This window comes from Saimiri boliviensis, chromosome X (assembly GCF_048565385.1).
Source record: "Saimiri boliviensis isolate mSaiBol1 chromosome X, mSaiBol1.pri, whole genome shotgun sequence".
In the NCBI taxonomy this organism is placed as follows: domain Eukaryota; kingdom Metazoa; phylum Chordata; class Mammalia; order Primates; family Cebidae; genus Saimiri; species Saimiri boliviensis.
The window spans coordinates 121,335,556-121,407,644 of NC_133470.1; the positions used below are offsets into that span (position 1 = coordinate 121,335,556).

Below are 72,089 nucleotides of genomic sequence, written 5' to 3' on the forward strand. Positions count from 1 at the left end.
AGAGTGTGGTTTCCAGTCCAATGATGTTATTTCCCAGGGGAATTATGGCTGCCTCTGCTGAGTCATACAAGTCACTAGGGAAGTGGGGGAAAGCTGGCAGTCACCAGCCTCACCCCACTCTTACACAGCCGGCCATCCTAAAGGCCAATCTCATTCCCAACACACCCCTCCAAGAGAACCAAGTCTATTTCCAAGCAGTCAATGACCGGGTCTGAGAACTTGCCCCAGACTACAAGCCTCTATATTGAGAAAGCCAGCTGACTCACAGTTTTTTGGCATCTCAGGGAGTATGCAGTGGTGATCCAGTTCTTTCAAAGGCTCTGTAGATTCTCTCAGCTTTCCTGGTATGTTCCTGTGGTAATTCTTGAAGCAAAAGTTAATGATGTGAATCTCCACATGCTGCTTTGTCCATCAAAGTGGGAGCTGTAAGCTAGTCCTGCTTCGTATCTGCCATCTTCATCTCCTTCACAGATTTTTAAAAATGGAACAGAATATAAATTCGCCAAAATGACCAAATAATATGTATCTGTTTAGGTTACTATAAACATAGTATTTCTTAGTAGAAAAAAAAATAATTGTGTTTAAGCTGGGCAAGGTGCCTCACACATGTAATCCCAGCACTTTGGTAGGTCGAGGCAGGTGGATCACCTGAGGTCAGGAGTTTGAGGCCAGCCTGGCCAACATGGTGAAACCCCATCTCTACAAAAAGTACAAAAATTAGCTGGGTGAAATCCCATCTCTACAAAAAGTATAAAAATTAGCTATTCTGGGGAGGCTGAGGCATGAGAATCACTTGGACCCGGGAGGTGAAGGTTGCAGTGAGCCGAGATAGTGCCATTGCACTACAGGCTCCATCTTAAAATATATATATATTTGTGTGTGTGTGTGTGTGTGTGTGTGTGTGTGTGTGTTTGGAAAACTAACCAACCATTTGGGGAAATAAGAAAAAAAAATCAAATTTTGAACTCTGTCATATTGTAGCCATGTCATCACACAAAAATTTAAATGTGAAAATGAAAACTACTAAAATGCTAGAAGAAAACGTAGTTTATTATAAAACTTAGGTGTGGGAAATTTATTATTCTAGGTATAACTCTACAGAGGGCTTTGACAATATAAAAGTAACAAAATCTGTTAATACAAAAGACACAAATGTAAAATGGCAAATTGAAGCAAAAATATTGTAAATCAGTAAGAAACATAAACACTCTTTTATGGCATAAGTCCATTTTAGGAAAATTGCAGTCAAAAAAATAAAAATGTTCAATGAACGTGGAGGAAAATTATCAATCACACTTGACAATATAGAAATGGGAATTAGAACAATGATGTACCATTTTTCACCTATCCATTGTTGTTGATAGAGCAAGATAATGAGCAGGCTCATACTCTGTGGATAAGTGTTATCTCTTGGAATAACAATGTGTATTAATACCATTGGTATTAAGCATATTCTTAAAATATGAATATCTTTTTATTAAGCTGATATAATTTAGAATTACATTCTAAGAAAATGAAGTCATATGCCATGATTTATATATAAGAATATTATGTGATATTGTTTGTAATAATGAAAAATTATTTAAAAAATAGATGATAGATTATATAAATTGTACAATATCCATAGAACAAAACACTATACAGTCACTAAACCTTATATTGTGTAAATAAATCTAATGACACTGGACATAATCATTTTACATTACAGTAATTGAGAAAATGTTATAGAATAAAATTTATAATATTATCTCAATTATAATAGAATCCACATATATAGAGAAAATGCAGAAGAAGCATATTCTTCAAAATCTCAGCAGCAAACACTGGGATGTTTTAAATTTATCTGTTAGTATTTTTTGTTTTCTAAATTTCTTATGTGCTTTTGTTACTTTAGAAATCTAAAAAAATATTTAAAAATTGAGGAAAAATCAATTTCATAAAATGCTTGTCTGCTATTATCAACGTTCCAAGATTTAAGTTAGAGGCCTATATGAAAAATATTTTTAACTTGACAAAGACAGTTAATGAATTTCTAGACCTATTCAAGATTTTGTCAGCAAAGTACATCATAGACTCAATATCCTGATAAGGTAACCAAGTAATCACAAAGGGATGTCTTTCTGTTACATACAGTCTGACCTTTAGCTTCTCAATACAGATGGTTAATTTTATTCACTTGAAGCATACTGTGAAAAAAAATCCATTTTGCATTTTTTTAAAAATTAGCCAAAGTAATTTGAAGTGGTTTTACTGAATATAATTTTAAAAGAAAATGGTAGCAACTATTCATGTACTCTCCATAAAGAGTGTGTACCTTCAGCTTCACCCGACTATTTATATTTTTTTCCATTTTTCCTGGATAACTAAAACTTATGTAGCAGCAGTCACAGTGAACATTCACGCTATGCAAAGCAAACTACTCAGCATGAAGACTGGACTGTAACCTTAGCATTCTTAGCTGTGAAAGTCAGTCAAGCTGACAACTAATATGCACCACTATATTTAATTTCAACTAATACTATGGATGGATATTCTAAAGGTTGATGTCATTTGTACTTTTCCAAATCATTAAGCATTAAATGTTAGATTCTACTAATCAAGCTTGTAGGATAGTTATACATCTTTGGAGTAAAGTAGAGCTCATCAACTGTAGCTCTAAATAAACTGTAATCATATCTGCTGTGGTTTGTAAAACACAGATTGATAATTCTTTAAAAGACACTGCACGTTTTAAATTGATAGTGAATTATTTGTAACATTTCATAGGTATAAACCTCCTTGCAAAAATGAAAGCATATGTAATAAGAAATAGTAACAAGAAAATATTAAAACCAAAAATATCTAGTTACAGCTTTAAAAATGTAAGACTAGCAATCATGTAGAGGGCCAGAATTTTAAATTTTAAACAAACTTGAGCACAATAACATATTTCAAATTTTCTAAAATTTATCTCTTTCTGCTACCCAACTTTCCTCAAATGTATTTCCAGAATAAAATGCATGTATACTATAATACAGATATTTAACTTCAATTTTCATTTTTAAATAACTTTAGAAAGAATCATATATTAGTATCAATATATAGAAATCAGCTTCCTACTTGACTTGGTACATTCATTTTAAAAGAAGTACAAAAGGCACTGAATAGCCAAAGAAATTATAAGCAAAAAGAATAAAAGCTAGAGGCATCACACTACCTGATTTCGAAATATACTACAAAGCCATAGCAATCAAAATGGCATTGTACTAGTATAAAACAAACACATGGACCAATGCAAGAGAATAGAGAGCCTGTAAATAAATGCATTCATTTACCATTAATTGGTTTTTCACAGATGCCAAGAATACACAATTGGGAAAGCGCAGTCTCTTCAATAAATGGTGCTAGGAAAACTGAATATCCATATGCACAAGAGTGAAATAAGACCTTCATCTTATACCATATATGAAAATCAACCCAAAATAGATTAAAGACTTAAATGTAAGACCTGAAACTGTAAAACTATTAGAAGAAAACATAGGGAAATAGTTTCATGATATTGGTCAGGATAATTACTTTTTTGATAAGATCCCAAAAGCCCAGGCAACAAAAGCAAAATTAGACAAATGGGATTATATCAAACTCAACAGCTGCTGCACAGCCAAAGAAAGAATCAACAGAGTGAAAGATGACTTATGGAATGGGCAAAAATATTTGCAAACCATACATCTGATAAGGGATTCATGTCCAAAATATATAAGGAACACAAACAACTCAACAGAAGGAAAATAACATATCTGATTTTTAAAATGGGCAAAAAACCTGATAACATCTCTCAAAAGAAGACATATAAATGGATAACTTCTATATTAAAAAATTCTTGCTATTACTAATCACCACAGAAATGCAAATTAAAACCACAATAAAATATTACCTCACACCCTCACACCTGTTAGAATGGCTGTTACAAAAAAGATGAAAGATTACAAGTGTTGGTGAGGATATGGGAAAAGGGAACTATGATATACTGTTGGTGGCAATATGAATTGTACAGCCACTATGGAAACTGTATGAAAGTTTCTCAAAAAAGTAAAAACAGAACAATCATATAATTCAGCAATTTTTCTTCTGTGTATATATCCAGAAATAATGAAACGATAGCTGCATCCCCAAGTACTTTGAAGCATTGTTCACCATATCCAAGATATGGAATCAGTCTAAGTGTCCATCAATCGTTAAACGGATAAAGAAAATGTGGGAAATGTGGGATATATATACACACACACATATATATGTGCAATGGAGTACTATTCAGCCTCAAAAAAGAAATAACTCTTGGTTATGACAACATAGGTAAACTTAGAGGGCATTATGCTAAGTAAAACATGCCAGGCACAGAAAGACAAATATCACATTATCTCATTTACATTTGGAATCTGAAAAAGTTGAACTAATAGAAGCAGATATTAGAATTGTTGTTTGAAGGGGCCAAGCCTGGGGGAAATGGGGAGATATTGGTCAAAAATATAAAATTTTAGTTTTGCAGAATGAAGAATTTCTGGAGATCTAATGTACAGCAGGGTGGCCAATAGTTAACAGTAATATATTATATACTTGAAATTTGCTAAAAGAGTAGACCATAGATGTTATCACCATAAAAAGTGACTATATGAAATGACATATGTTAATTAGCTAGATAGTGGTAATTATATGTATACATATTTCATGACACATGTATATCAAAACATCAATTTTTACACCTTAAATATATACAAATTTTAATTGCTAATTATACTTCTATAAAGCTGAAAAACAGACACTAATATGACATATACATACATACTTATATATTTATGCTAATACACCTATTATATACACTTACACACTCTACCTATACCTATATGTTTCTAAATTATATATCCATATATGACATATAAATGCTTACACTTTTATAACTTATATGACAAAACATATATGAGGTACCTAGAGAAGTCACATTTATAAAGACAGAAACTAGAACAGCACTTACCAGGAGCTGTGGAAAGGAGAAAGGGGAATCATTGTTTAATTGCTGTATAATTTAAAATTTGCAAGATAAAAATCTCTGGAGCTCTGTTTCACAACCATGTGGAACACACTTTACATTGTGGATATACATAGCAATTCTATACACTGAAAAATGGTTAAAATTATTACATTTCTCTATATCATATGCCATCAGGGAAATATAAATTAAGCCAACAGTGAGATACCACTACACATCTATTAGATGGCCAGAATCCAAAACACTGACAACAATAAATGCTGATGAAGGTGTGGAGCAACAGAAACTCTCGTTCATTGTTGGTGGAAATGCAAAAAGGTACAGACACTTTGGAAGAGAGTTTGGCAGTTTCTTAACACAACAAAACATACTCTTACCATATGATCTAGCAGTTGGGCTCCTTGATATTTACTTGGAGGAGTTGAAAACTTGTGTCTATACTGTAGCTTTGTTCACAATTGCCAAAACGTGAAAGCAACCAAGATATCATAGGTGAATGGAGAAATCAGCGGTGATACTTCCAGAAAATGGATTATTATTCAGTACTCAAAAGAAATGAGCAATCAAGCTGTGAAAAATACATGAAAGAAATTTAAATGAATATTACTAAGTAAAAAATAGCAGTTGGGGCTGGGTGTGGTGGCTCACACCTGTAATCTCAGCACTTTGGGAGGCCAAGGCAGGTGAATCACAAGGTCAGGAGTTCGAAACCAGCCTGGCCAATATGGTGAAACCCCATCTCTACTAAAAATACAAAAATTAGCCGAGTGTGATGGTGGTTGCCTGTAGTTCCAGCTACTTGGGAGGCTAAGGCAGGAGAATCACCTAAACCTGGGAGGCAGAGACTGCAGTGAGTGGAGATTGCACCACTCCACTCCAACCTGGGCGTCAGAGTGAAACTCCATCTCAAAAAAAAAAAAAAAAAAAAAAAAAATAGCAGTCGGAAAAAGCTACATTCTCTATGCTGGCAACTACAGGCATATCTTGTTTTATTGTGTTTTGCTTTATTGAACTTCACAGATACTGTGTTTTTTTTTTTTTTTTTTTTTTTTTTACAAATCAAAGATTCCTGGTAACCTTACATTGAGCAAGTTATCAGCTCCATTTTTCCAACAGTATGTGCTCATTTCATGTCTGTGTGTGACATTTTGATAGTTTAGCAATGTATCAATTTTTTTCATTATTATTTTATCTGTTATGGTGACATGTGATCAGTGATCTTTGATGTTGCTATTGTAATTGTTTTGGGGTGCCACAAATTGCACTCAGTAAGTCAGCAAACTTAATCCATAGATGCCATGTGTGTTCTGACTACTCCAGTGACCCACCACTTCCCTGTTTCTCTCCCTCTCTCCTTGGGCCTTTCTGTTCTCACAACAATATTGAAATTAGGTCATTTAGCATCCCTACAATGAACTCTACATGTTCAAGTGAAAGGAAAAATTTTACATCTTTCATTATAAATCAGAAGCTAGAAATGATTAAGTTTAGTGAGAAAGGCATGTTGAGTGTCAAAATAGGCTGAAAGCTAGGCTTCTTGCACCAAGCAACCAAGTTATTAATGCAAAGGAAAAGCTATTGAAAGAAATTAAAAGTGCTACTCCAGTGAACACACTAGCAATAAGAAAGAGAAATAGTCTTATTGTTGATATGGAGAAAGTTTTAGTTGTGTGGATAAAAGATCACTAGCCATAATATTTCCTTAAGTGAAAACCTAATTCAGAGCAGGGCCCTAACTCTCTTCAATTCTATGAAGGCTGAGAGAGGTGAAGAAGCTGAGGAAGAAATGTTTGAAGCTGTTAGAAGTTGGTTCATGAGGTTTAAGGAAAGAAGCTGTCTCCGTAACATAAAAGTGCAAGACGAAGTAGCAAGTGATACCAAACAGCAGATTTTTAATGTAGACAAGCAGTCTCATATTGGAAGAAGTTCCAGAGCTAGAAAGGAGAAGTTAATGCCTCACTTCAAAGCTTCAAAGGGCAGGCTGACTCTTATTGGGCCTAAAGGTGGTGATTTTACAATAAAGCCAATGTTCATTACCATTCTGAAAATCCTAGGGCCTTTAAGAGTTATATTAAACCTACTCTGCCTGTGCTCTATAAATGGAGCAGCAAAGCCTGGATGACAGCACGTATGTTTACAACATGGTTTTCTGAATATGTTAAGTTCAGTGTTGAGACCCACTGCTTATTACTGTTCATTGATAATGTACCTAATACTCAGAACTCATGGGGATGTACAAGGAGACTAATGTTGTTTTCATGCTTGGCTATACAACTTTCATTCTGCATCCCATGAATCAATCTTGACTTTCACATCTTATTATTTAAAAAATACATTTTTACAAGGCTATAACTGCCATAAATAGTGATTCCTCTGACAGATCTGGGAAAAGTCCATTGAAAACCATCTGGAAAGGATTCACCATTCCTGATGGCATTAAGAACATTTGTCTAGCAGAGAGCCAAATCATGAATGAACTCCCATTCACAATTGCTACAAAGAGAGTAAAATACCTAGGGATACAGCTAACAAGGGAAGTAAAGGACCTCTTCAAGAAGGACTACAAACTACTGCTCAAGAAAATCAGAGAGGACACAAACAAACGGAAAAAGATTCCATGCTCACAGACAGGAAGAAACAATATTGTGAAAATGGCCATGCTGCCTAAAGTGATTTATAGATTCAATTCTATTACCATTACAGTTATTTTGAAGTAATTATACTTTATTAGTTCTAATATATTAAATAATACTTCCAGAAGGATGAAAAATAAGTAAGTTTGTAGGAGGATTTGCCTTATTCCTATTTCAATGTGATTAACGTTTTAACAGTATATATTATAGATGCTTTTAGTTATAAATACACGTAAAATAACCTGCTGAGGGACTGTCTTAGAGGGACTTTCTGGGGCACCTAGGGGCCTCTGTTTCTGCTTTCCCACCTCTGGCCAACCAGCAGCCTTTGTTTCCACTTTCCCATCTCTGGCAGGCTAGGTAGGGGCTTTGTCTTCAATTTTCCAGCCTCTGGCTCTTGGAGATGGGGGCTCTGTAACTCAGGGTTGCAGAATAGTAGCCAATCCAGTAAAGTGGTCAAAAATCAATTAATCCAAAGAAAGTTTAAAATAATCCCTCTCATTGAACAAGAACAGGAATGAGAAGGGATTAATAACTCAAGGATAAAAACTCTAGCCGCCCCAGTGTGGGGCGGCACCTCCTCTGGGTCCCCTTCCACAGCTTGGAAGCTGTCCTTTCACTCTACTGATAAACTGCACTACTGCATACTCTTTGGATCCATAAGTTCTATCTGAGCTATAACACTCACCGCAACACCAAGGCCCCCTTTCCCATTCTTCAGGGTTGGGAGGCAAAGAATCTGAAAATACCATTGCAGCACACCTGGTTACAATATTAAGAAAGATTTTCATTTTTAGGTTTCTAAAATGTTGTCCCTATCAGAAATAAGTGTTGTCTTATATCAACTGCCTTTTCTGTACTATATGGATCAGTGTACATCTGTCATTTGATCTATTTCTGTTATAATTTTTGTTAATAGAGTTCCTTACAAAGAATCATTGTTGAATTCCTGGAATAAACCACACTGGTTATGGTGCATTCATCTTTTATCATATAATGCTAGACTCTATTATCTAACATTTTATTTAGAATTTTTGCACCTATATTTATAATTCATATTGGTCAGTAATATTTTGTGATATTACTAACAATTTTTTATATTAGTAATGGGTGTTGAATTTTATAACTCTTTTTAGCATCCTCTGAAGATAGACCATAAGATACATCATTTAAAACATGATAAATTTGTAAAAAATTGTTTTTTAATTAGGGTTGTGAAAGGAAAATATCCTGGGTCCCTTCAAGCTGGGAACTGCTAAGTGCCAATCTGCCTCCCATTCTATTGAAAGTCATCTCTCTGCTCACAGAGATAGACGCATATTCTAATTGCTTTCTTTGGAAACACCTACAGAAACTCAAAAGAATTCAACCATTTGTCTCTCGGGTACTGGTGACCTGGAAGCCCCAGGGGCAGAGGGGAGAGGGTGGCCCTTCTTTGAGTTCTCCCTACCTTTCTAAAAGGAACTAATGTACTTCTTACATATATTGATTGATGTCTCATATCTCCCTAAAATGTATAAAACCACGCTGTGCCCTGATCACCGTGGGCACATGTCAGGACTTCCTGAGGCTGTGTCATGGGCACATTCTCAACCTTGGCAAAATAAACTTTATAAATTAACTGCGACCTGTCTCAGATTTTCTGGTTTCCCAGGTTATAGAGAACTATGAAGTTTTTTTGGATGTTTGTAGGATAGTTATATACCTTTGTCATTTAAAAAATCCCAGATGTGTTTATCTAGATAAGAATTTTTTTCATGTATTTTGCCAGGAAAATTGTGAGACCTTCAATCTGTAAACACAAGTTTTCTTTATTTCAGTTTTAAAAGATAATTGATTATTTCTTTTGACTCTATTCTTCCTATTTCTTCCTCAGAAACACCTATACTTTTTAGATTTCTTCTCTTTTCCCTTTCCTCTGTAATCTTACAGTATTTCTCTTTGCCATTTTTCTCCATTGACAGTTTTTTTACTCTTTTCCTTACAGGGCTGAAATAATTTTTGACAGTCTTAACCATTTCCTTTACTCAGTTCAAATGTGGATATTAATCCTATTATTATAGTATTAATTGACACAAAATTCTATTGACACAGTTTTTTTTACTCTTTTCACTTACAGGGCTGAAATCTGTCTGACAGTTTTTTTACTCTTTTCACTTACAGGGCTGAAATAATTTTTGGCAGGCTTAACTATTCCTTTACTCAGTTCAAATGTGGATATTAATTCTATTATTATAGTACAGTTTCCTTGCAATACTTCCTTATTTCAGCCATTTTTGTTTACATCTGAGCTTGTTTCATTTCATAATTGTCTGCTTCTTTTTTGAAAATACCATACTTCCTTGCAGTCTATTCAGGATACATGCAACATCTTTAGAAATTTCTGCAGAATTATTCAGGAGGTCATTTATTTTTCAAATATAGATGCTTCCTTTAAAAGTATGAGCTTATATTACTATTCTTTTTTTCTTGAACATTTCCCACAAACCCAAAGTGCTTTTGGTGATATTGGTATTAGCTGCAGCAGTGGTGGTGGTTTATAAAACATTGTGAGATTGTTCTGTTTTTTTCCTGAATGAAATAAGCTTTATTTGGACTTATTTGACAGCTGTTATATGTAAATTTTCAGTGCCACAAAAGAAGTAGCACTCAAATATAAATTTCCTCAGCAAGGCAATTTACTTCTGTAGAAGGGTGTGGCTCACAGATGGACCAAGGCAACTGCACACCTGGACAAAGGAGGGGAAGGGGTTCTTATTTCTGACAGAAGTAGTCCCTATTGTTGTGTCATTCCACTATTAGCTACGGTTAGACAGCACAGTTTGGGCTAATTCTGATTGGCTATGTTAAAGAGAGCAGGGGTATGAGCCGGAGTGGCAGGGTGGGTACTTCGGTGGGAAAGATAGTTAGGGGACAGATCAGAGCAGGTAACCAGGGGTCAAAGCAGGTAACAAGAGCAGGTGACCAGAACAGGTGACAGGGATGAGTCAGGACTGAACAGAGGACCAGGGGAACAGATGTGAACTACTGATTAGAACTGGTGGAAAAGGTTTTTTGCTGAAACTACAAGAAAGTTAAACTTTAAAATGAAGAATTAAAGAATCAGAGAGCTGAACATACTACATATTGATTGTTTGAAGAGAAACTTGGAGTTCACTATATCTAACACAGCCTATGAGCTGCCTTTTATTTACTTAAATTATAGATAAATTCACTTCTAAAATCAATATTTGGGAGCAGGTTGATGTGCTTACTTTTCATCCCAAGCCCACTTTTAGCAACTATCAGTACAACTTTGATGTTCTGAAGTGGGATAATTTTCTACCGCTTTGCCTAGTTTTCTGAAAAATTGAGTATACCGCTTCTAACACTTCTCTCTGTGTCTTTCTCATTCCTCCCTGACTTCCCCTCACAAAGAACTTTATCCCTAGGAACCATATCTCTTTTTTTCTTGTCCTGTTATATTTTGATTATAGCTGTTTCTGAATGTTTTTAATGAGAACAGAAGCTGTCCCCTGCCTTCTTGTTTCTTCTTGCTTTTTAAAGAAAAGCTGTTTCATGAAGTGAAATGTGGAGAGCTCAGCAAGATCTGAAGTCTTTTTCTTAATCCACTTTCATATTCTTATAGTTAACAGACATTTCTTCCACAATCTAGCATTAGGTCAGTGTTTCTTTTAGTGGTGGCATGAGATTTAACATTAATGTATGCCTTTATTTGGTATTTTAGCAGGAAGCTAGGAAAGTTTGAATTAGGAGCTGTTAATAAGGCATTATTTTAAACTAGAAATTCTTGTGGCCACTTATATTGATGTCTTATTTTATTGTGCCACAGTTCCTAACACAAATTAAGAAGTAAGACAGTCTTTTAAGGCTCAAGACATTCCATACATTTGCTTCCATTTTTATTTATCATTGTCCTCAGTATCTTCAGTTATTTTTCTCTCAAAGTTAGGCCAGTGTTTTTTATCAGATACTCAATTTTATAAATGATAGTCTCAAACCAGAGTCTAGTAAAATTATTCAAAAAAGCAAAGCACTCTTACTTTCTTATTACCTTAAGGAGAAGCAAATGTTACAAATGTTCCTTTGTTTAAGAATAATTTCTCATATCAGGTTTGTGTAAGAAAGCTTATTACATATTACTTAGAGTTTCCAAACTGAAACAATCTCAACTTTTCCCTAAGTATCTTGAAGTACCTAGAGGGAGGCACCAGTAACAACCTCAGGTTACATTTGGTTTTAGAAAAATGGAATAATAACACAATATTTTGTGCCTTATTATGAATGAAAAGTTCAAATATATATTCACCATAGAATTTATATTCAATAGAGCCAATGATTTCTGCTATTGCAGGACCTATATCGATTTTAAACAGTTTCAAACAAAACATGAAGATAATATGATACATGATGCATTAAGTAATGAATTGTAAATAGTCTTTATTTTATTGCTAAAATAAATTTAAAGAACTTTGTGTTTAGAATTTATTAAAATATGGGTAGCCATATTAAAGTATAAAATATTATTTTCTTTTAAAAATATAATTTGCACATAAATTAAAATCAGTTATTATGTAGACATGTAACAAAAGCATTATATTTTAAATGTCAATCCAAAAGTAATGCAAGGCACCATTTCCCAACACTTTGAAGATGAAAGAATTATTATTTTTTTTAAGATGAAGTCTTACACTGTTGCCCTGGTGCCCAGTGGTGCAATCTCCACTTACTGCAACATCCACCTCCTGAGTTCAAGTGATTATCCTGCCTCAGCCTCCCAAGTAGCTGGGATTACAGGCATCTGCCACCTTGCCCAGCTAATTTTTTGTATTTTTAGTAGAGATGGGGTTTCACTATGTTGGCCAGGCTGGTCTTGAACTCCTGACCTCGTGATCCACCCACCTCGGCCTCTGAAAGTGCTGGGATTCCAGGCATGAGCCACCACACCCAGCCCAGTGTGATGTTTTGATATGTGTATACATTATGAAATGATTGAATCAAGCTAATTAACATACCCATCACTTCATATGCTTATCACTTTTTGTGGTAAGAACATTTTAAAATCTACTTTCTTAGCACTTTTTAAATAGATGCCATTTTTAATGTAATACCAGAACTGTTACAAAAATACATAGGAAGGGCATGTCCTTTATAACAGACTGTTGTGTGCCAATTCAGTTTCTCCAGTATTAGATTTCACATATGTAAGTTCTTGCTTAAATTGGAACAGCTCCCAATCAGTGTTGCATCCTACTATCTCCTACTCTGCATTCCAAAAATGCTATCAAGGAGAATCTTCTCAGATACAGGTGCCTTTTTCTTTTTCTTTCTTTCTTTCTTTCTTTCTTTCTTTTTTTTTTTTGGTATTAGTAGGGTAGTTGTCTCAACCTGAGATTTCTACAAAATTGTAAAAGATTTAAGGGAGTCTCTCTTTGGGGGTCTGAGAGTGAAAGGAATTTTACACACAAAAAAAGTTATTAAAGTCCTTGTTGGTCTCCTGGTCTTGTCTGCATGACTAGTCAGCCCTCAAATCCATTCATTTAGGAAATACACTTTGACTTAACGGTGTTAGGAGAGATTACTTTCAACTGAGATAAACCAAATAATTTCCTGTTAAGTTGTTCTATTCAAGCAGTAATAATGTAGAGGAACCATAATTATTGTACTGAAGACTTACTAAGGAGACAATAAAATACAGTCAAATAGTGTTGGGTTTAGAAGCAGAGAGACCTGGAGAAAGGTTTTTGCACTGTCACTTACTAATCATTCGACATTGGGCAATTTTTATCTCCTCTCTGAGTCTTAGTTTCCTCATCTGTAAGATAAAGGTATCAGTACCTGCCTCGAGGGCCATGAGGCTCCAGTGAGATAGCACACCTAAAATGGCCTGGCACATAGTTGTTAGCATTTAATAAACACTAGTGTGTATATATATATATATATATATATATGTTTTTTCTTAAAGGCCACAACAACACTGTGAGGGGTGGGAGACAATCTCCTGGTAGCAGTGAGAAGCCTGGAACCTGGAATAAGATGGGTCAGAGTTAGTCCTCTTTTGTGCTTTGTTTGCCTTGTTCCATGTTCCTTCTCCTCATGCTTTCCTTCCATTCAGCCTCCTCTAAGATAACGAAAACACTTCCTTGATCATCATTTCTCCTCTAGCGATTTTTATGCCAGCCATAATGAACTCATTTTAGTTTTTCAATTATTTTATGCTCTTTGAGTCTCAGTCCTTGCTCTTTCCTCTTTTTGAAACACTCATTACCCAGTTATTTACTCATCTTTTATGTCTTTCTTTAGTAAGCCTTCCATTAGTCCATAAATTAGGGTTTGATGTCCCTTTTATGTGTTGTTATAGCACCTATTTCTTCTATTGTAACATTAATCTCTATTTTAATTGCTTATTTATTTGTCTATCTCTTCCCCTATAATGAAAATGCCATGAATGCCAAAGATCATCTCTATCTTATTCACTGTGGCTGACAGTGAATCTGTGAGTAGTGAGTGCTAGTTTCTCATTTAAGTCATTTATGAAAGAATCATAAAAGATACCATGTTCTCTGTCCAACTTTATCAAACTGAACTTGTTAAGTAGAAAGATGTTGCTACCCTGACGCCCTCACTATTTCATAAGCATTTCATATGGCCCATCCATTCCTTTCTTTCAGATACAAATCATACAAATCAGTAGCATGATTAATAATCACCATTTTTATTGAGTTGGGAGAAAATATTTTTGTTGAACTAAATGATCTGATTCAGAACAGACCACACAACACGATGGAAAAAACATTGGATTGGGAGCCAGGAATCCCAAGTGGTAGTTCTCCTTCTGCAACCTAGTAGTCACATAAAACTTAAGTTGTAGCTCTCTGATTTCTAGTTTTCCTCATTTGTAATTAACATCATTTCTAAATGCTTCATAGAATTGTTGAAAGGGTCAAGTGGCAAAAGAGAAGGGTAAGCAGGCAAGCACTTTCACAATATACGATTTTATCATGCAGAGAATCTGTGATGAAAGAACTCTTTGATGTAGAATTTAGAAACTTTGCAATATAGGAGAAGTAAACGTTATTGCCTTCAGAAGAAAATCCTCACTACACAAAACAACGTTGATACGGTTTGGCTGTGTCCCCACCCACATCTCATTTTAAATTCCCATGTGTTGTAGGAGGGACCTGGTGAGAGGTAATCGAATCATAGGAACAGGCCTTTTCTGTGTTGTTTTTATGATAATAAATAACTTTCATGAGATATGATTTTCTATGAAAGGGAGTTTCCCAGCTGGGTGTGGTGGTTCACGCCTGTAATTCCAGCACTTTCAGAGGCTGAAACAGACGAATCACCTGAGGCCGGGAGTTCGAGACCAGCCTGACCAACATGGAGCGACTCTGTCTCTACTAAAAATACAAAATTAGCAGGGCATCGTGGTGCATGCCTGTAATCCTGGCTATTCGGGAGGCTGAGGCAGGAGAATCACTTGAACCCAGGAGGTGGAGGTTGCAGTGAGCCGAGATTGTGCCATTGCAATCCAGCCTGGGAAACAAGAGTAAAACTCTGTCTCCAAAAAAAAAAAAAAAAAAAAAAAAAAAAAATTGACATTTGCTTTTTATTCAAAAAGTAGTAAACTCCCATGAGATCCTTTTCCGTTCCATAGATTTTCCCCCTTTTTAAAATAAGATTCCTTGAATCTGCCCTCAGCCCCTTAAATTATCAGTATATTATTGATGTGTAATATTGTAAAAATATTCTCTCTGGTGTCATTCATTTCCATGGGAAAATAGCCAGTTTTAATTCTTACCCAACATCGAACTACCTGATGTAGGAAAAATATTGGCATTTCTTAGAGCTGAGATTTTCTAAATTTAATTTCATGCATCCTTGACACCAGCTCAAATAGCATCCAGATTCTAAATGAGGTTTGAAATATGTAAAAAAAAAAAAAATTACATTTGCAGTTTCCTTCAAATGTACACTGTATCTCTAGCACCTGGATATTTTCAAAGAAGTCAAGCTCAAAAATATCCTCCAGGCTTTTTTGCCCTTAAGATATACAATGATATCCCTTATGGATAAAGAAATCCAGATGCCTTCAAAGAAAGTATTACTTAGTGAAAGGGTCTTCAAAAGCTCTTTTGTAAATCTGAAGTTTTCAATACAGCTGTCTATTTCATAAGCTCAAAAGAAAAACCATGAATAAAAGACTCCTGACTTCATGTCTCTACTAAATTAGACATTTCTTGAAATGTTCATATCACTTATTTCTTTGAAATAAGTAAGAAAATTGCATAGTCTTCTGGTCTTATAAAATTGGTCACCTTGCTATCTATAACCCAGTGATGGTGACCTTTTCTGTTTTACCTACTGTCTTTATGTGTGTCATTCTCATTGTTTAGAATTCTGTCTCCTACCTGATCTGGATAAATACTATAAATCTTTCAAGTTTCCTATTCCTCTATGATGATCCACAGACAAGGCAGAGAAAACTACCAGAAGGATAACTCAAAATATCATAGCATAGCATAGTTTAGAAGATATGATTTGCTGTAATACATGAACCTAACAAGTTGTGTCTCAGGAAGATGAAGAATTTTGCATGGCATTGAATAGAGTCACTTTCAGATTAGAAGTGATTCAACTTTGATGGGGCTACATATAAGTATATTGGATAGAATACAATGATACCGTGGCAGCAGAGCACTATGAAAGGAGTCATTTGAGAAAAAAAACAAAAAACAAAAAAAACACCTACCTTAAATTTAGAGGTCTGTCTTATGTCTTCTCCATGGATAAATCAGTGAAGTAAGGGTAGTCAAGGTGTTTATGATATGTAAGGGGAGCAGGGAAGAGCCAGGCACGGTGGCTCACACCTGTAATACCTGCACTTTGGGAGGTTGAGGCGGGCAGATCACAAGGTCAGGAGTTTGAGATCTGCCTGACCAACATGGTGAAACCCCATCTCTACTAAAAATAAAAATAAAAATAAAAATAAAAAATTAGCCAAGTGGGGCATGGTGGTGCAAACCTATGATCCCAGCTACTCAGGAGGCTGAAGCAGAAGAATCCCTTGAACCTGGGAGGCAGAGGTTGCAGTGAGCCAAGATTGCGCCCCTGCACTCCAGCCTGAGCAACAGAGGGAGACTCCATCTCAAAAAAAAAAAAAAAAAAAAAAAAAAAAAAAAAGGCAAAGTGGCACATAGCAAAGTTTTTAAAATATTAGTTTTATTTTAATCAATTTCATTGAAAATATCCGAATAGAAAGAGAAGTATGTGGCTTCTTCCTTCTCAACAATTCAGTAATTATCTCAGCAGGTTTAATCTCCACTGGTAATTGTACAATACATTAGTCAGGATTCTCCATAGAAATAGAACTAATAGGATATGCATAGGGAGAGAGGTTTCTTTTAAGGAATTGGCTCATGCGATTATGAGGCTGGCAAATCCAGAATCTGCAGGGTAGATTGGTAGGCTGGACACCCAGAGAAGAGTTGAAGTTCCAGTCTGAAGGCAGTCTTCTAGCAAAATTTCCTCTTCTTTGGGAGAGATCAGTCTTTTTCTGTAAAGGATTTCAAATGATTGGATGAGGCTTACTTACATTATAGAGGATAATCTGCTTTACTCAGAGTCTACTAATTTAATTTAAATATTAATCCTGTTTTTGAAATACCTTCCCAGAAACATCTAGATTAATGTGTGACTAAGTATTTGGGTACCATGGCCTAGCCAGGTTAACACATAAAATTAAACTTATGTGAAGAGAATGTATGCCATGTTCTCTAGGCTAAATCTATGGTGTTAATAGATGTTTTTACTTTTTAAAAATTTTATTTATTTATTTATTTATTGCATTAGGTTTTAGAGATATTCGCATTCTTTGGCCATATACAAAAGGTCTGAGGTTAGTTAAAAATTGAGGTAGTCAAGTACTGAAAAATACTGAAGAAGCTCCAGAGCCTAAAGTGGAGCTCAAGGCAGCTAAGAAACTGAGTTTGGCTCTTCTAAGGAACACATGTATTCCTCAAACAATTTTTAGAAAGATAGTATACTTTTAATTTTAAACAATTTTTACAAAAATATGTAAATGCCCAGTATACTAGCACAGCCAGGTTCCAGTCAAGAAATATGATGATTAACCAACTAGAATCAGTAATATAGAGAATTGGATATTAATTCAAAGAGAATATTAAAACTAATAATCAAATATGTGGCTATTAAAAACATAGTTTAGCATTCAGATTGTAATACAATAAAGACTGGACAAATTCCTACAGTAGACCTCAAGTTGTTGCCTCTATAACCAGTCTTGGCCCTCACCAGTTCAGATGTCAGATAAGGCATAGCATCAAGTCAAGAAAATTAACAAGGTCAGAAAAAGGGATGAAAGGAGAGTCAAGATACTCATTATGTGGAAATAGCCTGAAGGTAATCAGAGGTAATAAGGTGAAAGAGCCTTAGAAAAATAACATGGTAGTTCAAACTGGATTTAAAAATCATTTTTAAATTATTATCTGAATTTTTAGTAACATTGTGCACATTTGACCAAATGATCTTGTTATAACTAGGCTTTCATCTTTTACTAGAACAATCATCAGTCATAGAAAGATAATGTGCATCAGGTCAGATTATTCCAACTGAGCAAGATGTTAAATGTCATTTCGGATAATGAGATAAATGAAGGGAATTTGTAACGAGTGGAACAGTCTCCCGGGGACTTATTACACTCTGGAGAATTTTAATCTGCTTTCATGGTAAAAGTTAACAAACACTCAGAGAGCTCCTACTTGTACTTGTCACTTTAAAAGCATTTTTCCTGTAAAGAGTTCAAGGTGGTGGTATATTTGCTCCATTTCAAAGGGTATAGGGCATCCTTTGGGGGAATGATAATTTCATCAATATCATCAAGGGCAAGCATATATTGTATACTTTGTAGTTGTAGGGCAGTGGGTTAAGTGCTTGGAACACAGACAGACATAAGATATCTTTTTCTTACAAGAAGTCTCTTTACAAAATAGCTTAAAATATATTTTCCTCAGAATATAGGTTTGTAATATTAAGTTGGTGCAAAAAGTAATTGCAGTTTTTGTCATTACTTTTAATAAAATGTGGACTCTGTCTGTTTAAATTAGTACATAGTCTTTGGGGGAAAAATACATACTATTCAAAATAGCCCAGGTAATTTAAAATCTAGTTAAATTATTATTCCACTATATTTCATCAACTGCAATTCTAGATCTGTATCTGTCGACTTGATGGAAACAATGGGGATAATGATAAGGAAAACTAAGACTAAGATGAAAGCTTACTGAAAGAATGACCTTTAAAATACTATGTTTAATTAAATTCTCTATCTTTCAATGTTAATCAAAATCATAGGCAAATTTCTTAGAAACTTAGTGGGTCAAAACCTCATTTACTATTGATATAATTGTTCACTCTGTGTTAACTGACATTTGTTCAGGATCTCCAAATTATCATCTGTTATCCTGCTGCATAATTTATTATTAAAGTCTAGAATGTAAACATTATTAACATTTCTGTAAAAAAGAATGAGAAAAATCTCATAAAATTAAAAGAAATGCCCCATTTTGTTACAGTAATGATAACTGATGTATCATTCCTCTTTGAAAGGAAGCTAATATACCCAGTAGGTATGGATCTTCATTGAGAATAATTGATATCCCATTAGTAAGAAATAAAAGTCAAAGAAATCTCTAATCCTCTTCACAATTACACTATTACTTTTGAAGGGAGAAAGGAGTGCTACTTTTAATATCTTGCTCCAATATGGATCCCACTAGGTTAGTTTTATATACTACCTTATACTTAAGCCCTCATCCTCCTGTTATAAAACATCGTAAAAGGCATAGGTTTTTGAGTACCGGGAAAATATGCATCCTCACTTTTCCCTGCTCTTCCCCTCTAACTACACCTAAATACCTTGGAAATTATTTAACAGACAATTGTAAAAGGACCCTGAAAGATGGAGAAAAGAAGTCAAGCTGTCCAGAAACTTTAGGGCTTGAATAATGACACCATAGTGAGTTGCCCAGGTTTTTCCATATATTCCATACTGTGTTCTGGAGAGGCCTGTCATCAGGAACCTCCAATGAGTGTAGACAAAAAATAAAACAAAACAAAAACTTCTCATCTCTCTGGCCAAATGACCCCTCAAAAAAAAGCAACCCAACAGAGTCCTATAAGAAAGATCTGTCCTATGTAATACTAAGGGAAGCACATAGCCCAAACTATTGTAGCAGCAGCACCAACACCCAGGGCAGCATAGGCCAGACCCATAACAGCAACAACAGAAGCAGCAGGACTCAACATGGACACATTCATTACTTCACACACGGAACAGTGGCAATCTCAAATAACCACAGGAGCAGTTGTAGCAATCGAATCTACCCCACATTGAGGCCTGTTTCATCACAGTGACAGTTGCCAGAGGGTCCCTGCCCAAGCCTCGGATAGCAAGAGAATCAATAGGACCCAGTAAGGGATGCTTGTCACACAACACACAATCCACCACAGCAGCAGCAATAGCTGAGTCTCTGTCTGATACTCAGAGCAACAGCAGCTACAGTAGGAGTGTTAGTAGGGCCAGTCACGATCCAGTAACCACACTACACCAAGATCAGTGGCAGCCCAGTAGGGCATAGCAGCAATAGCACATCAGGGTTCCTGTGACATACCTGAGAGAACAATGAGACTGATCCTACCCAGCAACAGCAACCAAAGCCCAGAGTATCCTAACACCCACTCAGTGACACTGGGCAGTCTAAATAGCACATGCAAGGATGGAGTAGAAATCCAGTAGAGCCAGAAGTACAAAGCCAATCAGAATCGACTCTCAAGGCTCTAAAAATTAAATTGACATTGGAACTACAGCTCACAAAAGTAGGCAAAGACCCACATGTAAAATCTAAAGAGGGTGACTGGTTGATGAAATAAAAGATCTAAATGGAATCAAGTCTCCTAACACAATATATAACATGTCCAGAATATAATTGTAAATCACTAGTCATACAATATGATGAAAAATACTACTTTAATGAGAACATACAATTAATTGACACAAGTGCTGAGATAAAACAAATGCTGAGATTGTCTGACAAGGATTTAAAGCAGGTGTTATAAACAGGTTTTCACCAATAATTGTAAATTCTCTTTAAACAAGTAAAAAAAAAATAGAAAATTCAAAAAAGAAGACATAAAAAGTGAAAATATTGGAAATGAGAGAATATGAAAGTAAAATAGCTGAAATTAAAAAAAAAAACTTACTAACAACCTTAAAAACAACCAGAGAAAAATGATACATTACCTGTAGAAGAATACTGATTAAAATAACAGCAGATTTCACAGACAAAACCAAAATGGTCATGAGGAAGTAACGCAACACTTTCTGAAAGAAAAGAACTGTTAGTTGCAAATCTTGTATCTGATTTTATTCATAATATCCCCAAATTGGAAACTACTGAAATGTCTTTCAATAGGTAAAAGGATAAACAAACTGGTACATCAATACCATGAGAATGTCACTCAGCAATAAAAAAAGAACAAATTATTTATATAAACAACAACTTAGATGAATCTCAAGAGAATTATTCTGAATGAAAGAAAAGTGTCAGAACAATATAGAGTGTATGATTCTATTTTGTAGCTATTCTATTTTATATTCTCTTCTATTTTTTTGAAATAACATAATTATAGAGCTAGAGAACAGTTTAGTGGTTGCAAGGTGTTAAGGATGAGGGGGTAAATTATGAAAGGGTAGAATGAGGTGTTTTATGGTGCCACATAGTAGTTATGTGTCTTGATTTTGGTTCTAGTTACATGAAGCTACATATATAAAATTTCATGGAGCTAAACACACACATACACACACACATTACTGTATGCATAATTGATAAAATCTGAATAAACTTTGAGAATTATCCCAATGGCAATTTCTTAATGTTAACATTAGGAGTGTCTAGGAAAGGTAGAAGGGTCCACAGCAGTTTCCTGTGCATTTATTTGCAACTTCCTGTGAATCTATACTTTTAAGATAAAAAGGTAAAACAGGCATAGGTGGACAATGTATGTTTAGCTATATTAAAACAGGAAAACCCCAAATTGCTCTCAATATGTCTCTCTCTCAGAATATCAGATGCCTCTTGATGCCAATAAATCTAAGGAATTTTTATTCACATTTATAGCAAAATAAAATAATACTTTTCTCTAGGCTTCATGAGGAAAGAAGTAGCAAAAAGGATTGCTGTAATTGGAGAGGTTTAATAAAAAGCATTGTGTTCAACCCTCCTGTTGGAATTTCTGCTCTTCCACTCTCTGGAAGTCACCAATCTTTAAGAAGACTAAACTTTAAGACATTTTTTGTTAACTCATTAATAAGGGGAAATTTCCAAGCATTATATCCAGGGTGGAGCACACACTAATCAAACAGACTGGACTAGAAGCAAAGAGCAATGTTTACAACTGGTAAGAAGTCACAATGCTATAGTCTAAGAAGCCAACAACTGCCTGTGGGCACCTACCACGCAGAAAATTTTAAAACAACCCAAAGGGCTGATGAAATGAAGAGAGAAGGACTGGAACACAAATTTATCTTTTTAGCTATTTGGCTAAGTAGTCCTGATGCACTCCACCTACTTTCAGGTTTCAAGTCTCATTTACTTGCTTATCTACACAACACAGAGGTTACTCACATCTTTGAAGTGCAAGTATTCAACTAGAGAAGGCCAGCAGCAAGCAGTTTTCTTTAGAAAACACTCAATAGGTTCAGAAGAGTGCTAGCTGTTCTTTGGATACAGAGATGTACAAGACATAATCTTGGCCTTGAAGTTTACAGTGAAGTTGGGGATGTAAGAAAGGTATACTGGAAAAGGTATCTAATATTATATATATCTGAGATATATCTATATCTGCATCCATATCTGTATCTATGTGGCTAATGTTACTTATACAGGGCATTCTTGAATAGTTCAGAAATGTACTAAAGGCTAGGCTAACAATAGACATTTTGAAAAGAAAACAGGACTTCAGTAAACCTTTGGGATGTGGGCAGGAGGGATGGGCATAAGGCATCCTGGGCAAAAGGAAGGTTGGTTGAAGAAGTGTGGAGGCACCTTTGAGAAATATTAATTGGTGAAATTACTAAAAAGATAAATTTAAGTATTACAAATAACTTCTTAAACGAGGCTTTCCAAAAATAAAATACAGTACCTTGAGATGAGAACCTGGGCAATGTATGCATTTATTCTTATGTTAAATGTGTTAGCTATAGTGAACTCCAAGTGTCTCTTCAAAGAATCAGTATGTCAGTATGTTCAGTTCTTTGTCCTCCATTTTAAAGTTTAACTTCCTTGTAGTTTCAGTAAACAACCTTTTCCACCAGTTCTAATTAGTAGTTCATGTCTGTTCTTCCAGTCCCCTGCTCCATTCTGACTCATCCCAGTCAACTGCCCCACTTACCTGCTCTGTCACCTGCTTTGACCTAGGTCACCCCTGGCTACCTGCTCTGACTTGTCCCATAACCATCCTTCCTGCCACATTACCCACCCGCCACTTCAGATCGTACCCCTGCTCCCCTTAAAATAGCCAATTGGAATTAGACTAGACTGTATAGTCTAACCCTAGCAAATAGGGGAATGACACAGTAGTAGGGCTACCTCTCTCAGGAATAAGTACCCCTTCCACTCCCTTGTCCAGGTGTGTGCTCACCATTGTTCCATCTGTGAGCCATACCCTTCTATAAAACTAAATTGCCTTGCTGAAATTTATATTTGAGTGCTACTTCTTTTGCAGCCCTGAAAATTTACATATAACAATTGACCCCTTTGTGTGGACGTTCCAGAGTGTATTCTGGGTTCAGATGGTTATTTAAGTGTTTTTGTCCCTCCTAAAACCGAGCCTTTATGGTGATACTATCATTCTGGTTCCCAGATTCCCTATTACACTGTTTTTCTTGCTTGTTAAATTGGATCACGCTGATAGGACTACCTGTCTATACTGCCAACAATTGTGTATTTCAATATTCTCTAGATATTGTGCTCCACAGGCCTGTTTTGGAATTCCTACCACCTATAGGTATTAACCAACCTCAAAATCTATTGATCTGAAAATCACTGGTTTTCTATGTCTAAACATCCTCCTATAAGCTTGAACCAAAATTCTCATTCTAATCCTTGAATGCTTTTCAAATATATCAGAGTAAATTTTAGATCCACACCCCAAGGCTTCACTTCTTCAGGCTGAATTACCTTCATTAGTTCTAATATACCTTCAAAATCCTCCAGGGGCCCACTTTAATTCATTGTTTGTCATCTTAATATAGTATCCAGATTTACATATGTAGTCTAACTAGAGCAGAATAGAATAAAACTTCGTTAGCCATGTGGCTTAAGATTTCATTTTGGTTCCAGTTGAAGACGGTAAACTGTAATATAGGTAGCAGCTTTCCTCTAACATCCTAAATAATTTAAAATGCTAGAAATAGTCTAAAAATAAATACCTATGTTATTATTGGGTTGCAAACAAGAAGAGACTTCAGTGCATTATAAAACATGAAAATTCCTTAAAGACACAAAGTAAGTAAGATGAGATTGAACAGAATATTTAAATGCATCCACTTCATGGGATATCACATAGTCATTAATGGTAGTAAAGAACATCCATTTGAGCTAATATGAAAAAGTATACAAATATATTATTAAGTGAAAGAGAAAGATGCAGAATTATGTATAGTATGTTTGTGGAATTTAGAAAAATATGTTCTTAGATACATAGATATGCTGGAATATACTTCTTAAAAACAAATGCTTTATAGGATTAACTATTAGGGGAAAGATTAGTGGGTAGGAAGTGCAGGAATATAAAGCATTCATTTTTCATTTTATAATTTTTTGAATTTTAGAAGTTTAAACAAAATGTCTTTTATGTCAATGGGGACAGACATTTTATTGTCTTATTTGTGCTTTCTTGTTAAAAAATATAAACTTTTATTAATAAACAGAGTTTTATTGGAATTGCCTTTTTATCAATCATGACGCATAATTGAATCAGGTTGAGACAGAATGTTCAGATCTTTTCTGCCCAGTGTTTCATACGTATTTTCTGGCTGACAGTTAATTAATTGAACAAAGGAATGGGAGAGGCAATAGGCAAAGGCAACCACTATAGAAGATTTTCTTATGCATTTTTCTTCCCTTCAGAACCTATATGTTCATGTCCCTAAATAAACATTTCTAATCAAGCACCGGAGGCGAACCTCCTCAGTAGCTAGGACTACAGGCATGTGTCACCTCGCCCAGCTAATTTTTTTACTTTTAGTAGAGACGGAGTTTCACCATGTTGGCCAGGCTGGTATTGAACTCCTGACCTCAAGCATTCCGCCTGCCTCAGCCTCCTGAAGTGCTGGGATTACAGGCATGAACCACTGCACCGGTTTGTGGAACTAGTTTTAGAGATACTTTCATTTGGGCCTTTTGCAGTTATGTTCACAAGATTTGTTTGTACTTTTCTTGTACATTCCTTGACTCTTTTTTTGTCAAGGTTAGATTAGCCTTATGGATAGAGCTATTATTTTTATTCTGTGGTAATTTGTGTTAAGGTAAGCTATGCTAAAACTTAAAAATGTAGCTGGGCGCGGTGGCTTACACCTGTAATCCCATCACTTTACCAGGCTGAGGCAGGCAGACCATGAGGTCAGGAGATTGAGACCATCCTGGCTAACATGGTGAAACCCTTTCTCTACTAAAAAATACAAAAAATTAGCCAGGTGTCATGGTAGACACCTGTAGTCCCAGCTACTGGAAAAGCTGAGGCAGGAGAATCGCTTCAACCTGGGAGGTAGAGGTTGCAGTGGGTTGAGATTGTGTCACTGCACTCCTGCCTGGGCAACAGAGTGAGACTCTATCTCAAAAAAAAAAAAAAAAAAAAAAAAAAAAAAAAATGCCTTGGAAATGTAGTAAGACTGGTTCGTGCAAAAGTTTGGGCCTGCTACTTTGAAGGGCAAGTCTGGGGAAAATGATAATTTACTCACTAAATATCTGTGATGTTAGTTTATTAAGGTTTATTTTTTTTTTTCTGTTTGTTAATATCCACAATAAAAATTTTGTAAAATTTTGTCTATTTTTTAATTTTATGAAATGAATGTTTTGTTATGTGTAAAATCTCTACTATATCTTAAATTACAAAACCTTTCTTTATCCAAATATTTATTTTTGCCTTTTCTCTGGTTTCTTAATCATCCCTGATTGAGGTTTATCTATTTTATTAGGCCTGTTGAATAATTGAACATTTCAGTTTTATCTCTGTTTTCCACTTTTTACAATTCTGTTCTTATCTCTAGTATCTTATTAATTCTGTATTCTTTTTTTTTTTTTTTTTGAGACGGAGTTTCGCTCTCGTTACCCAGGCTGGAGTGCAATGGCGCGATCTCGGCTCACCGCAACCTCCGCCTCCTGGGCTCAGGCAATTCTCCTGCCTCAGCCTCCTAAGAAGCTGGGATTACAGGCACGCACCACCATGCCCAGCTAGTTTTTTGTATTTTTAGTAGAGATGGGGTTTCACTCTGTTGATCAGGATGGTCTTGATCTCTCGACCTCGTGATCCACCCGCCTCGGCCTCCCAAAGTGCTGGGATTAATTAATTCTGTATTCTTAAGGCTTACCCACTTATTTTTTCCCTAGCCTTCTTTTGAGCCTAACATTTAATTTATTCATGTTCAATCTCTCCTCACTTTTAATAAGATAATTTGTTGCTGTAATTTTATCTTAAATATGTATTTAGATGTATCACAAACAATTCAAAATTTAGTTCTGACAAGGGTTCTTGGTTAACACATTTTGTAACTTCCATTTTCATTTCTTTTTTTAAACAAATACATTATTTCAATAGTGCATTTCCAGTTTCACTGTCTCTCTCACACACTTTATTGTTCATGTTTAATAAAATTTTTGTGTTGAAAGGAAAGTTTGTGGATTTTTGTTGTTTAAAATTATTTTAAACAAAGTCAAATTTTAAATATTTACCATGTCCTTGAAAGTAACATGTTTACTTTACTTGGACATTTCTTTTTTTTTTTTTTTTTTCATAGCTCACAAGTAGGCATTTAATAAATATTTTTAATGATGATACATGTCTTTTTTTTATTTTGGTGTAATTTTATTCACAACTGGGATCATACATTTTATTGTTTTTTTTTTTTTTTGTTTGTTTTGTTTTTTTAAATTGCATTTTATGTTTTGGGGTACTTGTGAAGAACATGCAAGATTGTTACAAACGTATACACATGGCAGTGTGATTTGCTGCCTTACTCCCCTTAACCTATATCTGACGTTTCTCCCCATGCTATCTCTCCCCACCTCCCCACCCAACCCCATCAAACCTATCTTTTTAACTGTGTTATTCAAACCCTGAGAATTTTTCCTGTTTGACATTATAGTCTTTGAGTGCATTGCGTTGAATTGCTTACTGAGTTTTATAAATTGCTTTTCATAATGTCTCAATTTTTGCTTCATGTATGTAAAATCTATATTCTTCATATACTTTAATTTTTCTATGTTCTTAGTTGATTATTTATTTCATTGTATATTTCCCTTGATTATTACTGCTTTTCTGCCTCGTTTTATTTTATGTGAAATTAAAATGCTTTATCAGCTTTCTATTGCTAACATTTTAAATTTATCCATATCAACTTGTTTTAGGCATTTCTCTTTCTTTGCATATGTATTTATATCTACGTACATTCAATTTGAAATTCTGTCTTTTAGTAGGTGAGCTTAATCTATTTGTTTATACTATAATTACTGATATCTGTAATTGTTCTTATCTTTATTCTGTTCATTGTTTACTTGTTTTGTTTATCATGCTTATACTCTACCTTCTGTTGAATGGATAATTTTTTTGCATTTATTATATTTTCAGTTAAAATTTGAATGCTGTAATTATTTCAAATTTTAAGATAATTTTATTTAAAATTTTACCCTAAAATTTTAATGTGCATCCTTACTTTTAGAATTCTCTAAGAAAGAATTGATTTTGTATCTCTACTTTCCTCCCAAAAAAGGCAAAATTTTAGACAATCTTAATAACTCATTCTAAAACACTTCCTCCACACTCCCACACTCCCACCCTTATTTGATTTTATCATTTTCTAGTCCTTAGAATTTTCCTTTCATTATTAAGCAAGAGCATAAATATACTCACACACACGAAATCTAGTTATCTTTAAATGTCAATAATTAAACAAATATATTTTAAAATTAATTTTATTCTCATTGTTATTTCCCTAACTTTATGTTCAATGTATTTATTTAGTATTATTCACTATCTAGTATTTAAATTTTTGCTTTTATATGTCTTCCAGTAAGGGTCTGTTGCTAGTAAACTTAGTCCTGATTGGTGTGAAAATATATCTTAAGCCCCACACTTGAATTAATTTCAGGTGGAAGGTTATTTTCCATTAACATTTTGACAGTATTATGTCATCATCTATTATTACTTAGCCATTGTTCTAAATATAAAGTTGGTGGTGCGAGTGCTTGCTTTTCCTTCATGGATAACCTGCTTCTCTCTCTGGTACCATTTTTGCTTTTTTTTCCCCCTTCAATATATTTAAGTTTTTCCACATGGATTTATATTTAAAATGTGCTTGGAATTTAGGATTTATTTTTAATGATATACTTCTTCAACTGTCTAAATATCTTTTTCCTCAGGAACTCATAATAGAAAAAATTAGACCCACTTAATCAGCATTATTTTCATCTGATTTATTTATCCACTTTCATCTTTTAGATATTTGTACTGTAGTCCAGGTAATATAGCTATACTCTGTGTTGTATTCATCATTGTAAACTTTCAACTCATGAATTTATTTTTGTATTAATATACTCATTCTAGGGCTTACTTCATTTTTTGAGTTTCTTTATTATTATTATTATTATTATTATTATTATTATTATTATTTTGAGATGGAGTTTTGCTCGTGTTGCCCAGGCTGGAAGGCAATGGTGTGATCTCTGCTCACCGAAACCTCCACCTCCTGGGTTTAAGTGATTCTCCTGCCTCAGCCTCCCAGTAGCTGGGATTACAGGCATGCGCTACCATGCCTGGCCAATTTTTGTATTTTTAGTAGGGACGGAGACTTCTCCATGTTGGTCAGGCTGGTCTGGAACTCCCCACCTCAGGTGATCCACTGGCTTCGGCCTCCCAAAGTGCTGGAATTATAGGCATGAGCCACTGAGCCCAGCTGAGTTTTTTTGTTTTTGTGTAATTTTAATAATTAAATACACACATGTAAACACACAGAGAATATATTGAGAGAAAAAGAGAGATTTACTTTCTGAATTATCTAATTAAATAATTTCATATATCCTTGTTATTGTTTAACATTTGATTTTTCCATAATTTCTCTTATTTTTCTACTTTTTCTTATATCAATTTTCTATGAGGATAGTAAACATACTTAAAGTCTTTGGCTCTCCTTTTTAAGGTTTCACTGGAACAAAATCATCTTTTGATTGCTGATTATTTAATCTGCCTTTCTCAGTGTTAGATATTTTCATCTTAAGTCTGAGTTTTTAGTCTAGTCTTGATTAGTAACTCTCTTTCATTTCTTACCATCTGTCTCTACTCTCTTCCTGCCCAATGGTCTTAGAGTTGCCTTCTTCTGAGGCAGTATACTCCTATACTGAGGAGTATCCATGGAGTACTGCTGATCCAATGATCAATTCAGTAGGCATTTTGGCTAAGCTACTAATTATAAATTTATCTCTGTGTTCATCACTAGGCAGTGTTCAGAAGTAACTTAATTCAACCTCCACCCGTAAGTAGGGATAAACTTCCCAAGTCTTTGGTCTGTGGCAGTGAGCCTGGATCCGGACTCACATCCTGGCTGAAGGGCTTTTGGCCTATTTAACATGGGAAGTGATCTCTCAGCTGCCTCTCCCTTCATTTGGACCTGGAGACTATCAGTTGAGCCTGTTTAGCCCTGTTGTTCACTTTGCATATTTTCATGCTATTTTTAGTCCATAAAGATGATTACCTTATGTATTGTGTTTTTTCCTTTTCTTTTTATTTTAGATTTTCTTTCTCATTGCTATATATTGAATAAGAAAGAATGTTTCTTTCCCAGGCTGGAGTGCAGTGGCGTGATCTTGGCTCACTGCAACATCTGCCTCCTAGGTTCAAGGGATTCTCCTGCCTCAGCCTCCCAAGTAACTGAAATTACAGGCACAAACCACCACACCTGGCTAATGTTTTATATTTTTAGTAGAGATGGGGTTTCGCCATGTTGGCCAGGCTAGTCTCAAACTCCTGACCTCAAGTGTCAGGAGTATTCAGCCTCCAAAAGTGTTGGGAATGCCTCAGCCTCACACAGTGCTGGGATTACAGGAGTGAGCCACTGTACCTGGCTAGAAAGAATGCTTCTTAATTAGCAGTATCAGAGTATATTTTAAAGACACTTGTATTTAATCTCAGAGATTTAGATTTCTCATATAGGAAAGATTAATTTATAAGTTTTAGCCTGTGATCAACCTCTACCACCAGCAGAGAGTAGACTGCTAAAGATAATTGCAGACCAGAGACTATTACATTTTGATACATTAATAGCTTCAGGAAAATACATGAACTACAGAGATCTGCTTAGCATCACGGTCTGTTGTGTCTCATCTGTGAGTGGTCATAAGGTACTGGGAGAAGTAGAGAGAATTTCAGGATCTCAGCAAAAGATAATCAAAAGGGAATAATTAAGGTGATAAAGGAATTTCACAATTAGATGAATGAGAGCCAAGCATATAGCTGCTTAAACCTGTGTGAGGAACCAAAAATACCTGTGTTTTAGATGCTATTAACAAGCTGTAATCGTAACCTTCTGAAACTTGGTGATGAACTCTAAAACTGATTCTTTCTATATTCCTATTTAATATTTCCTGCTGATGTTTTACCTTGGAGAAGACAGCTACAGTCTCTGTTCTTTATTTTCTATTCAATATTACTCATAAAATTCATAGCATTATCTTGAGTGGTAAATTAGTAACAGAAAAAAAATTAGTACCAGAAATACATGTGAACATGCTTGCAATTGCAACACAAATATTCTTCTATTTTATGTATGTATGTGTATACACACGCACACATACACACACACATATTTACTTAGATTTAATTTTGTCATTTTGTTATTTTATACATATTCTTCTATTTTATGTGTATATGTATGTGTGTGTATATATGTATATATACATATATATGTATGTATGTGTATATACGTATATACACATACATACATATATTTTGTTATTTTATACATATTCTATTTTATGTGTATATGTATGTGTGTGTATATATGTATATATACACATATATGTATGTATGTGGTATATATGTATATATATACATGTATATATGTATGTATATATATACATATATATGTATATATATGTATATATATACATATACACATAAATATACACATAAAATAGAGGAATGTATAACATAACAAAATAACAAAATTAAATCTATTTAAATAAATATCTAAGTACATTCTTATAGCTTGAGTAGATAACTCATACAGTCATTTAGAAAATTTTGACTCAAACTACTTGAATCCCCTATCATCAACATACAGCCCTAAAAATACTACATTAATAACATAATTATATCTCATAACTAACTAATGTAAGCTGAGTCACACAAAATACTGGAAAGGACAAAACTTTGTGACTTTAAAAGCTGCAAAAAAAAACTTCCGCTGTCTATTCAACAAAAAATTATGGAGTACATATTACATGAAAGACATTGACAACTACCTTCTATGGGGGTATAAAATGATAATTAAGATATTATTTCAGTCAATACAATTACAGTATAGCTGAGGCAAGGTAGGAGGGAATATTAATTTCCTCCTAGTATCGATTATGCCCATCTTCTTTAATAACAAATTCCCAATTTTTAGCTGGGCATCTTGTCCTCCCAAATTAAAATTGCATTTCTGAGCCCCTTTGAAGCAGGTGTGCCCATGTAAATAAGTTTTGGGCAGTGGTACATAAGTGCCTGGAGGGCTATCACAACAAGAATGTAAATAGAGGGGACTTACCCTCTTGTTTCCTTCTTCCTCTCTACTTGCTGGAATGCATGTGTGATGGCTACAGCTGAAGCAAGTATCTCAGGCAATGCAGAGGAAGTCACAGACATGATTGTACAACAATAAAAAATGAACTCATATTATGATGAAGTGGAGTAACATAATAGACCTTAACTATCTTTCTCTAAAGTGCTTTTATGTGGTGAAAAATAAGATCCAATCTTGTTTAAGCTACGATAATTTGGAGTTTTCTGTGCAGGCAACCTTAATTCCAAATGAAAGAGATACGTAAACACCTATACAGTGAAATGCCGTAAGTTCAATAACAGAGGAATAAACTTCTATAGGTGTGCAAAAGGAAAAATGGTTCTACTTTTCTTCCTAGGTTTCAAAAATGTCCCACAACTTCCAAACATTTTAAGCTTACAATCAATGGGATAAATCACACAAGGAAACAAAGCACCATGAATAAAACAAGCATCAGATATATATTTAGATCCAGAAGGAATCTAAATATTAATATTGAAAACAATACATATCTAAAGGATTTAAATTAAAAAAGTATTACAATATGAATAAAGCCCAAGTGACCATAAAAAAGAGCTATAGCCAGGCGTGGTGCCTCATGCCTGTAATCCAGCACTTTGGGAAGCCAAGGTGGGCAAATCACTTGAGCCTAGGAATTTGAGACCAGCCTGGACAACATGGCAAAACCCCGTCTCTACAAAAAAAAAGATACAAAAAATTAGCTGGCTTTGGTAGTGTGTGCTTATAGACCCAGCTACTCAGGAGACAGGTGGGAGGATCACTGGAGCCCAGGAGTCTGAGTCTGCATTGAGCTGTGATTGCACCACTGTACTCCAGCCTAGGCAATAGAGCAAGACCTTGTCTCAAAAATGAAAAAAGAAAAAACAAAAAAGCTTCAGATGTGAAAAATATGCAAATTAATTTTTTTAGAAATATAATCATAAAAAAGGAAATTTAAAACTATGTACAAGAATCCCAGCTTCCATTAATGGTATAGCACTTTAGTCATACTAACTCTCCAAAAAACAAAAATTTTAAAATCTGGAAAAATAAAAAATAATAAAACCTACCAAAATATAAAAACATCTGCATTCAAATCTAGTGATTTGAATACAGTTGACAGCAACTAAAAACAGGCAGAAATGGAAGAGAAGTCAACTACTGAAAGACAGGAATTGCACTTAGTGAGTTTTGAGTCTTTACACCATTTTGCCAAAGGGCACTTTCTGATCCATATCGCATGTGGTAGCATAAAATCTCACTCTCACTGTCTTGACATTTTAGAGGGAGAGTTTAATGATGGCACAATGGCTGGAAAAATAAGGTTAAAAATCCTGAAACAAAGAGAAATGCAGAGGGGTGAGCCCCAAAATTAATGTGTGAATCCTGCTCAAATTGTAACTATCAAAGGACATATGTGCAGAGAAGCTTCCAAGAATATCCCGCACAAAACAAGTCTTGAAGACAAACTGAATGGTAATTTCGTCTGGTAACCACCAGGAGAGGCAGACTTAAAAGTTCAAGTCCAGACAAGACAACTGTTAGTAGAACATAGGCCAGTCCATGTTTTGTACAATGCATCACCTACTATGTCCACTGTAATATATATATATATATATATATATATATATATATATATATATATATAAAATAAAAGGAAAAAAATACCTCTAATATCAACCACAAAATGTCAAAGATATTGGGATTAGTAAATGAATAGATTAAAATGGCTAACATATGTTCTAGAATTTTAAGGAAATGATGGTCATGATAGCTAAACAGATATCAGCAAAGCATAAAATCATAAAAATAAACCCAATGGGAATTTTAGAATTGCATAACTAAAATGTAGAATTTACTGGATGATCTTAACAGCAGATTAGAGCAAAATAAAAAGCCAATGAACTTGAAAATATATCATTAGAAATTATCTGTCTGAAGAATAAAAGAGGGTAATGATCAGAGCCTCAGTGACTTTTGGGATATTATTAAATAACCTAATAGATGTTTTTGTAGTCCCAGAAGGAAAAAAGAGAGAGAGAGAGAGAGAGAGAGAGAGAGAGAGAGAGAAAGGACAGATAAACTATTTGAAGAAAGCATGACCAAAACTTAAAAAAAAAAAAAAAATACCTTACAGATCTTTACTTCTGTACTCATAGGTCAGCTTAACAGATTTTACAAGCTCAATAAAGATGCAAAGAAAATATTGTACTCATAATGTTGAAATACAAAGATAGAAGATCTGAAATACATCTAGAGAAAAATGATTCATTATATAAAGAAAAAAATTAAAAGAACATCTGAATTCTCAACAGATATAGTAGAGGACAGTGAAAATATGACACCTATGACATTCTTCAAGTAAAAGTAAGGCAGGCAGGCAGTGAAGGAATGGGCATGATTATTTGCAGGTGGTTAAGAGTAATACAAATGAAACCAAACAGGTTAGCACAATGACCCCAGTCATTAACACATGATGTTCCCGAAAGGGGCCAGGAAAGATATCTGTGGCCACCTGCAGTTAGCAACTTCTTGGTCAAAGGAGGAACTGTTGAAGGCAAAGTCCCAAAGGCCAAGCATATGTAGTAGCAAAGAATCATGTCCTTAAGGTGAACTTTAATCATTATAATAATAAAAAAAACACACTCATCAGTGGAAATTTAAAATGCTAACGAGATATGCAATGTATGTGCCAGCATATATGGTGACTGTACATGTGGGCCCAGGAGACCACCCAGGACATGTCTAACAACAATGCCCATTCCTTCCCCTTCATGAATAATCATGTAAGACTCCCATAAAGTGAGTTTCTCCAGTGCCAGTAGCACTGTTTCATTCTCAAGGAGCCCGCTCTGACCCAGCTATCCAAGTGCAGTTTTGCTTTGCAGTAAACTTCTTGCCTATTCTTACTCTGAACTTGCTCTCAAAATCTTGTGTGCCGCAAAGTAAAAAACCTGAACACTAGAAGAACAACAACACTAGAACAACAATCTGTGAAACGGCATCTTGTATCCAGTGATAATATCTTTCAAAAATGAAGGAGAAATGAGGATGTTTTCGGGTTAATGAAAACTGATTTTCTCACAAGGAGGCGTAAACTGTGAAAAGTGTTAAAGGAAATTATAAGTGCTGATGGAAAAATGATACCAGATGGAAACACAAAACTAGAGAAGGAAATAACAAGCACCAAATAGAAAATATGAAGATAAATATAGATGACTGCATGAAACAACATGGAGAAACAGTAACTTTATATTACTAAGTGAAAGAAGACATTCAGAGATGATTCCAACTACATAACATTCTGGAAAGGTGAAACCATGGGGACCATAGAAAGAACAGTGGTTGCCGAGGGGTTAGAAGGCTGGTGATTAATAGATGGAACACAGAGGATTTTTAGGACAGTGAAACTGTTCTATATCATACTATAGTTGTAGATACACGTATTGTGAATTTATCCAAATCCATAGATTGTACAATACCAAGTGTGAACCCTAATGTAAACTATGGACTTTGCATGATAACAATGTATCAATGTAAGTTCATCAATTATAACAAATATACTACTTACCTGTGAGATGTGATGGTAAGGAAGCTGTGCATGTGTGGGGGCAGATGGTATGTGGGAAATCTCTGTGCTTTATGCTCAATTTTGCTATGAACCTAAACATTGTTTATTAAAACAAATTTTAGCCTAAGAGAAATAAAAACATATGTCCATAAAAATGTACATGAATGTTTATAGAAGTATTATTCATAACAGCCAAAAAGGGGAAACAACACAAATGTCTGCCAGTGGAAAATGGATTAAAAAATGTGGAATCCATACAGTGGAGTATTATTTGGCTATAAAAACGAATGAAGCATTAATGCATGTTAAAACATGGATAAATCTCAAAAACATTATTCTAGGTGGAAGAAGGCAGTCACAAAAGACTATGCAATATGTTATTTCACTCAAGTGAAAGTCTAGAACAGAGAAACCTATAGCAATAGAAAGATAGAAAGTAGATTTATTTGCTTAAGGCTGGGGGTAGGCAGTGGGGAGATAGGCAATCCTTAGATAAAGGGTTAGGGGGTTTCTTTTTGAGGTAGTGAAAATGTTCTAAAATTGACTGCATGTTGGTGGTTGCACATATCTGTGAATATACTGAAAAACTTTGAATTATACACTTAAATGGAAGAATTGAATGCTATGTAAATTAAATCTCAATAAAACTTAAAAAATAAAATGAGGGCTGGGTGTGGTGGCTCACACCCGTAATCCCAGCACTTTGGGGGGCTGAGGCGGCCTGATCACCTGAGACCAGGAGTTCAAGACCAGCTTAGCCAATATGGTGAAACCCCATCTCTACTAAGAATACAAAAATTAGTCAGGCATGGTGGCACATGCCCGTAATCCCAGCTACTCAGGAGACTGATGCAGGAGAATAGCTTGAACCCAGAAGGTGAAGGTTGCAGTGAGCCGAGATCACTCCACTGGAATCTAGCCTGGGTGACAAAGCAAGACTCCCTCTCAAAAAGTAAAGTAAGATATGCTTACAGATATATTCAAATGAATAAATATATTTTAAAAGAAAAAAAAATCTGACATTACAAAGTGCTAGTAAGGATATGAAGCAACTGGAATTTTCATCCACTGTGGTGGAAAATGTAAAATATTACAGCTACTTAGAATTTTGGCAATCTCTTATAAAGTTAAACATTTACTTATATGAATCAGCAATCCCATTTATAAGCATTTATCCAAGAGAGATAAAAGCATAACTTCAAACAAATCTGTACAGAAGTAATTATGGTTGCTTTATTTATAGTGTAAAAATCAAGAAGTAATTCAAATGTCCATCAACTTTTTAATGGATAAACAAATTGTTGTAAATCTATACAATGAATAGCATTTGGAAATTGCCATGAAACAACAAAGTTGAATCTCAAATACATTATGCTAAGTGAAAAATACCAGACTGAAAAAGCTATATATCATATGGTTCCATTTATATGTTATTTTGAAAAATGCAAAACTATTGGTAAAGGTAGAGTCAATAGTTGCCAGAGGTTGGAACTGGATAAAGATGATTGAATCCAAAATGTAACAGGAAACTATCGGGTGTAATAAACAAGTTTCATATTTTGATTTTGGTAGTGATTGTATGGATGCATGTATTTGTTAAAAATCACAGAGCTGTACCACTAAAAAGGATAAATTTTATGTATATAAATTATACCTCAATGAACCTAATTGAAAAAAATTGATAGTAAGGTATGTTTTATTATAAAAAGACAAAATTTACTTCAGGCATGCCTGGAAAGTTCACCATGAGAGTTTAATATGAGGTAATTATTAAAATAATTAATCACATATGATTTTGATAGAAACCCAAAAGGCAATTGGTAAAACTGAAAATCTAATCTCCACTCATAAAAGCATTTAAAGGAGAAATTTGAGAAAACCTTTTTTTCATATTTTCTTTTTTTTTTTTTTTTAATGATTATACTTTAAGTTCTGGAATACATGTGCAGAACCTGCAGGTTTTTTACATAGGTATACGTGTGACATGGTGGTTTACTGCATCCATCAACCCATCATTTACATTAGGTAGTTCTCCTAATGATATCCCTCTCCTTTCCCCCCAAGCCCTGACAGGCTTGTGTGTTGGTTCCATCCCTGTGCCCATATGTTCTCATTGTTCCACTCCTACTTATGAGTGAGAACATGCAGTGTTTGGTTTTCTGTTCCTGTGTTAATTTGCTGAGAATGATGGTTTCCAGGTTCATCCATGTCCCTGCAAAGGACATGAACTCAATATTTTTTTTTTGGCTGCATAGTATTTTATGGATGTGCCACATTTTAAAAATCTGGTCTAACATTGATGGACATTTGGGCTGGTTCCTAGTCTTTGCTACTGTGAATAGTGCTGTAATAAACATACATGTGCATGTGTCTTTATATTAGAATGATTTATAATACTTTGAGTATATGCCTAGTAATAGGATTGCTGGGTCAAATGGTATTTCTAGCTCTAGATCCTTGAGGAATTGCCACACTGTCTTCCACAAGGGCTAAACTAATTTACACTCCCATCAACTTTGTAAAAGCGTTCCTATTTCTTTACATCCTCTCCAGCATCTGTTGTTTCCTGACTTTTTAATGATTACTATTCTAACTGGCATGAGGTGGTATCTCATTGTGGTTTTGATTTGCATTTCTCTAATGACCAGTGATAAGGAGCTTTTTTTCATATGTTTGTTGGCCTCATAAAAGTCTTCTGCTAAAAAGTGTCTGTTGTAGATGTATAGTGTTATTACTGAGGGATCTGTTCTGTTCCATTGGCTTATATAGCTGTTTTGGTACCAATACCATGCTGTTTTGGTTACTGTAGCCTTGTAGTATAGTTTGAAGTCAGGTAGCATGATACCTTCTGTTTGGTTCCTTTTGCTTAGGATTGTCTTGGCTATACAGGCTCTTTTTTGTTCCATATGACATCTAGAGTAGCTTTTCTAATTCTGTGAAGAAAGTCAGTGGTAGCTTGATGGGGATAGCATTGAATCTATAAATTACTTTGGGCAGTATAGCCATTTTTATGGTATTGATTCTTCCTATCCATGAATATGTAATGTTTTTCCATTTGTTTGTGTTCTCTCTTATTTCCTTGAGTAGTGGTTTGTAGTTCTCCTTGAAGAGGTCCTTCACATCCCTTGTAAGTTGTATTCCTAGGTATTTTATTCTCTTTGTAGCAATTGTGAATGGGAGTTCACTCATAATTTGTCTGTCTGTTTGTCTGTTATTGGTGTATAGAAATGTTTGTGATTTTTGCACATTGATTTTGTATCCTGAGACTTTGCTTAAGTTGCTTATCAGCTTAAGGAGATACTGGGCTGAGATGATGGGGTTCTCTAAATATACAATCATGTCATCTGCTAATAGAGACAATTTGACTTCCTCTCTTCCTATTTGAATATCTTTTATTTCTTTCTCTTGCCTGATTGCCCTGTCCAGAAGCTCCAATACTATGTTGAATAGGAGTGTTAAGAGAGGTCATCCTTGTCTAGTGCCAGTTTTCAAAGGGACTACTTTGAGCTTTTGCCCATTCAGTCTGATATTGACTATGGGTTTGTCATAAATAGCTCTTATTATTTGAGATATGTTTCATCAATACCTTGTTTATTGAAAGTTTTTAGCATGAAGAGCTGCTGAATTTTATAGAAGGCCTTTTCTGCATCTATTAAGATGATCATGTGGTTTTTGTCATTGGTTATGTTTATGTGATGGATTGTATTTATTGATTTGTGTATGTTGAACCAGCCTTGCATGGCAGGCGTGAAGCTGATTTGATCATGGTGGATAAATTTTTAATGTGCTGCTGGATTTGGTTTCCTCAATATTTTATTGAGGATTTTCACATCAATGTTCATCAGGAATAGTGGCCTGAAATTTTCTTTTTCTGTTGTGTCTCTGTCAGGTTTTGGAGTCAGGGTAAGGCTGGCTTCATAAAATGATTTAGGGAAGAGCCCTTATTTTTATATTGTTTGGAATAGTTTCAGAAGTAATGTTACCATCTCCTCTTTGTACCTGTGGTAGAATTCAGCTGTGAATCCCTCTGGTCCTGGGCTTTTTTTTTTTGGTTGGTAGGCTCTTAATTACTGCCTCAATTTCAGAACTTGTTATTGGTCTCTTTTTTTAAAAAAAAGATATCTTAAATCATCATCTTACACATTCAATATATAAAATGGCTGAAGTTTTTTTTTTAACTGTACTCTATTTTTTTTATTTTATATATATTTTTTATTGCATTTTAGGTTTTGGGGTACATGTGAAGAACATGCAAGATTGTTGCATAGGTACACACATGGCAGTGTGGTTTTCTGCCTTCCATCCCCTCGCCTGCATCTGTCATTTCTCCCCATGCTATCTCTTCCCACATCCCCACCCCCCCGTCCCTCCCCCATTTCCCCCCAACGGACCCCAGTGTGTAGTGCTCCCCTCCCTGTGTCCATGTGTTCTCATTGTTCAACACCCGCCTATGAGTGAGAATATGCGGTGTTTGATTTTCTGCTCTTGTGTCAGTTTGCTGAAAATGATGGTTTCCAGGTTCATCCATGTCCCTACAAAGGACGTGAACTCATTGTTTTTGATGGCTGTGTAATATTCCATGGTGTATATGTACCACATTTTCCCTATCCAGTCTATCATCGTTGGGTCTCTTGAGGGATTCAACTTCTTCCTGGTTTAGTCTGGGAGGGTGTATATATCCAGGAATTTATCCATTTCTTCTAGATTTTTTTGTTTATTTGTGTAGAAGTGTTTATAGTATCCTTTGATGGTACTTTGTATTTCTGTGGTATCAGTGGTGTTATCCCCTTTATCATTTTTTATTGTGTCTATTTGATTCTTCTCTATTTTCTTATTTATTAGTCTGGCTAGCAGTCTATCTATTATTTTAATCTTTTCAAAAAACCAGATCCAGGATTCATTGATTTTTGAAGGGTTTTTTGTATCTCTGTCTCCTTCAGTTCTGCTCTGATTGTAGCTATTTCTTGTCTTCTTCTAGCTTTTGAATTTAATTCCTCTAGCTTCTCTAGTTCTTTTGATTGTGATGATAAGGTGTCAATTTTAGATCTGTCCTGCTTTCTCCTGCTAGCATTTAGTGCTATATATTTCCCTCTAAACACTGCTTTAGCTGTGCCCCAGAGATTCCAGTATGTTGTGTCTTTGTTCTCATAGGTTTCAAAGAACTTATTTTCTTCTAACTTAATTTTGTTATTTACCCATTAGTCATTCAGGAGCAGATTGTTCAGTTTCCATGTAGTTGTGCCGTTTTGAGTGAGTTTCTTATTCCTGAGTTCTAATTTGATTGCACTGTGGTCTGAGAGACTGTTTGTTATGATTTCTGTTCTTTTGCATTTGCTGAGGAGTGTTTTATTTTCTATTATGTGGTCAATTTTAGAATAAGTGAGATGTGGTGCTGAGAAGAATGTATACTCTGTTGATTTGGGGTGGGGAGTTCTGTAGATGTCTCTTAGGTCCATTTGGTCAAGAGCTAAGTTCAAGTCCTGGATATCCTGGTTAATTTTCTGTCCCGTTGATCTCTCTAATATTGACAGTTGGGGTGTTAAAGTCTCCCACTATTATTGTGTGGGAGTCTCAGTCTCTTTGTAGGTCTCTAAGAACTTGATTTATGAATCTGGGTGCTCCTGTGTTTAGTGCATATGCATTTAGGATAGTCAGCTCTTCTTGTTGCATTGATCCCTTTACCATTATGTAATGCCCTTCTTTGCCTTTTTTGATCTTTGTTGGTTTAAAGTCTGTTTTATCAGAGATTAGGATTGCAACCCCTGCTTTTTTTTTTTTTCTTTGACTTTTCATTTTCTTGGTAAATCTTTCTCCAGTCCTTTATTTTGAGCCTATGTGTGTCTTTGCATGTGAGATGGGTCTCTAGAATACAGCACATTGGTATAGGTACTTGAGGGAATCTCCTGGTCTGTGGGTTGCAAAGACTATGGGAAAAGCATAGTATCTGGGCAGTATAGCACCGTACCTCATGGCAGGGTCTCTCAGGACTTCCCTTGACTAGGGGACGGAGTTCCCCGACCCCTCACACTTCCTGGGTGAGGTGATGCCCCACCCTGCTTCTGCTCACCCTCCATGGGCTGCACCCACTATCTAACCAGTCCCAATGAGATGAACTGGGTACCTCAGTTGGAAATGCAGATATCACCCACTTTCTGTGTTGGTCTTGTTAGGAGCTGCAGACTGGAGCTGTTGCTATTCAGCCATCTTGCTCAGGAATCCGAGAAAACTTTTTGAAGATCCTTGATACAGTTTTCAAGATACAAACAAAATAAATATTTACTGTTAAATCTAATAGAACCTATATGGAAGAAACCATAAAACTTGGAGTGACATACAATTATACAAGAAATAATGAAAAGACACTATTTTACTTTCCTTCATCCCCCCAACCTTTTTTTTTTTTTTTTTTTTTTTTTGAGATGAAGTCTTACTTTGTCATCCAGCCTGGAGTACAGTGGTGAGATCTCAGCTCACTGCAACCTCTGCCTCTCATGTTCAAGTGATTTTCCTGCCTCAGCTTCCTGAGTAGCTGGGATTACACATACATGCCACCATGCCCTGATAATTTTTGTATCTTTGGTAGAGACTGGGTTTTACCATGTTGGCCAGGCTAGTCTCAAACTCCTGACCTCAAGTGATCCCACCTGTCTCAGCCTCCCAAAGTGCTAGATTTACAGGTGTGAGCCACTGTGCCTGGCCTTAAAGATGCTATTTTCTAAAGAAGATGACCCTTTAGTGTATATCTGGATCTTTTTTTCTAAATTAGAATAAAAATATAAAGAATTTTTTTAACTTTTCAAAATAATTCTAAATGTTTCAGTGAAGAAATACATGTGTAAGTTTTGTCAAAGATTGAAGAAATTACTGAGTAGAGACTGGTCCTTCAAGATATTAAAAGTATGTAGAAACCACAATAATTTCCATAGTCTGCTAATGGCATGAGATTGGTGGGGAAATCCATACAACAGAAAAAAAAATCATCATAAACTATTTACCAAAGTTAGTTAATGCAACTGTCACATTTTAAGTTAGTGGAGAAATAACCTAGTTCACCTGGTCAATGGTGCTTAGAATTGTGTAAGTGATTGTAAAAATTAAAAAGACAAATACTGCAAGTTCTCATTTATATGTGGAAGTTAAAAAATTTGATCACATGGAGGTAGAGTGTAAAGACACATAATAGAGACTGGGAAGGGTGAGTGGGGGAGAAGGGGAGAGAATGAAGAGAATGGGATAAAAGATACAAACATACAGTAGGAGAAAAGGAATAGATTAAATGCTTGATAGCAGAGTAGGGTGACTCTACTCAACAAAAAATGTATTGTACTTAGGCAATAGATGTCTTATATACCCTGACTTGATCACTATACATTATACACATGTATCAAAATTTCTTAGGTACTCAATACATTCACATAAACAAACAAAAAAGAAAATTAAGCAAAAAAAGAAAAAAAGAAAACCTTTGCTTACAAAAAATAAAAAATAATAAAAATACAAGTATGCTTTGTATTTCAATTTGTAAGTATTAATTTCAGACACATACATAGGTATAAAGGAAAGATTCAAACCATAATATAAAAATTAAAAGCTATGCTCACATTAAAAAAGTATATATTAAAAAAATAAAAACTCAACTTTAAAAAATAAACTTGGAGAAAAATTTATTCTGTATATGATAGGCTAAATATTATTACCATTAATACTAAATATATATTAAATAGATTAACTATCTTATCTTATACTTAAGTCCCCCAAGATAAATTATGGACATATAATGCAATTGCAGGTGAAGAAACAAAGGTTGAAAAGAAAGAAAAGTAAAATAGAAAGACAAATAACCAACTAATATTAAAAATATTTTCATCCAAAGAAATACAAAATGAATCTATATTATTGTAATTATTGTTGTTTTTTGTTCTTTAGGAAAATTAAAATACAAATTATAGTACTACATTTTCTCTTTAATAAGTATGCTTTTTATATTGCTGGCAAGAGTGCAAATTTCACAATATGGATCAGTAAGTGCTTCTTTTTTTTTTTTTTTTTTTTTTTTTTTTGAGACAGAGTGTTGCTCTGTTGCCCAGGCTTGAGTGCAATGCAATGACACAATCTCAGCTCACTGCAACCTCTGCCTCCTGGGTTCAAGTGATTCTCCTGCCTCAGCCCCCTGAGTAGCTGAGATTACAGGCATGCGCCACCATGCCCAGCTAATTTTTGTATTTTTAGTAGAGTCAGGGTTTCACCATGTTGGTCAGGCTGGTCTCAAACTCCTGAACTTGTGATCCTCCCATGTCAGCCTCTCAAAGTGATTGGATTATAGGTGAGAGCCACTGCATCTGGCCTAGTAAGTCTTAAAAATACATATTTCTCTTGTTTCTATTATTATTTCATTACTGAAAATTTATGCTAAAAAAGAATCAGAAATGGGTGTATTCTCATTGCAACATTATTGTGACATGAAATCTATTATAACATTCAAAAATTACTGTCTTCAATAATATTTCATGGCATTGGAAATTATCAAGTTATATTATCAAATGAGAAAATTAAGTTACAAAGAATATGTGCACTTGAGGCTAAACTCATTTAGAAAATTTCAGTAGTGAGATATCCTCTTTCTACATATTAACAGCATATACCCCCTAAGGTTAACTGTGGTTACTATGTATATGTGGTAGAATTAAGGCTGTTTGAGATTTGTGGAAAGAGTAAGCAGAAAATGGTTGGAAGAAAATAAGATATAAATAAAAGGATTGTAAAAAAAAAAAAAATTAGCCGGGCGCGGTGGCTCAAGCCTGTAATCCCAGCACTTTGGGAGGCCGAGGTGGGTGGATCATGAGGTCGAGAGATCGAGACCATCCCGGTCAACATAGTGAAACCCCGTCTCTACTAAAAATACAAAAAAATAGCTGGGCATAGTGGCACGTGCCTGTAATCCCAGCTACTCGGGAGGCTGAGGCAGGAGAATTGCCTGAACCCAGGAGGCGGAGGTTGCCATGAGCCGAGATCGCGCCATTGCACTCCAGCCTGGGTAACAAGAGCGAAACTCTGTCTCAAAAAAAAAAAAAAAAAAAAAAAAAATTAGAAGATCTAAAGTTGAAGGAAGAAAGTGGTAGATAATTGTCACACAATTTTGTTAATTTCCTAGTAGCTCTTAGGATTTGAAGAACAGGTGAGAAGTTGGTGGCCCAGGTTTGTGGATGACATGAGGGTAATGGTAAAGGCCAAAAGTCTGACCAAGTCTAGGAACCATGCAAGGATATCAATTAAAGCACTTAATAATTTAGAAACTGTAGCTTTGTTTCTGCAGGCTAGTTAAGGAAGCCAATGATATTAAAAACTGTTGTGATTGATTTAGAAAATATTATAAGAGCAAGGGATCAAAGATCATAATGAGGCATTCAAATGCAAAAGACGCTGGATAGGCAAAGTAATCTTGAGTAAAAAGAACAAAGCTGGTGAGAGGCATCATACTACCTGACTTCAAAATACTCTACAAATCTATTGTAACCAAAACAACATGGTATAGGCATAAAAACAGACACATAGACCGATGAAACAGAATAGAAAACCCAGAAATAAATCCATACATGTATAGCCAACTGATTTTCAACAAAGGTACCATGAACACACATGGGGAAAAGGACAGTCTCTTTAATAAATAGTGCTGGGAAAACTGGATATCCACATGCAGAAGGAGGAAACAAGACACCTGTCTCTCACTGTATACAAAAATCAACCCAAAATATATCAAAGACTTATATGTAAGTCCCAAACTATAAAATTAGTAAAGGAAAATACAGGGAAATGCTTCATAAAATTGGATTGGGCAAGGATTTTTTTTAATAAGAACTCAAAGGCACAGGCAAAAAGAGTAAAAATAGACAAATGAGATATAAAACTAGAAGCTACTGCATAGCAAAGGAAATAATCAATGGAGTGAAGAGACAATCTATACACTGGGTGAAAATATTTGCAAACTATGCATCTGAGAAGAGACTTATAACAAAATATGTAAACAACTCAATAGGAAGCAACCAAATAATCCAATTAAAAATGGGCAAAACATCTAAATAGACATTTTTCTTTCTTTCTTGTTTTTAAACATACAAAAAACCTCATTTACGTTGAAAGCCTAAACACAATTTTGGATTCTGAATCTCTGATACTTCCAGAATCCAGATCAAATGGGGTAGCAGCAGGCAGGGAAGCAAATACAGGGGCCAGTCCAGATTATCTTACTCAAAAACATCACCAAGAGGAAGGGAATGCCTGAATCACTCTTGGTCTGGACTACATCTCCCCACACTATGAGATCATCATATGTACCTTGGGCTTATTATTGGGGCCTGTGGGAATATTCTCAATCTTTCTCATCACTAGAAGTCCATCAGTGATTTTTCTAAACACTACATGCTTCCAGTTGAGACAATTGTGCTTAGAGCAGGTGATAAAGAACTGACAGCCATTTGTACTGGGACCACTGTTCACCATGGAAAGCAGACCTGGAGCTGAGTGTCTGATTTTAAAATTTTCATCTGCAAATGGGCCCTGGTAAATACTATACTGGTGACTACAGTAACATCTCCATTGACAAAATCTCTACCCTGAATCATGAACTCTTTTATGATCCTGTGGAAGGTGCTTCCTTTGTATCCTATTGGAATCCTATCTTTTCTGAATTCTGTGCTGCAGGACTGCCGGCAATGTCTACAAAGAGCTGGATCTTCATGTGGCCAACTTCCTGACTGCCAAAACTGGCATCAAAGAACACCATGGGGGACAGGGCTTGAATCTGTCACCACCATGGCTCTGACTCAGAAGCAGAAGTGCAGACACTTTTCAAAAGAAGACATACAAATGGCCAACAGATATATGAAAAAAAAAATGATCAACACCACTAATCATCACAGAAATGCAAACAGAAACCACAATGGGATATCATTTTACCCCCATCAAAATGATTATTATAAAAAAAAAATTAAAGCTAAAAAGCGTTGGGAGGATAGGGAGGAAAAAAAACCTACACTGTTGGTAGAAATGTAAATTAGTACAGCCACTATGAAAAATATTATAGAGGTTCCTCAAAAAATTAAAAATAGATTTATCATATGATCCAACAATCCCATCCATTGCTGGGTATATATATATCCAAAGGAAATTAAATCAGTATATCAAAGAGATACTGTACACCCATAATTATTGTAACACTATTCACAATATGCAAGATATGAAGTCAAACCAAATGTCTACCTACAAATGAATGGGTAAATAAAATGTACATATATGCAATGCAGTATTATTCAGCCATAAAACAGAATGAAATCCTGTTACTTGTGACAGCATGGGTGAACCTGGAGAACATTATGCTAAGTAGAATAAGCCAGGCATGGAAAACAAACACCACGTGATCTCACTCATATGCAGAATCTAAAAAAGTTGATTTTATAGAAATAGTGTAATAATGATTATTAGAATCTGGGGAGGGGAGCAGGGACATGGAATCAGGAGAGGTTGGTCAACAGGTACAAAGTTACAGTTAGAAAGCATAGAGGCCAAGGTTTGCTAAAAAAATCGCTAACATGAGACAGGCATACAAATTAGGTGAAAAGGCATACCAATCATTTAACATGTATACACAGGAGGCTTCAGAATGATGACCTCAAAAATATAGGGGAAATTGTTAACGTTTATAAAGCTGAGGTTAATAAAGTATGGACAGTGGTCTAGAAGTATGATTGAAGAAAAGGATATGTTCTAATGCTAATAGACTGAGTAGGGAAACTCAGCAAGGCCTTTTTGGCCTCTCTGAGCCTGTAGTCCTTCCTTCTGGATGTGGGGCAGAGCTCTCTCTCTAATGTGGGTCTTATGACCTAAAGTCAAACAAAGTAGGTCAGATCATTTCTTTACAACCAATTTTTACATAGAATATTTTTAGATTTTATGTCTTGCTTTGGGGAAAAAGGGTACTGGTTTCTATGACCCTGCTTGAAAAAGAGTGATTCTAGTTTCTATGCCTACTTCTGGGATGGCAGAGTGAGGAGGAAAATGGAACTGAAGAGGGCAGGAGAAGTTCAGAGAAAAACTTGTTTCTGAAGCTGCCACTGAGGCTTTCATTTTGGGATGTTGTTTTCTGAACCTCAAGAAAAGGAAGAATAAATTCTGATGTTCTATTACACAGTAGGGTGACTACAGCAAATAATAATACAACGTATATTTAAAGATAGCTAGAAGAGAGTAATTTGAATGTTATCACTACAAATAAATTATAAACATTAATAGTAATTGACAATTACCACAATTTGATAATTATACATTGTATACATGCATTGAAATATCACATTGTACCCATAAATATTTGCAATCACTATATATCAATTATACATTTAAAAAATAGACTAACAAAAATATTATGATGAGGGTATATGTAGGAGTGAAACTCGGGGGTGTGAAATGAGTAATACAATGTAATAATAATATCTTGCGGGTGAAAAAGTTTAAGAAAATTTTTTTCCTTCAATTTTTACAATTTAAAAAAAATAATTTCAGGCTTTCACAAGTGTTGTAAAAATTGTAAAGTAATTATTGTATAACCTTTATCCAGTTTCTGCAAAATTTCTGTTACCATCTTATATAATCAAAGAACAATGATCTACATCACAAAATTTACAATGATATAATTTTAATATCTAAAATTCTTATTCGAATATCACTATCACGTCTCACTGCAGCCTTGACTTTCTGGGCTCAAGCAATCCTCCCACCTCAGAGTCCCCAGTACCTAAGACTACAGTAGCAGTGTGCCACCACACTTGGCTAAAACTTTCCTCCTAATGGCTCCTTCTTGTCTGGGATCCATTTATGATCATGTGTTGCATTAATTACCATGTCTTAAGAGTGGATGAATTTTAGTGATAACAATGTACAAGTGTTAATAGGTGACAGAAGTTAAAAGGGGGTGAAATCACATTAGGAAAAATCACAGAAGTCCAGAATATCATTCATTCACTCATTTACTCGATAAGTTCCTTTCAGTCTCTTAAATATGTGCCAGGCATATAATTATGTGCTGAATATTGGCAATAGTAGAGTAAGTATGTCATAATTTCTGATCTCACAGAGTTCAAATCTCACCCAAATACCAATCCCTTTAATGATTCTGACAAAAAGAAAAATCCGAAGAGGTTAATAGCTTTCTAATTCACTTTGAAATATCTCCAATTAGTCAACCATGAGAAGAACTACCTTGCCAAGTTGTATGTTTTACACTTCCATTTGCACATTGTTGGAATTTAAAAAAGGTAATGATAATGATCAGTATCACTGCCTAAAGATCAAGATCAACATTCGCCACCATCTCCAAGTAAAAAGAAAGTTGAAATATAAATTGATTTTATTCTTCATATAGTATTTCATATGGGGAAAATGTAATGCTGTATATCAGCATGGGTGTCATGCTAAGAGTTAAATGATTATTGCACTTCCAAATAAATGTCTGCATTCTATAATAAGTAAATGTTTCTACTCTGAAAATAAGTGAATTACTGATGGTACTCCATAGCTCCCCACTGCCTATAAGGTGAAACAAATTGCTTAGTTTAACATTCAGGCTTTTTTACAATCTAACTCTAACCTTTCTAGCCATTCTCCATTTTTTATCCTGCATGAGAGTCTCCCTCCATTTCAACCAAACACTGACCTACAACATATCCTGCACTCTGTCTTATTTGTACTGTTTATTCCAAATTCAAAAACTTCTTCTTGCTCTCTAATTACTAAAAGTCTACCCATCCTTTGTATCTCTCATGTAGTAATTGCTCGATACATGTTATCCATTCTTTTGAATGTTTTAACTTTTAAGGTAGAGGAAACAAAATCTTGAGAACATCAGTCTAAGAACGTGGGCCTTAACCTATCAACAATTAGAATGCGGCTATCAAACAATGTAAAAAATAAAGACCCTGGGGATCTTTCCAGACATCATATATATATAAGCTATCCTGGTTGTTTCTGCACAATAAGCACTTTTGTATGGAAACTATAAAAATAAATAGGACATAAAGGTCTCTTAGAATCCTTATTGCATAGCACTCCCAAGGGTTTATTCTCCTGAATACTACATGTTATAGACTAAGAATACAAATAAGTGTAAATAGCAGTCTTGGAATATAAAACATTGATTAAAAAATCTAAAAAGTGTATACACTTATTATTCAAAAGCACCTTCACAGAAATATCAAAGATAGTGATTGTTGCATATAAAGCTTAGGCCTTTCAATATTAGAGAACAACTAGGCTCAATTATATGGAAAGATTGAATAAAGCATTAAGTTACAAATCATTATGCAAGCAGATGACATAGTTTTCTTTAAAACAAATAAGTTATGATTCTAACCCATCTTTTAAAATCAGCCAGTGTATAATTTCAAGCCACTTTGAATGATTTGAGATGAAACCTCATACTACAGGATTACTGCTATACTCAGCAATAGTAATGAATGTCTCACTGTCAATATAACATCGTCCGAGAAGGTGGTGGCATGCTATTATGAAATACTTGAATACCTGGTTCACTCTGAGCCCACTATAACACTTATGAACATGCTGTCTTGCTGGCCTTCTCTACCTTTACTGCTGACTACATAATATGGTGAAAATTCATCTCTATATTTTACATCTTTCTTATCAAACTTCCTTTCTTGTGTCCTCAACTATAAGAGTGCAGGCATATACATAGGGTATTACAAATAAAACACAAGAAATAATGTTTTTCCTTCATATTTTATATCATTTGCTCATGAAAATCACTACAAAAGAGGTCGCTTTGTGTCTCCTCTGTGAATGACAAATGTGGAAATGAATTTTCTCTGAAGAAAATCAGTAGTGAAATCTTGATGTTTGGAAACAATGAGGTGCTATTGAATTATACATCAGTGTCTTTAAAAGTCTGCATGCAATTTCAATGTTCCAACTTATTCAAAGACTTGCCAGAAAGAGAGAGAAGCAAAAGGGACAAACTAGTTGAGAACATTCAATCATTGTGATACAGATATTTTTGTTAATTGTGCCTGTGAATTATTTGGCACATGTTACCGAAAGCAACATCTCAAGAATTTACTAGATTCTGAACTTTTCAACATTATCCATTTTAAAAGAAAAAAAGCAGTGGCTTGGATAATCAAATAAGTCTTCAACAGTGAAATGTACTTTTTGCTTCAACTTAGACATAACTGGCTCTGCTTCTTTTTGGAAGTTTACACTCCTTAATCCATACAAAAGACAGATTATTAGCAAAACTAAGAGGGAGACAGGGCTAGTCAGAGATGACCTCCACCTTCTGTCCCTTCTCATTTAATATACATCTCTCTCAAATTAAAACTTTCTCTTACTCTCGATATTTATCTCAAGTCCAATTCTGACTCTTGTTTCCTGCCAGTAACAACTGCAATGATTGCTCTAATTGCCATATCCAGTGTGTCTTGATTACCCTCAGAGAATCTGAAAACCAACATTTTTTGAGATCCAAAAAAAGGCTCCGATAGTAAAATAATGGGCCAGTGGAGGGAAAATTTCAGAAGAAATTCTGCTCAGAAAATCTCTTGTATCCATCCAGCTATGTCAAGTGTTTTTTAAAGAAAAGCCATGATTACAATGCTAGACACATAAGTGCCCAATAAATAATTGTTTATTTGCACTACATTGTAATTACAATGCCAAGTATCTAAAAGTACATGTTACTTAGCTTTGTGTAACTTTGAATATCCTAAGCACATAATTATTTGGCTGAGTAAAATATTTGCAATTTGCTTTTCCTCCACGATGAATAGATAGCAATGTGTGCTGAATTGCAGGATAGTATCTGCAGGCTGAAGTCGAGTCTGTGGTCAGAGAAAATGTCAGCCTTTGGCTTAATGAATCTCATACAGAGAGTCAGATCACTGAAACAGAAAGAGAGAGAATAAATTTTTAAGGCTTTATCTGAATTTCATAAAAGGAAAAAAAAATCATGTTTATGCCTTTTCCCATGAAATTTCCAATGGAGACTTGGCAACCCCAGTTTTCACCACTGACAAGTCCTGATTTAGGGGGCTGCATTATCCTCATAAAGAAAGGCAGTAGAGCAAGGTTTGATGAACTTTTTCTGGTAGTTCATGATTCTATTTAATGTTTTCATGAGGAGAAATAGCAATGATTCATCATACCATTTACCTCTTTACCGTCCTCCAAAAGTAAATACATTTTAGGGGGAGAAAAAGGCCCATAGGTGATGAAAGACTCCTAGTAATGAGAGCTGGGTTAATATAACCTGAGAGTCAATTCATACTGCACCTGATACAATTAGCTTTTTTTTTTTTTTAAATATGGAAAGACCTGCTCTCATACTCATGAATGCATGTGGAAAACAATGTCAATATGGGCAGCCAGGTACTCAGATTAGTTCTCATGGTGAGAAGAAGTCCAGTAGTGAGACACAAGACTTTTTCCTGTGTTGGAAACCGATAAGAAAATCATGAATTATCAAAACAATAGCATTCTTCCTAGGGGTGATTGGAAGAGACCATACTTTTGACAGTTTATTATACAAATTTAATATCTCATCACAGATGACTGGGATTACCTGTGTTTTATTCAGGTTGTCTAGACATCTCACACACTGAATCTTAATAAATGTGTCATCTTCTCACTCCTAATTTTCTCTTAAGGACGTAAAAGGAATGAACCCTGAGTTATAACCTGCAGGACTCATATTTGGTACAGTTAAGATTTTATTAATATATTATCTCAATTTATTATAGTACCAGAAGAGAATTATGTTTTGGCACCCTATTCTGCCTTTCTTGAAGCAGTTGTTTACTATATCCCTAGTCATTACATACATATTTATCTAGGCTTCACCCGTACTTCTGATGAGCTAGAGTAGGGAGTTGGATGGAAACCTAAAAGAGTGTATGCGGACAGTGGCAAGTTGGTATCCTCTTTCCTCAGGGAGAACAGAGGTACTTTAGGCCAATCATGAGCAGCAGTGGGAGTGGTTTGAGGCACTCTATGTGTAAGTTCATTTGCTTATACATAGAAAAGGAAGCGTGCTTCACCATACTACAGGGACTGCTGGTTCCTTTTCTACTCTTTCAGCTTTTAGAATGGAAATGGAACTGAGTTAGCACTGTTCAATCATTGATCAGCATTTCTTTCTAGCTAGAACTCTCACACATGCCATTTGTTGCCCAAGAAAGGTCCAATGAAGACAGACTTCCTTCTTCTTCCCTTCTTTTTTTATTTCTTTTATTTTTATTTCTTCTCAATTCAAGCAGGGAATATCTTTTGACTTGTGGAAAAATAAGCAGGGTGTTTAAATTGTATATTTAAGCTATACAGCAAAAAGAAATTATAATGGAAGCAGATGTAGTGCTAGGGGAAGGCGTCGGTAGGAAGATTATTCAATCCCAGAACAGTATTCAGTTTTCCTAGAGAAAGGGCAATAGAAATAGTTTCAGCATAACAGCTAGTCCAGGTCAAAAGTAGACAACACTGAAAAATGAGAACACGTATGGTATAAAGAATTGCTCCCAGTCACTCTGAACTTTGCCAACATTGTCAGGACAGTCACAGTACTCAAGATACATCAAATAGACACTCTTGTACAGGACAATTAGACACATTGTGGAAGGGAGTAGGCAAGAGAAGAATTGCAGCTGAGCAAAAGTTATGAAAGTGGCCTTTGTACTCTTCCAATTAGCTGTCAAGTTTCGAAAAGGCCTGGGAGAAAACTGTGAAATCTCCCACTGTGCTGCTCAGAAAAGGAAACTAGCTCATTCAGGGATTATTCTTATTGAGGGAAAAAAACAAAAACAAACCAGGAGTATCTTATCTGAACTCCTGTCATTTACATGTGCCTATAAAGCCCACTTAAAATATGGCTGTCGTATAATATTATAATGACATTTTCCCAGCCTGTTGACCCCTTGCCCCTCAGTCTCCACCAACACAAAAATCTCTAATGTTAGAAATTAATATATAAGCATCAGTACAGTATAAGAGTTGCTTAGTATTGTTGATACAACCTCACAGAAAGGGTCTCACAATCTTATTTTGTGATCTAACAATGTGTAAAACACCAAAAATCTTAAACTTAGGGTAGGAAAAAAAAAATACTTGTTTAGAGAAACCATTTGTTTTTCTTAGCAGTATCAGGGTAGGTCTAAAATAAGCTGATTTTACTTAGGGTGGCACCGCCTTTAAAAAACTTCAAGTTCTTTCATAAGTTTTTTCCACTAGAGTGGATAATAGTGCACAAATCTTGAAAAACTTTGTTGCCAAGCACTGTGGGAGGGGATTGAATTTCCGATCTGCACATATCAAGTATTGGCAGCTAGTGGCGCTCTTAAATGCATGATATTAAGGATTCTGCAATATTTTTGTTTGTTACACAGTCCTAGTTCAGCTGAAAAGGCACAGTAGTCTTTAGTATCTGGCATTAGAGAAAAAAGACAATACAATTTGTGCCTGGGGTAGTTGGAAAAGCTGCAGGCTTCATAATAATTTGGGTGAGAGAAAAATGTGGATAATAACTTTATAATTGTTTTCATAAACAGCAACAACATAGATTATGGATAGTCATAAAAGTAGCATTAGCATTTACCATGAACCAATCAATCCTAGGAAAACTTGTAGATGCCCCTTTCCGCATACATTTTCTACCTCAGTGCTATCCTCCCACCACTGGAACCACCTAGAGTGTTTACTGCTGGCCCATTAAATTTGGAATTTATCTTGAGGTAATGGAAAGTGCAGTGGACTATGAAGCAAGAAATTCTGGTCCAGCCTCTGCCACTTACTAGCTGTGGGAAATTTGAGCAAGTACCTCCCCTGTTCTGGCAGTTTCTTACCATGGAAAATGGGAAATCTGGATTAAATGAATCACTAATACTCCTTTTACTGCCCAAATCCTGTGATTACCAAATGCTCTCAAACTGTTTCATGTGTATCAAATAATCTCAAATAATTTCATGTGTATCAAAAAAGACCATAATACTCTTTTCCAAACATTATAGTGTTTAATATTTGAAACACTATAATACAACATTGATGCCAAATGACCATTCAGCCTTTCAAGAAACACTTTAGTGCTCAGAAACTCACTACCTGTTGTGGTGGTCCATTTACTCTGTTTGTAGCTCAGACTGTTAGAAAACTCTTGAAAAACATCAAAATTAAGTATTTCTGTTCAATGAAAGTCACCATGTATAACATTAGTGCGCAAATAGCGGATTTAAAAAGAGACTTAAAGTGCCTAAAACTGACAATGAATTAGTTTCTAATGTATACGAAACCACTAAGAACCAATAATATAAAAGTTGTAATAGGAAATTTACTGACGAGAAAACCCAAATGTTAACAAATAATTTAAAAAATCATCTAACTAATTAATAATCAGAGAAGTGGAAATTAAAATAGTAAGTACTCACTTGATATTTATGACAATGGCCAAAATTAGAGAAGTGAATCATCTGCCACATGTTGGCAGAAATGCAGGGCTAGATCTAGATAGCCCAAGAGTTTAATGATGTTCTTGGTCCATTTTTGTACAGCTCATAAGATAGGAATAGTTTTAACATTTTCGATGGATGATTCAAAGAAGAAGAGGATGAAGAAGGAGGAGGAAGAGGAGAAAGAGGAAGGGTGGCAAAGACTCTCTAGTGGTATGAAACACCTAACATATTTACTATCTGGTTCTTCACAGAAAAAATTTGCTAAGCCCTAGGCTCCAGAATCCTTCATACACTATTGATAGAAGTCATTCAATAGAGCAAAAGGGAGCTATTTATACATACACTGTATGACCCTGAATATATAGGCTTACAAAAGTTTAAAATGGGACATGTAAGGCTATTCATTGCAATGTTGTTTATGGTGGCAGGAAGTTGGATGTGATCAGGATACTCATCACTGGATTTGGGGTTAGGAGTCAGAAATGATAGTTAATCACATAATCAGCCAATTTAATTGGTAAAGTGTGGCAGCTGTACTATGGAGATTATGTAGCATTTACAAATGACAAAATATATGCAGCAAACTAAATAGAACTTAGAAAACATGTGGAGTGAAAAGGGAAATAAATAGAATGATGTCTATACAAAATACCACTTATGTAAACTATATATGCAAATAGAAAACAAAACATATTTTACAAGTAGACAAACAGTAAAGGATTAGAATAATTGCCCAGCGGTATGAGAAATGAAAATAGATAAAAACAATCAAATAAATGTGGTACTTGCAAGCAGCAATGATAATCAGTGTGCCATCAACTGAGGAGTATGATAAACTCAACTTTCCTCAACAGAGAAGCAATAAGAAAACAAGTTCTTAAAATATAATGAATTCTTTCTTCACGTAATTTCCATCCACTCCTTGGTCCTAGTTATATCCTCTATCACACAAAACAAGTACAATTCTTCTTTCACATATGCCCATGATGGTCTCATCCTCTTAGGTCCTTTTTATTCTACATACACAGTTCTAGCCTCTAGATGGCTTTTCTTAGTGTGACAGCCAGAAATAAATGTATTATTCAATGTATAGGCTGCCTTAGTTAATTTGGGTTGCTATAGCAAAATATCTTAGACTGAGTACTTTATAAATGACAGAAATTTATTTTTCACAGTTCTGGAAACTGGAAAGTCTAAGATCAAGATATCAGCAGATTTGATGTCTAGTGAGAACTCACTCAGCTTCATAGATGGTGCCTTATTGCTGTATCTTCACATGGTAAAAGGGGTAAAGAAGCTCCATGGGGCCTCTTTTATAAGGGCATTAATACTATTCATGAGGGTAAAGCCCTCATGACCTCCTCCCCTCTTAAAGGGTTCTCCCCTTAATACCACCACTTTAGAGATTAGGTTTCAATATATCAACTGGGAGGCACGAGGACGCAAACGTTTAGACCATCACACAGTAGAATAAAACTATTTCATTCCAGACACTATACTTCTCGCAAAGAAGCCTAACCAGAATTAGGTATACAAACTGTGTGTTTCAACTCTTACCTATCTTGCATCACATTTAACCCTACACTAGACATACAACAGTAACTTTGTAAATGTTATTTGCTGTTGGAAATATTATGTATGATAAATATTATTATAAATGTTAAGTGTAAGTTATTGTACCCAAGCATGTAGCTATCCAGTGCACAGAACTAAATTGTTAAAAATCATCATAGGCTTAGTTTCTTGTACCAGATAGTATAGTCTGGACATACAGCTAATAAAATAAGTCTATTATAATCTCAAGTGATAAATTTCTACAAACGATGGACAACTAAAATTTCCTATAAGTAGTTGGATAAGTTCAAAGGAAATTTACATTAATGGAGTCATGTGCAGTGTTTATAAGATAAAATAAAGCAACTATTTTGTAGATGGATTGGGGTTTTGACATCGTATCAGCAAATGTCATGTCTATATGAACAAATATACATGGTTGATTCACTTCTTTTGGTTGTAGAAATAGCTGTGTTGTTCTGCTGTTGGTTCAATTAGCTGTCATTTCTGACTCCTAACCCCAAATCCATCTAAAATGATTGATTCAGCTATGAGTCTTCATCTCAAAACTGACTCTACGTGTGGATTAGCAAAACTGTTATAAAAAAATCACTTTAAACTTTAATGTCACTGAAGTATCTGTGCCAAAGAAAAATGTCTCTATATTTTATAACTTTCTGCATATGTGCTCCTAATGCAGAATTATATGAAATTTTTGTAGGAAACCTAAATGAAGAATAAATAGGAAACTGAAAGAAAGAATACTCCAGGCTTTATTGGACTCATTTAGGGGTACTATTTTTTATTCTTATCAGTGCATTCCAAAGTAGAAAAATGTTTCACCTCTTTTCCAATCTAAATCACACTGAAAAATATCATAAGCTTCCACTGTGTCTCTCCAAAATTGAAAGTTTACTTATGAGACCTAGCATACGTTTTTCAGGCTCTGAGAATGAATGTACCGTGACTTCTTGCTGTGTATCTGCCTGGAAACTTTTCATCCCAGAAAGTAAGCACGCTTGGATAAAGCTCATTTGCATATCTGCAACTCAACAGTGCCACAAAAAGCTTCCGTAATCAACAACAACAAAAAAGACCAAAGTATAGCAGAAACAGATGTGACTCTCCAAACTTCAGGAAGTCTCATGAGCATCTGGAGATAATCCATCTTGCTGTCTCTTAATTGCCAGTAGGTTTATCACAACTTCCACAGTTTGATTTTTAAGGAGGCTGAACTGTAAAAGTGTTGTAATTAGCTCACTACAGTGTGTAAGGCAAATTGGAGAATTATAAATTCATTTTTTGAATTATACTCAGGAAGACAGGAAGTCAGGTAAGCAGTTCATTCACTATTCCCAGATACTCTTTGGGCATAGGTAAGAGTAAGGAAACTGCACTGACATTCACTTCTGAATGTAATATACATTTATATTTATTTTACCCAGTTTTCATCTATCTCATGCATAATGCCTAAAGGGAAAGGAAGTAGTTAACTTGGGAAAGTTTATCTGTTTTTATCTGAACAATGAAGCTGGCTATTTGCAACACTGCAGCAAGCAAGCTTTAAGTTACAACAGCAATTTGATTTGAATACCAATAGGCCTAGTATTAGGCATTACAGAATACTTACTAGGCATTAGGGAAATCCACCTTTGCTTTCCAAGCATGCTCATTAAAATTATAGGTCTTAATCTTCTTGAGGTATACTCAATATTTATGACTTTATAGAACAACCTGGAGAATCCATTTCTTGGCATCACTTGTTTGCCTACTGAACATCTCCTTCCCCTCCTTTTTTTTTTTTTTTTCTTTTTGTTTTTTGTTTTTTGTTGTTGTTGTTGTTGTTTTAGATGTAGTATTGCTCTATCACCCAGGCTGCAATGGTGCAGTCTCCGCTCACTGCAACCTCCACTCTTGGGTTCAAGCGATTCTCTTGCCTCAGGCTCCTGATTAGTTGGGATTACAGGCAGACACCACCACGCCTGGCTAATTTTTGTATTTTTAGTAGAGATGGGGGTTTCACCATGTTGGCCAGTCTGGTTCTGAACTCCTGACCTCAAGTGATCCCCCACCTCAGCCTCCCAAACTGCTGGGATTACAGGCATGAGCCACTGTGCCTGACCTTTTTTCTTACAACAATACAATTTATTTTATGTGTGCACTCCTGCCCCATACGACCTAAGAGCTTAGGATTCTAGTCCCAGGCCAAGACATAAGCCTTAATCAATCTATGCCAATTTTTGTGGTTCTATTTTTATTGCCAGTGATTGATTTAAGGGTAATTAATGGATTGTAGCCAATGATATATGAATGAAGATCTGTTGGGGGCTTCTAAGAAAGATATGTTCACTCTTCAGAAGAAGATATAAATAACATTGTACCTTTTCTGCATCTAAACATTGTCATATCTGCATGAGATATATGTAACTGCTATATCCATCTCGTGACCTTAAAGAAAACCATCATTAAGATGAAACTGGTAATGAGTTCAGGAAAGTAGAGAAATGCAATGACTCATGTACCAGTACTTTATTCATTCTAAGCTCTTAAGGAATATCATGTATAAAAGCTGACCACAATTACTTTGTCCTGCTCTTCTAAGTTCTCCAGGACAATTAGTAATAGAGTCTTCACTTGTCTCATCTACATTTAAAAAATAAACTAATGGTTAAATACCGAGAATCAAATGCACATGTTTATCTCTTCTCCTATCTGAAACTTCTAAATAATGATAATATGTTAATAGTGATAACAATAGTAACAGTTGACAATTATTGAACAGGTATTTTGTATCAGACACTGTTTTAAGTACTTTACATGTACTAACTTTTATGATACAGGTACTTTTTTTAAAATTTATGTTTTTAAACAAGAAAATAAATGAAAAAAAATAGAAATGCAGACAACTTAAATAAATAACCTATGCTCTCTCAGCTGGTAATATGGCACAGCAAGGCTTCAAACACAAAGAGTTCAGCTTTAGAACCTGTACCCACAAATACTATGAGAAATGAAAAGGCATAAACCCATAAGGATAAAGGAACCACAAGAAGAGACAAAAATTGATGAGAAATATTAGCATAAATTTGAAATATAGAAAACAGATGGAAGTATGTTGACTGAACAAAGCTAATCAAATCAAGATCAAAATGCTTGCAGAAGGAAATGTTGGTAAGAAGCAAATTAGTACAGCCCATGGAAACTGAAAAGGCTCAGGAGTTTGAAATACCAAGTATCTCAAAAGATGATGGAAGAAAAACGTATAGGGCAGAAAACAGAGTAATTATTTAAAGACTAGATAAGGAGATACTAGAATTTCAGGTCCTCTTCATCCTAGTAGGTGATCAGATGTCTGTTCCTTAGAAAAATTTAAGAAATGCTCCAGATTGAAATTTCAAGCACAGTGGTAGGTGGAAGAAAAAAAACAAACAAAAAACACTGATATTAAGTGAATTATTTCATAGGAAGAATCAAAATGTCTAACCTCTTCTCAAACACAAGCAACCAGGCAAGAATTGAGAGAATTTATTTTTGACGAATTAGTGCCTTATCAAAGGGGAAAACCCTCATACACAAAAAATTGGCAGTCCTTCCAGGTATCCATGTGTCTATACAATCACTTTAAAGTGAATATCACCAGTTAACTAAGACAATAACAAAGACCTTTCAAATAGCTTTTTAGTTTTATTCTTAAGTATAAATGGACAGTTCTTTCTTCACTCTTAAATGTGAGTAGAGAGCCAAGGATAACTGATATTTGATGAAAACTTTCAATGTGAAACATAGGCCAAAATGAACAAAGTAAACAAACAGAAGCAGAGACAGTGTGAGAAAGCACAAGAAAGCTTTAAGTAAAACTCTAACACCTTAGAGAAAGAAAAGATATAGCATCCATGATAAAATGATAGATTGACATATAAACAGAGAAGAATCTTTTTGTCCAGTTTTACTGAGGTACAGTTGACAAAAATTATAAACATTTACAGTGTATAATGTATGTATATATGTAAATTTCAAGTATACAATACAGTAAATTTCAAGTATACAATACAGTATTACTAACTACTGTCATCACAATATTCAAGAAAAAATCTTGAAAATTAAATAATATTAAAATTTCTAAAAAAAAAAATCAACCAAAAATGTTTAAGACAAAGTTGAAGACATGTACAGAAGATAGAACATCAAAGCGATACAGTAATAATTACAATATAATAGAAAATTCAATATAGCTCTTATAATGTGTTGGGCACTGTTATAAGCACTTTGCATACATTAATTCATTTTCTTTTCATAACAAATGTGAACATAGACACAATTCAATTTCTATATAGAAAAACTGTGTAACAGAGAAGACAAGTGACTTGTCCAAAGTCAAAACCTAGTAAATGGTAGCTTTCATATCAGAACCCAGGACCTGTAGCTCCAAAGGATGTGCATCTAACTACTACACTCCCTCCTTAGAGAAAAGAAAAAAAAAAATAGAGGGAAATGGTACAAAGCCTACAATATGAATTCAAGAAGTCTGTCAAATTGAAGAAAGAAAACATAGAAAATAGGAAGAGAATAAAAGTATCAAACAACTCCTCCAAAAATATTTCCCATAAATGAAGGACATGGTTGATGATTAAAAGGAATTATCTTATGTCTCCTCCCCTATTCTCCAACTAAAATAATGAAAAAAAAAAAATCCCGGATCAGGACACATCTTCACTGCATTTTAGCATACTATGAATAAAGATAGGATCTCAAAAACTTCCAGAATTAAGTCACATGCCAAGGAGTAGAACTCAGAATTGTACTACTCAACTATCACAGTGGGAACTACAAGATTTTGGAGCAATGCCATCACAAGTGGACGATGACTCCACATTTATAATTCTATTCTGTGAAAATATACCATTCAAATATTAATGTAGAATGAAATTTGTTTCAAACATGCATGTTCTTAAAAGATTTGCTTTCTTTTTACCCTATCGCAGGAATCACCCAGGACACACTCCACCAAAATAAAAGAATACAAGAAATACAAGAAAGAGGAAGCAATATGGAATATACTATTGAGGAAGTTATTTTGATTTTGAAGACCTAAAAGATTTGAGTTTATACGTTGAAAAGGCTTCCTTTTCAAATAATGATAGGCACATATTGATATTACACAAAATTATGATGTACCTTTTCTGAAGATATAACTTTTTTGAGGGCACAAAGGAGAAAAATTATTTTAAACATTGTGTAAGGATAAGATATTTAAAAAGTAATCCCATTTAAAATAGTCACACATGAAATTAAATACCTAGGAATTAATCAAAGAAGTGAAAAATCTCTATAATAAAAACTGTGAAATACTGATGAGAGAAATTGAAGAGGATACCAAAAGATGAAAAAATAGTACATGTTTATGGATTAGAAAAATATATATTGTTAAAGTGTCCATACTACCCAAAGCAATCTATAAATTCAGTGTAACACCAATGACATTCTTTGCAGAAATTTTTAAAAAATCTTAAAAAAAATAAAATTTATATGGAACCACAAATGGCCCAGAACAGCCAAAGCTACCAACAGCAAAAAGAAAAAAAAAAACTAGAGGAATCATATTACCTGACCTCAAATTATACTACAAAGCTATCATAACCAAAACACTATGGTTTTGGCATAAAAAAAGACACATAGACCAATGGAACAGAATAGAGAACTCGGAAATAAATCCGCTCCTACATTGAACTCATTTTTGAAAGAGGTACCAAAAACATACACGAGAAAAAAGACAGTCTCTTTAATAAATGGTGCTGGGAAAACTGGATATCCATATGCAGAAGAATGAAACTAGACCCCTATCTCTTGCCATATACAAAAATCAAATCAGAGTGGTTAATTACTTAAATCTCAGATTTCAAACTATGAAAATACTACAAGAAAACATTGAGGAAAATCTCTAGGACATTGGTCTGGGCAAAAAATTATTTAGCAATACTCTACAAGTACAGGTAACCCAAGTGAACTTCAAAAAATGGGATCACATCACATTTAAAAGCTTGTGCACAAAAAATGATACAATCAACAAAGTGAAGAGACAACCCACAGAATGGCAGAAAGTATTTTCAAACTACCCATCTGATAAGGGATTAATAACCAGAATATATAAGGAACTCAAACAACTCTGAAGGAAAAAAATAGAATAATCTGATTTTAAAAATGGGCAAAAGATTTGAATCAACATTTCTCAAAAGAAGACATACAAATGACAAAAGCCTTTTTGAAAAGGTGCTCAACATCATTGGGCATCAGAGAAATGCAAATCAAAACTTCAATGAATTATTATCTCACATCATTTAAAATAACTTATATCCAAAAGACAGGCAATAACAAATGCTGCTGAGGATATGGGGAAAAGGGGAACTCACATACACTGTTGGTAGGAATGTAAATTAGTATAATCACTATGGAGAATAGTTTGAAGGATCCTCAAAAAACTAAAATTTGAGCTAGCATATGATCCAGCAACCTCAAAAGAAAAGAAATCAACCCCATCTCTACTAAAAATACAAAAAAAAAAAAAAAAATAGCCAGACATGGTGGAATGCAACTGTAGACCCAGCTACTCAGGCAGCTGAGACAGGAGAGTTGCTTGAACCCAGGAGGCGGAGGTTACAGTGAGCCGAGATCGCACCACTGCACTTGGGTCTAGGTGACAGAGCCAGACTCTGTCAAAAAAAAAAGAAAAAAAAAAAAAAAAAAGAAAAAAAAAGAAATCAGTATATCGAGATGTCTGCACTCTGACATTTGCTACAGTAATGTTTAAAATTGTTAAGGTTTAGAAGTAACCTAAGTGTCCATCAACAGATGAATGGAGAAAGAAAATGTGGTACACATACACAGTGAAGTATTCAGCCATAAAACATAATGAGATCTTGTCATTTGCAAAAGCATGGATGGAAGAGGAGATCTTTATGTTAAATGAAATAAGTCCTGCAGAGAAAAACAAACATTGCATGTTTCCATTTGTCTGTGTGATCTAAGAACCAAAACAGTTTATTTTATGGATATAAAGAGTAGAAGGATGGTTACCTTCCTTATAAGCTGGGAAAGTTAGTGGGGGATTGAGGGGCAGTGGGGAGGTTGGAGTGGTTAATAGGTGCAGAAAAAAAAAAAAAAACAGAATGAATGACACCTATTATTTGATAACACAACAGTGTAATAACTATAGTCAATAATAGCTTAATTGTACACTTTAAAATAATTTAAAGAGTCAATAATATATTAATAGCCAATAATAATAGCTTAATTGTACCCTTTAAAGGTATAATTAAAGAGTATAACTGGATAAATTAAAGGGTATAATTTGATTGTTGTAACTCAAAGAATAAATGCTCAAGGGGATGAATACCCTATTCTTCATGATGTGCTTATTTCACATTGCATTCCTATATCAAAATATCTCATAAATATATACACCTACTATGTACACACACAGAAAAAAAACTTAAAACCCCAAAACATAAATCCTCTTATTTTTCAGGGAAGAGATATAGGAAATTGTGAAGGTCCGTATGTATAGCAACACAAAAATCCAGCATGTTCCTTGGAAACAGATTAAGCGAAGTTCTGATGTCCTTTCTTTTCTCTTATCTTGTATGACAACAAGATTCCTCATGGTCACCTTCCATCTTTGGAAGTCTATGCCAACTATGGCCTGCATAAAGACCAGGTTTAAAATTTCTACTCTCCCTGCCAGGTACTCTGTGATTGGGTTCAGGCTTGATCTAAGGAAAAAACAGATTCTTAGAATTATCTGCAAATATGAGCTCACATAAAATAATTTCAACAGCAATAAAATGGAAATGCCATTGCAGAATATGGCAAGGATTGTAAGTAGGTATTGGGTGATTTAAAAGCCTTATCTCTAGTCTCCCTGCTACAGTGTTAGGTATATAGTAGTAATTCAATAAATATATATTGAATGAATGATTCTTTGGTATAATATTAGGGACAAAAAATACATTTTTTTCTAACTATCTCATCTAAAAACACTTCCTTCTCTTATCTGCTATAGTCTGAAACATGCTGTGTTTCTGTGTGGGTGAGAAAAACTCTTAATAAAAGCTTTCTCAAAAAGTTTTATTTGATACTCTAACAGTTTCTAGATTCATCAAACAAAAATGCTTGTGATAATCCAGATCCTTAAAAGAATGAGAAGAAATTAATCCACTGACAGGTGCCTTGCCAAATACTATTGACCTTTATCTCTAGCCATATAAAACCAAACCAAGGTTTTAACTCTCCTTTTAATATGTTAATATCTGGTGAGATTGCCATAGTTTCTATGTTCATTTAATTTCTACTCATGTTTACCATTTTCTGTTCATGTTAAAGCATATAAATCATAGACATTGTGTGTATCTGTGATTTTGTAATGACTAAAATGCTTCCATGCAGAAAAGTAGACATCTTTTGAGGTACCACAGTTTAGAGGAAAGAGTACTAAGTAAAAATAGTTTTCAGAAAACATTGAGGACTAAAAGGGATGGCAGCTTGCCGAGCACTGGCCTAGAATGAATACTGGCTTTCAACAGAGGGTAGATAGTATTACTAACTTTTGAATAGAAAGTTGTAGTGTGTATTTTATAGAATAATTTCAAGAAGAATTTGGCAAGAGAAAATATTCTAAGAGAATGAATTAGACTAACTTGATGAAGCTATAGGAATTTGTGGAAGCCATATTACACTAACCACTCTAATACCATCCAAAGTCTGTCTTCACACAAACACAGTTAAATCCTTTCTTATATCTTATTGAGTAGGATGTCTACACCTACATAAAATATTGGTCATCATTGTCTAATTTTTCTTGAGCTTGTAATATTGGGGTTCAGGGTGCCCTCAGCTCCCCTGAGAGGATGTTCCTCCAGGTTCTTGGTCTCCTGCCTTCACAAGAGTGAGAGAGGGGATCATGGTGCAGTACGCAGTAAATGCCTGACTCAAAAGTGTTTGTAGAAAGTGATTTATTTAAAACAGAGAAACAGGAGAAGGAGAGAGAAAGAAACAGCTAACTCTCACACTGAGTGAGAGAAAGAAAAGCTGCTCTCACACAGAGTGAGAAGGGTTCCCAGAGGGAGAAACCAGAGAAGGAAAGCTCTTTTCACACTGAGTGAGAGAATCCAGAAAGGTGGAATCCAGGAGAGGAAAGCAGCTTCCACACTGAGTAGAAGGGAATTGAGGGAGAGAGATGGAGTTTAGGAGAGGGAAAGCAGCTTCCATGAGAGAATGTTCATGGAAGGGGACCCAAATGCTGTCCAAAGGGGTGTGGAAGTAGGGGACTTTTAACTTGGTAGGAACCCCCACCTTCTCTAAGACCCCAGGCCAATGAAAGGAGTTCCTTAGAATTTCTGCTGGAGTGACTGACTCTTAGTTTCTTCCCATGCCCATGAAATTCAAACAGAAACTATGAAATCTCCTGGATGGAGAGAGATGGGAGTTAATATATGTGCTATGGTCTGAATGTTTCTGTTCTTCTAAGATTTATATTGGAATTCTAACCTCTAAGTTGTTGGTATTATGAGGTGGGGTGTTTAGGAAGATAGCAGGTAATGAGGATGGAGTCCTCATGAGTGGAAGGGATCCCAGATCTCTTTTATAAGGATATTAATACACTTTTAAAGCTTCCTAGATAATCAAAGATTTGAAGTTTTCCGTTCATTATTATAAAGGAGACACATACGTAAAGAGAAAAGCTAGATTCTTTCACCATGTGAAGACACAGTGAGAAAGTGTCACCTATGGACGAGAAAACAGGCCCTCATCAAACAAACTAGGTGGCTCCTTGCTCTTAGACTTCCTGGCCTCCAAAACTGTGAGAAATAAATGGTTGTTGTTTATAAGCCAACCAATTTATGACGTTTTGTTATAGCAGCCTGAATGGACTAAGACAATATGCAAATCTGTATAGTCCAGTTTGTAACATGTAGTGAGCAATCTAGAAGTGATAGCTATTTGTAGTTTTATCAAACAAAACCCAGAAAGTCCAGAAAATAATTTTTTGGTATATGTAACCCTTGATTATAGTAGTACTTCCTCACCCTCTCTTTGCTCTCTTCTCACTACACATTCAATCACTCAGTGACTGCAAAAATAATTTTTCACCATGAGTAAATCTCTATCAATGTAATTTAGAACTTCATCACTGCACTTCAGTATCTTACACCATAGGGTTTGGTGCAAGCCAAACATTATTCTTTTCCAAGGGAAAGATCCATTTTTATTATTTCAGAGAAGTCACCTATCACTGAAGTAAGCACTAAAAGCAATTGATCTTGGAAAATGCAATTTCAATTGAGAGTCTGGACCTAGCAAACTGCAGCAAGGCCTCCAAATGAGTCTGGCTCTCAGGGAATCAGTATCATATTGAGCAAAGACTGGTCTTCTGCTTTATTTAAAAAAAGACTGGCCAGGCTGAAATTGATGAGCAATTAACATTTGTTGTCTACCACCAAGAGCAGCAGTTTGAGCATGTCAACTCACTATAATTTGCAGGTATTGAGGTTGCTAAGAAAGATACAGCTCATTCAGGATTGAATAACACAAAGCAAGATTAGCTCAATAGACAGTGGTGGTTCCTCATGACCAGCAGATCTCACCCCGTAGCCAACACAATGAGGGGGTTTGGATGGGTCCGTCCTGTGCTACAGGTGAAGGACTCCATTGCCTCCCAACTGGGAACAGATTCAGCTGTAGAGTTGGTCAGGTGCCATATGACATGCATGTTGAATCAGAACAAAGAAGCGCAAATCAAGTCCAGAATAGGGAAAAATATTCCCAAGCAAAAAGATATGCCCAATACAAACTGTGAGGGCTCTTTGTCTCTTTGCAAGGGAATGATCCAGGCCCTAAGACACACGCTCATGCCACTGTGCAGGACTCAAAAGACTGGATGCACACAGCTGCATTTCCCAACAAGAACATATCTGTAAATTTCCTGAATATAGTTATCAAGTACTCCATGTCATATGTGTCCCCTTTTACAATAATGAACTGAAAACTTCAGCTCTTTAGAAAGTTTAAAAGTGTATTATTGTAACTAAGGGTTGAGATGTCATGACGCTTTCATGGTTGAAAATTTCTTCCTAGTTTCCTGACCTAAACTCTTGTGCTCTTGCCTGAAAGAAAACACATTATCTCTATTTCTTTTTTTTTTTTTTTTTTTTTTTTCTTTTTTTGAGACAGTCTTGCTCTGTCACCAGGCTGGTGTACAGTGGGGTGAACTCGGCTCACTGCAACCTCCACCTCCTGGATTCAAGCAATTCACCTGCCTCAGCCTTCTGAGTAGGTGGGACTACAGGCAAGTGCCACCACATCCAGCTAATTTTGTATTTTTAGTAGAGACATGTCGGGGACCGTCCGGGACGGGTAGGCACGTCTGCTGGGGGTCTCTCGACCTGCAAGAGGGTCCCAATACCTGGAAGAGAGAGTGCGCCTGAGTGGGGATCTGGAGGGCTGATAGGCCGTGCCTAAACAGCAAATTTTATTTTTCAAAGGCCAGGAATAAATACACTTTCTTCTGCTCTGGTTTACGTCATAGCAAGAGGAAATGCAAATGTATACCTTACATGGTCTATACAATAGAGAAGTCAGATACACAATCAGTGGTTGTAAAAAGTAACAGAATTTCCTGTGATCACAAAGCTTGTTTATATCCAGTCATTATTCCTCCTGGCTGCAGGTATCTCTGGTTTGATCTTGTTTTAGAACTGAGATGTGAAAAGGTTTTCTGGTTTTGCTCATCAGAATATCTTTTAAACGGATTCTCCTTTGTCTACTCCTGACTCAACTTATCTCAACTTCCCCATTCAGGAGTCTCTGAGTCAGAAATCAAAGCCATCCCTTATGGTGGCATTTGCTTTGCAAATATCCCGACAGTTAAACCACTATCTAGGGTACAAGGCAGTCAGGTAAGTAAAGAAAAGGTTAAAGCTTATTCTTAAAGAGTCGTAAAAAAGTTAAAAGCAGGAACCGGTTGCTGGTAGGGGGTCACTCGGTCTAGCAGCACCGCATAGTTTTAGGCCCAAATGATATTGTGGTTGATATTAGAAACTGATCATCCATCTTTAAGTTCCTTTTTCTGGATAGCTTGACTGCCTCCAGTAGGAAACTGTGTTTGGGATCAAACTCACTGTATAGTGAGACTCACGCCTTTTGGGGGTCTCACACGGGAATGTTCCCCACAGAGACGCAGTTTGACCATGTTGGCCTAGATGGTCACGATCTTTTGACCTCATGATCCTCCTACCTTGGCCTTCCAAAGTGCTGGGATTACAGGCATGAACCACCACACCCAGCCAGTATCTCTATTTTTGAAAAGGCTAACCTCTTCTCCAATGCTCATTATATTACCCCAACACTATTTTCTCTGATGACCTGCATCATAATTTATTCATTTTATCTCTTGTATCTTTAATTCTTGACTCTCTACATGAACCTTGCCCTTTGCCTCCCAGGTTCAAGTGATTCTCCTGCCTCAATCTCCTGAGTATCTAGTATTACAGGCATGCACCACCACACCTGACTAATGTTTGTATTTTTAGTAGAGATGGGATTTCACCATGTTGGCCAGGCTGGTCTCGAAGTCCTGACCTCAAACGATCCACCTGCCTTGGCCTCCCAAAGTGCTGGTATTACAGGCATGAGCCACTGGGCCCAGCCTTCTAAGTCATATGTCTTGAAGAGATATTTTGGATGCTGTTATCAAATCTCCAACATAATTTTATATGATATTTACAAAGACAAAATAATGTACTCCACCGTGTCACATGACAGAAAACCTATATTTGAGGGTAGGGGAGACTAGGGGCTGTTCAATAGATTTATCTTCTACTTTGACTTAGATTTAATTGTCTGGGCCAAATTAAGATGTATGGAGTTAAGTGAAATCAGACATAGACTAAAAAAAAAAAAAAAAAAAAAAAAAAAAAGCATGATTTCCTAGTTGCTATGAGAAGGTTAAATTATAGCATTTCTGCTGGATCTCCTGGAAAGGTGCTAGAAGATAGCTACAAATGGTGTTCCAGGAAGGGAGACTGGTGATGCTGACCAGCATCCTGTAGACTCAGTCAGTGAATATAGGATATTGGTACCTGTATGTAGAGAAAGACAACCTCAGAAATACCAACCATCATTCAATGAAGACACATAATGAGCTTGACATATCAGGAGTTATCTTAGAGAAGAAAAGCACGGTGGCATTTGTGTAGTTAATGAAGAAAACTCTGAATCTCCACATAGAGAAAAAAATGCATTAAGTGACATCAACAGAAAGATAGAGCACTGGGCCAAGGAAGGTCTTTCTACCTGGAGGCCACCAGACCCCCTCATTCCTCTCCACCTCCAGAGTGAGTTATCCAATGGGAAAAAGGGAACAGTCATCCACCCTGTTTTTCAACCCCAGGGAGGGGGATATAAAATATGATAAGCTTCTGTCACTGAATTCCCTTAAATTTTATAGCTTCAGAAAATTAAAACCTTTCTTTCCTATTTTTTAGAACCAGTCATATTCCTGGCCCAGATGAATAGAAGGTGTTTAAGACCATTATTTTTCAATAATTCAATATCAAATCAATCTAGCTATTGATAACACTCTTAACTTTCAACACTGGTTTTCTTGCCTCATTCTAAAACTCATGTCTTTTCCCCTAATTCCTGGATCTCCATTTTCATTTTTTCCAATTACTCTAGGAACAATGTCTTCTTGTGTACACTCAATCTTAAAACCTTTCTCCCTGCCACCTTTTATTGGATCTCTCCAACATTAGCTTTACCTTCTTCTTTATTGACTGACAGTCTGTAGCTCTATAATTGTGATCATAATTGCCTGCTGCTTGCTAATATTCTTCTAAGTGTCCTAGATCTGCCCTCCTCCTCTGTCAGCACTGCTCTTACTTAATAAATCCCTAGTTACCATTAATTTTTACTAGTTATTCAGAAAAGTTACTGATTGTTTACATGTGAGTCCACAGTATTACTTAACAAGATGAACTGATCATCTAAATTCTCAAAATTGGGTAGGTAGCCAAGCCAGGCTAAAATCTGTACCAGGCTCTGGATCCAGAGAGTGGTCCAGGAAGAGAGTTAAACTAAAAATCAAGAATCTCTTGGACATGCCAGGGCAGGGTTAGACAAAGATTAGCAAAATGGACCTATTATATCAGCACAGCCATGTGATATTCAACAATTATAGTTTTAAAGTAAATCCAGAAAATTGTTATTTTTGTGTATTTGTAGCTAGTATGGTAGCTTCTACCAACTGTATCTATTCTGTTTGTTTTCTAAATCTGTGTCTAACTTTGCAAGGTCATCAGCATTCTTCTGAAAACATGAACTGAATTAATCTTATTTGCTCCTTCATATATTTTCTTATTAAGTGAGTGTTGGGCCAGAGACAGAAACTCAGATCTTTCTCAGAGAATTAGGATATACATTGCTCTAAATTTCTATAACAAAAAGGAGCTATCATCATTCAGAAACCATACTTTAAAGCTGATAAAATGCATAGCAATTGCTCATCTCATCCTCAACTTCCACCACACTACCAGCAACAAAATCTCAAAATGTGACTACAAATGTAAATTTTGCCCGTTGCCATCTCCCTTAGAGACTAATCCCCATCTGTAAAACTTGTGAAATATATTTGTGAATTTAATGAAGTTCAAATAGCTACTCTGGAGAAATAATAATCTGTACACAAATCTCTACAATGTAAGTATTCATTCAGTAAACATTTACTGAGGGTTGATAGTGTGCCTCTCTATATGCTATGGATACATAGACAAAGGGCACATTGCCTGCCTTCAAGGAGCTCACTGTTTAGTGCAGGGACAGCCAGAAAAACAGTTAAAAGACAATGTAATTGGCTCTAAAATCAAATCATTTACCATGAAGGAGCACCTCTATTTCAACCTTCAGGGTGGAGTGGCAATATTGTTATTAAGAAACCTTTAGTCAAATCCATCTGGGCTCAAATCTCAGCTTTGTTTTTTCTCTCTAACATTTTATCTTTAGGCAAATTATCCATCCCTTTAGCCTCAGTTTTCTTATCTGTGAAATGAGGATAATTTCTAATTCACAAATGCATGCATGCCTCTTAATACGAGAGGCATAACAAGTCTTAGCTTATATTAACTATAATTGCTATATTGTTAAACTGGAAAAGGTTTCCCAGAGAAGGTGACATTTAAAGTAAGTGGAGAAGGATTTTTCATCTTTGTTACTATTCACATTTGAGGCCAAATAATTTCTTGTGGGGAGCTACTCTCTGCTTTGTAGAATGTTTAGAAGCATTCCTAGCCTCTACCCACTAGATGCCAGTCAGAAGCCCTCTCCCCAGAAGTTGCAGCAAAGATGTCTTCAGACATTGCCAAACATGTCCTGAAGGGCAAAATTAACCCTCATTAATAACGACTGTGATAGAAAGTTTCATTATCAGAATATTCTTTTAGAAAAAACATAGTGGTACTATTTCAGAGAATGGATTTAAAGGAGGCCAAACCCAGAAAAAGAAAGGTCAGCTTTTAAGAAACATTCTTGATTCCTCTCTTTTTCTTACCTCTTCCATTAACAAGTCCTATTAGCTCTAACTCTGAGATAGATATGATATCTAACTAACCACTTCTTACCATTTCAGTAGCTATCATTTTAATAATTTCTC

At 35.2% G+C, this 72,089-nt stretch overlaps 1 pseudogene; it reads right to left on the reverse strand.

The window, feature by feature from the left end:
* Nucleotides 1–45,641: 45,641 nt before the first annotated feature.
* LOC120361873 (peptidyl-prolyl cis-trans isomerase H pseudogene) lies at nt 45,642–46,156 on the reverse strand (annotated as a pseudogene).
* Between the last annotated feature and the right edge of the window lie 25,933 nt (nt 46,157–72,089).